Below are 72,089 nucleotides of genomic sequence, written 5' to 3' on the forward strand. Positions count from 1 at the left end.
AATATCACTAATTAAAGTAAACCAATAAGGTTGGAGGAGGGACCAGATTGGATTCTACTAGCAACTCAGAAGTTAAAAGAGACATTGAGGAGGAGTGTTTGTTTTCTTACTGTTGTGTGTATGTGTGTGTGAGTGTGTGTGTGTGGGGTAAAATATACATTATTTATGGACTATTGAAAGAAAGAAGGCCACGTAGGGGGGACAGGGGGTTTGTTTAAGAGATTAGCGATGGCCTTCTTATTAGCTTTAGCTTTCTTTCCGAGTCATTTGCCTTTTCTTTATGACTCACATGTCATCAGCGACGATGTAACCAGATTACAGATAGATAGATAGATAGATAGATAGATAGATAGATAGATAGATAGATAGATAGATAGATCAGCATCACATGCCAATTTATTTATCTATCTCTATCTATCTATCTATCTATCTATCTATCTATCTATCTATCTATCTATCTATCTATCTATCTATCTATCTATCTATCTATCTATCTATCTATCTATCTATCTATCTATCTAATTGTCTGTTCTATTTTTATAAATGTATTTCTTTTATCATTTATTATTATTCATCATTAGAAGTGTATTTCTTTTATTATTGGTATTCTTTTATTTCTTATATCTTTTATTTATTTTTAACGCAGTTCTTTTGCATATTTAAATATTGCACCCACATACCCTGCAGTCATCCCAAATCAAATACTCTGAGGCTCATGGAGATGTACTACTGCTATTTACATAATACATACACATACAGTACACAACAATTACACACTATGACCAAAGCAGCATTCTTGATTTGCAAAGATTAATGTTTTCTTAATCTTAATCTGTAAACGAATCTGTGCTCACTTCCAGTGGACACACACATATACACACACACACATACACACACTCACACACAACACAAGCACATTTGATATTTGAGCCACAATTACCGGCCCAAGAAAAGTGTGTCAGCCGCGTTCAGTCAGAAGTCCATTCTTTGGGACGGGCCCCAAATCTTTTTGTGGTCTGGCAGCGAGCAGAGGGCCGGTGATTTAGGAACCTCACCTTTACACGATGGTGAGTCGTCAGGTGGCGGAGGAAAACAGTGATGTACATAGAGGTGAGGATGACTCACCACACACACACACATTTGGATTTTTTCTCTCATTCAACCGCGACCCTGAGACTCAGGACCAGACAGACTGTAACGACCAGTCACCGTCTGTTTCGGGCCCGTCCGTAACAAACACACACTGAGAATGTTTTTTTTTCCATATAAGAGCATAACTGGTAATTTCACACCATTACCCCCCCCCCCCCACACACACACAACTAAACCCCCTTTCCAAGCATTCCCACCTGAGCCCCATGTGACTTTGGCAAACTTGAGTGGTAAACTGTTCAGGCTTGGGAGGTACAGCTAAACTCCCGGTGCTTTCCGCACGCTTGTGAACTTCTTCTCAGGGATTAGGGGTGGGGGGGTGGGGGTAAACACACGGGGTTTGAGAGAAGTATCTCCCCCTACCTTCAGCCTCCACATCAAATGACTCTGTTGACTCGACGTTGGCACACTGGAGGAAAAAGAAACCACTGTGGCAGAGGGGGGGGGGTCTGGGTCGGCCCATGCCTGTCGAGGACTGGTTCTGTCAGGCTCAGGTTTAAATGTACTTAAATGTAATTATTGTATTTTTTTAAGGGTGCTTTATTCATTTTTTTAACCTTTTTTCTGGCAATAATAATTAACACACAGAGTAAAAACATCAGAGGTGTGTTTTTATAATTGAAATATCACATTATCTTTGCTATAGATGCTATTATTGGATCAGGTTATTATATAATAAGATTTAAAAAAGCAAACTACACAAAGCATCTCGCTGTATGACTCTTTCCCAAGCATGCTGGAAATATTCTGTGTGACCAACAAGCGGAGAGACCAAACAAAGGAGTGCCATGATAGCACCTTAGACCTAATCTCTCAATTACTGCTTTACTGCTGCCGTCAGACAAAACACAACAGAAGCTTAAAGCTGTCACGCATATAGCTCGTCTTTTTGTGTGTGTGTGTGTGTGTGTGTGTGTGTGTGTGTGTGTGTGTGTGTGTGTGTGCGTGCAAGTATTTGTATGTCTCTTCGGTAATGGCCATGTGTGGTCTAGCTAATCCGGGTCTTTGTTGTCTATTTCTGTTGCACTTTAAGAATAAAACACAATCTGATGGACAGTTTACAAAATACAAATCATGCTGTCTTGCGCGACTCAATGAGAAGAGCATGATATTATTATGAGTGTTGTATTACAACGAGGTCTGTGAATGCACCATGGTCTTTTTTGTCTCATGGAAAAGGCCCACGTCTCCCTCTAGTTGTGTGTGTGTGTGTGTGTGTGTGTGTGTGTGTGTGTGTGTGTGTGTGTGTGTGTGTGTGTGTGTGTGTGTGTGTGTGTGTGTGTGTGTGTGTGTGTGTGTGTGTGTGTGGTTTCTTTACTGTGCATCACATTTTTTTCCTGCATGATGCACTAATGTAGCAGAAAATTTGCAGCCACTCTGAAGAAACAACAACAGAATAAAGGTCCCGTTCTGCCTGAACACACCATAAGTACTGTATCGTGTCCTCCCCGGTGACTCTGGGTATATTCCACTGACACAGATGCTAAAGCTAACCGTGTCAAAGAAAGGCCGGGGGATGTCACAGGCAATGCCTGGCATTAGCCGTATAATGGCCAGGATTTGCTGATAAAACAGGGGCTTCACAGTGGCGGTCTTTAGCGACTTAAGTGGGCCGCTCTTCCAGAACCATTGGGGCTGAAGCGTATATCCACTGCTCAATCTCTCTCTCTAAGTCACTGTCTCTTTCAGCCCCCCCCCCCCCCTCAGTTTATTCTTCGGAGACTTTAATACAGCCCAGTTAATGTGATTTCATGTCTTACGATACCCACCAAAGAGCATGAACTGGTCCAAAGGCGGTCAGATAGAGCAGAGTCATGTCATTCCCAACATTCCAACAGTAGGAATGAGCCACAAACTCATCATGTATTTGAGTGGGAACACCTTTACTCCTTCTGGTACGAGGGATCAATCTGACTGAAAAAAGAAGGTATATTATTCTAGTGGTGGGTGTAACGTGAACACAACTACATAAGAAATGATTGTTCACTTATTGTTGTATTTATTGGTGCTTCTTTTTTTAATTCCTTTTGTCCACTTCCTGTTGTGACAACGCAAATTGTGGAATAATTACACGACAATCGTATCCAGCTCAAAATCCTGCGGGGATTCAGTTTAATTAGCGTAGATGGAAATAAAAATAATACCTGCTCCAAATCTGGTTTCTTGTCAGTTCTGATTCTCAGTTCTTGGGGGATACGCAGCATAAAACACCATTTCAGTTGACAACAGCAGCAATTATGTGTGTAAATGGGTGGTGTTTTTTTTTTTTTTTTTAGCAATACAGGCACTGTTTGAGCAGGGTGTGTGCCACCTACTATTTTTATGTTGTCATATTTAATGTTCCATCATCTCTCTGCCTGGAATAAAGCTTAATAAATAAGAGAAATCTCTTGATCCCAATCTAAATATTGTGAAAGGCAGGCAATCTTTTGACATTTTTTTCCCAGACATGCCTTTATTTGTGTGATGGCATTTACCACATATAGCATTTTGACTGTTTGTCAATTGCATTCATCTGACAGAGTTGTTGTGATAATGACAGCAGACATGTTAAAAAAAAACAACAACAAACAAACACTACAGGAACATAGACTTGAAAATGATCCAGTCCTAAATGTTAGCAGTGTCACAATCCATCTCCGTTTAATGCAAAGGTTTCCCGAGCTCATAGATCTGTGCGTTGGTGCACAAAGTCATGAAACATGACAAGATCAACAGTTAAGACTGTCAAAAATGTGAACAATGCAGTGGTTGTGGTTCAGATGGCACGACCTCCCTGGATCAGTTGCAAAATGCTGCGACAATTGCAGAGATTTTAGACTTAAAGCACAAGGAGAAAAAACAAATGGGAGAGTTATAGATGTCACTTTGGATGGCTTTCCCTGTATAGACGAGCTAGACATTAACACACGTCCCTTTGATGGCCTTATATATCGGGAAGCACGGCCAGCATTTATAGATGTGGGTGGACGATGGCGTCAACACCGGGCAAAACTTATCTACTTTCTACTTTATTCTGTTTTTATCTCTGGAAAACTTTGAGATTCTTCAGGGAGGAAGAAGGGGTTCTATGTATAATATAATAATAATAATAATAATAACTCATGCACACAGGAACAAGAGACCAACATTAAAGGATAAGCATGAATTTATTTTCCGTTTTAGACAGATATGGAAACACAAAGAAAGCTGCCAGGGTTATTCATTCGATCAGAATGGAATCTCGATAAACAGAATCCTTCAACCGCTATTTCAGTTCTCCACAGGAGGCATTCCTCAAACATTTTGTCTTCTGTCCTGACAGCAGGCATCTGTCACTTTAGGCTGCTTTGTCTGCCTGTCTTAAATCAATATATAATATTACCAAGGCTGAAATTTGGTAAGCCCGTCAAATAGAGGGACCAGATTCAGCTACTTGCTTTGTGTGTGTCTCTTACCCCCCACCTACTCCGCAAGGGTATTTAATTCCACTTCGTATTGATGTCAAAACCAGACTCGCTGTTGCTGCCAAATATAAAAATAAATAGTGAGGAATTGTCTTGATCCATGAATTACTCTACATTCTGTATTTTTACACAAAATCATTGCACCACTCCCTTTTTGAAGATAAAAATGAACATTAAAAAAAACAGAACATACTTTAATCTTAAAGGAAACATAGACATTTGCAGATAGAAGATAACCTTACAAAGTTTAGACGTTCATGAACACAAACGCAAGAGCTTTTACATGACGCATGACTGCCATCTAGTGGCCACTGTGGGTACTTTCTGATTAGTGAAGCATTATCAAATTTTTCAGGGTTGACGTTGACTCCTATGATACTTTAAACCCCGGTGGCCCAGCAACCCAAAACGGTGGCCAGTCCGACAGCTCCGAGTCCAAACACAGCACATGGGGAGCAATATGGACGTCAGTCAACTGTGAAAGGGATGTCTGATAAATAAACTTTACAGATGAGCTTTATTGAGCCGAAATACAAAATAAACTAATTTTATTTAAAAGCTGTGTTAGACAATTTGAATATCATTTTAGATTTGTTTGAATAAATCAGGATATGAAACCTACTTTTTTTTAAAAAGGCTTTCAGGATTTTTTTTTGTTTGATTGCAGAAACCTGAAGTGCTGTTTGATGAAAATATGCTGTAAAATCAAAAAAAGTGAATACATTTCACTTGACCCCTATCTTAAATAATTATTTTCTATTAGTTAGACTACTTTAAAAATACAGATTTGTCAGTAAGTAAGCAAGTTATCTAGTGCCATCTAGTGGCCATAAGTAGTAACAACAGACCAGACAATTGAACAGTTACGGATAACAGCCAAAATAGGAAAACAGTAGTGGATTTATTAGTTGCAAATATTATAGATTTTATTCTATGAAAAATCTAAAAAGCCTTATAAAATAAAATTGCCTTTGTGAATATGTAATCAGTGTTTTTTGGTTTGTGACCTCTCTATAATGATAAAAGAAGTTGGATAACGAACCTTAGATAAAGTCACAAATATAGTAGAAGTATGTGAGTATTTTTGCAGGATAAATATTTTACACAATATAGAGTCAAGTGTGTGTTTGTGTGTGTAAGTTTTAGGAGAATAATTTTACCACACAAGCGAATTACTCTGTATACGGCCTAAAGGGAGGTAAAGAGGGGGTAAAGATTAAATTCGGTTTAAACTAATTTCAATTCCTATTTTTCTTACCTGACTTATCATTACTGATCTTTAGGGGGGGTTTCTAGCCTGCATTTGACAAATATATTATTATAATTCATCACTATCAACAAATCACAGCCTAACTTTATGCCACAATTCGGTTAACCAATAAAGTGTCTGTCTAGTCATACTAACCACGTATTTTTATCTTGTTTCATATGGAGTAAGTTTGTCTTTTCGTCAATTATACCAGACGTGAGCCGCGACAGTGATTTTTACGACAATTGCCGACACTGGTGACTCTCTTTACGGCAATCCCTGATCACACGTGTTGTCATCGCATGGAAGTACTGTACCTCGTAGTAAATAGCTGCAGCTAGCAGGTCAAATTTGTAAGTAACTTTCTTGAACTGTGCGTGGAACTTGTCGACGACTCTTTTCACGTTTATATTCACGCTTGATCTTTTAGTTTATTTTAACAATCGGTGCTAGCAGGATGCTAGCTAACGTTTTGAGCTAACAACGCGGTCTAGTCGCCAGTGTTAGCTCGGAAGTCGGTTCTATATTATTAGTTTGGATTTGTAATGCTGTGTTTCGTGCTCATCTATATTTTATGATGTGTTTTTTTTGGTAATACTGACACGTTTCTTGTGTTTCTTGCGTAGGATTCGAAGGAAAATGTCCTACAGAGGAGGAGGTGGACGAGGCGGCGGAAGAGGTGGAGGATTTAACCGCGGTGGAGGAGGCAGAGGTGGTGGAGGATATGGACGAGGTGGAGGACGAGGTGGTTTTAATAGGCAACAAGATTACGGGCCTCCAGAATATGTTGTGGGTAAGAGCTTTAAATTACACACCGGTAACATTTAAAGCTGCTGCAGTTGCTGATATTTTTGTTAAGGGGGAGTTTGGGGGAGTTTGATCGTGCAGTACGGACGAGGCCTGATCACTAGTTTCCACCATCAACAAGCAGCAAACAACACTCCACTATCAGATTCTGGGCTGAATAGAATCAGTGTGACTGAAAAGCAAACAACGCAAACTGTTATTGCAATTTGATGAAACTTAAACATTTGGCACAACAAACCGGTTTCTGCTCTGCAGCTCTGGGAGAGTTCATGCATCCGTGTGAGGATGATATTGTGTGCAAGTGTACGACAGAGGAGAACAAAGTTCCCTACTTCAACGCCCCGGTCTACTTGGAAAACAAGGAGCAAATCGGGAAGGTGGATGAAATATTTGGGCAGCTCCGAGACTTTGTATCCTTTGTTTGTCCTTATTTCAGTGAACGGAACTCCGAAGTACCTTCATGGTTGAAACAACAACACTCTGTTCAACTTCTGTCCTTTTGTTGCTACTTCAAATCCTGTGAATTCCTTAACGGATCTGTTCAGTATTTTTCAGTTAAACTTTCTGAAAACATGAAGGCATCGTCATTTAAGAAACTGCAGAAGGTATTAAATACATCTAACATTTTAAAGTACAAACATTTCACCCTTAGGAGCATTCCAGTGCATTTGTGTACTAATTAACAATGTCTATTTTAGTTTTATATCGACCCTATGAAGCTCCTCCCGCTGCAGAGGTTCCTCCCCAGGCCACCAGGAGAGAAAGGCCCACCAAGAGGAGGCCGTGGTGGAAGAGGTGGTGGACGTGGAGGTGAGGCCTTCAAAATTCATCATATTTGAATATCTCCTGTCTAATGTTCTGAGTGAATTTGTAGCTCATTCCCCTCAATCCCTGATGTTTTTTTGTTCCACTTGCACACTATTTTTGAAATTATGTCAGGCTTGATGGCCTTAGTTTTTGATTTAGTGGGGGAGATTAAAGTTTAGTGATCATCTTTTGACTAAGGGTTAACTGTTTAATTATCTTTGTTTAATTCTGCTTTGTTCTTTTCTTCTTTTAGGTGGTTTTCGAGGTGGCAGGGGTGGAGGTGGACGTGGTGGCGGATTTGGAGGTGGCCGAGGTGGAGGATTTGGAGGCGGCCGAGGCGGAGGATTTGGAGGCGGCCGAGGCGGAGGCTTCAGAGGGAGAGGAGGCGGTGGTGGACGTGGATTCAGAGGTCGGCCCCATTATTTTTGTTACATGAAGGTTTATCTGTCGTGGTGTGAAGGTACTGATTTTTCCTTGTTGTTGAATACTTGTAGGTGGGAGATGATCGGACAGCATCGGTGTGGCATGTTGGCCCCAGTCCAATCCTCTGTGAAAGCATAAAGACTGCAGCTGTACCGGTGGCCTGCCTTTTGGACCCAGTGTGGACACTGCCTCTCTTAGTAGAACTTGAGAGGATTCTCTTTTTATTTTTGTACCAGTTTTGGATGAATGACTGAGGTTCAGGACTTTTATTTAAAGGTTTTGTTTTTTTTTTGTGCTTGTTTGTAAAAGAACAAAAAACTTGATAGCCTGTTAAAAATATGACTGGGTCTCTTTGTACACAAGCATGGGGATACCTTTGCTGAGTGTTTAATGTAAGGCTTCTGTATTTGAATTTTTTAGTCATGCATTCACAAATGTTCATATTTTACATACTACTTTCCTGAGATGAAGAGTGTGTTATAAATCAGACCGTTTGAAAACGTTTTAATACTCATGATTTGTACAATATGAAGCAGAATATTGCCATGTTTGTGTCGAAATCCTTGGATTAAAGGGTGATTTGTATCTTTGACTACTTCAACTTCGCATGTATTTGCAGTAGGTGGTTGAGTGCCATCTTAATGTTGCACAACATGTTGTCACGCAAAGTAAAAAAAATACATTTTTTTTTTTTGTTTCAGCATGTGCAGCAAAAAATGTACAAAAGTTGCTGCATGAAGTAAGCATGCTGTTGTGTTTTACCTGTAATGTGCAGGATCTGTGTTTCCCACTCACCAGCTGAAGGGATCAAGACAGCTTTCTTGGAGTTGCCATCCTACAAGTGTGATTGTGAAACATCACAGCTTGGAAACCAATCACGGTTCTACTTGTGAAAACTTTCGCTGCAGTCTGAATGTGACTTGATGGAACTTTCAGTCATATCTTGTTTGGTTGAAAAGAAAACCTCATTTGGTGTCTTATTTTGATTTAAATTTACACGTCAAATGTTCTTGAGAATAATAACAGTACAGTCTTTGAAGTATGGTTTGAAACTCTTAAAAAAACAAAACATTTTCTAAGGCCAAAGCTGCTGGCAGATCTCCACGTTTAGTCAGTCCTCTGAATAAAACCAGAATCGGTCTGCGTGTGACGTCACCGACGTTCTCGTTTCTGAGTGGCTCGAACGCGATCCGCTTTACGGCTCGCTCCGCCCACTCCTTCGCCCTCTCCTGCTGAAAGACTGAACATGGAGACAGCGGGGAAAGTAAGTACATTCCCATGAAACGAACAACAAACAATCTTTATGCATTCTGTGAAGTTATGCACTTTGAAAAGGTGACAGTAATTTAACAGACTGCACAAAAACGGGAGCGGTCGGAGCTGAGGAATCAACGTTCCCGTTTCCGTGCCCCAAAAAAGCGAGTTCTGTCAGGCGGGGCCCATTCTGCACTCATTTAGCCACAAAAAACATGAAGTTGACTCAATGACGTTACTATCTAATAGTAGTTGAAGAGATTTACTATGAATATACATATTTGAATGAAGCATACGGAATAATTTCAGCTAGGTGTCTCAAAACAAGTCGAGCAATTGAACGACATTAAATTTAATGGAAGTCTGTTTCCTTTACAGAGAAGCTAGTGAGGTCAAAGGGCAACTGTGGGTCACGCCACACATTGACAGATGCGGAAGAGTCTCAGTGGACTCATGGCTGCAGTTACGCAATTCATACCAGAAGTATTGTTTTATAATTTTTTAAAAAATGTACTTTTTGCAGGTGATCAAGTGTAAGGCAGCTGTGGCCTGGGCGCCCAAAGATCCTCTCTCTATTGAAGAAGTTGAGGTCGCCCCACCCAAGGCTCATGAAGTCCGCATCAAGGTAAACCAAATAATGACATGATGGCTTTCCTAGCCAATAAAATATCAGTTGTGATGCCTTTTTGATTCGATGCTGTGCCCTCCAGCTCGTTGCCACAGGTGTCTGTCACACAGACGCCTATACCCTGAGCGGCAGTGACCCTGAGGGGATTTTCCCTGTCATCTTAGGCCATGAGGGCGGCGGAATAGTTGAGAGCATCGGTGAGGGGGTCACCAAATTCAAGCCAGGTATGGAGATTACAGACAAGATGTTGAAATTTTAACTACAGTGTAGTATTTGCAATGATATGTGTTTATTTTGTATTTCATTAAGGTGATGCTGTCATCCCCTTGTACGTGCCGCAATGTGGTGAATGCAAATTTTGCAAAAACCCCAAGACCAACCTTTGTCAGAAAATTAGGTAACCCCCTTCAGAATAATTTATGCAAACTTGCATCAGGAAAGTAGTTAAAACTGAAATTATTTCGGACCCCCTAGGCCTAGAAATAATTGGATCCCTTTGCTTCCCCCCCTGCAGAGTAACCCAGGGCAAGGGCCTGCTCCCTGATGGAACCTCACGCTTCACTTGCAAGGGAAAGCAAGTGTTTCACTTCATGGGAACCAGCACCTTCTCAGAGTATACAGTAGTGGCAGACATCTCTTTGGCCAAAGTGAAAGAGTCTGCTCCTCTGGATAAAGTTTGCCTTCTTGGATGTGGCATTTCTACTGGCTACGGCGCCGCTCTCAATACCGCCAAGGTAAGTTTCCCATCCCTCTAGGCCACTCTGCAGTACAAAACAAAACTGTGTCAGTGCCAGAGTTTATTTCTGAAGTGTGTTTGGAAAATTGTGATGCATCTTATTATAATAAGCTCATTGTACAGAGCGAGCATGTCACCCGAAGGACAGAACAAAAACAGATGACATTCCTCTCATCTTTTTTAATGCGTCTCTCTAAAGTTGGTCACCCTTATTTATTATGCACGTTTGATGTGAAAGGAATTGTAGCCAAGGGGTTGTTTTTGAGTTGTTGTTTTTTTCATATATTTTTGTGGTGACATTATTTTGACATAAAAAACTCTCTTTTGATGTTAGAATTCTCTCTTTGTTGGTAGAATTTGTTAGAAATTTGTTTCAAAATTGACATCTTTACAGGGAAAAATAAACGTAGGTGAGATGTCTGCTTCCAACTATCATCCTGATCCTAAATTTTAATTACTTGTGCTTGTATGTATAATTATGTGCATTCAGGTTGAGCCCGGGTCCACCTGTGCTATATTTGGTTTGGGAGCTGTTGGCTTAGCTGCTGTTATGGGCTGCAAGGTTGCCGGAGCAACCAGGATCATTGGCGTGGACATCAACCCTGGAAAGTTTGAGGTAGCCAAGAAGTTTGGAGCCACCGAGTTTGTGAACCCCAAAGACCACAGCAAGCCCATCCAGGAGGTTCTGGTGGAGATGACCGATGGTGGTGTGGATTATTCATTTGAGTGCATTGGAAACGTCGGTATAATGGTGAGATTTAATCTGCTTTCAAAATAAATTGTGGAGACGTCACATAGGATTAGCGATGAGGAATATATAAATTCATATGGTACATCGTTCCAGTCAGAAGACATAACCAGGTACAACATAGCTGCTAAAATTAAACTGTTCTCCATGGTTGTATTTCAGAGAGCTGCTCTGGAGGCTTGCCACAAAGGGTGGGGTGAAAGTGTCATCATCGGGGTAGCAGGGGCCGGACAGGAGATCTCAACCAGACCGTTTCAGCTGGTGACGGGCCGAGTGTGGAGGGGAACTGCCTTTGGAGGTGATTGACTGTGTTTAAAGAAAACAGAGTTTTAAGCTTTTATCAAGGTAAAAATTTACAGGTTAAAATTAAAGGTCAAGTCAGGAAACATCTGAAATAGGACAGAAGATTTTAATTTCTACATGTAAAATAAGTCAGTCATTGATGTTCTTTTCTCAGTTCTACCACAGAATGTATCTAAAAATAAAACTTGTAGAATGATTTATCATAGGGGTTAGGTAGTAAGTGTCTCACATAAGCTCTTCTAACATCATTCTGTTCACTGTTTGCCTGAAGAAAAATATATTTGTTAAACTGGATTGTATATTAACCCTCAGGCTGGAAAAGTGTGGAGAGTGTTCCTAAACTGGTGGAAGATTATTTGGCTAAAAAGCTGAAGGTTGATGAGTTTGTCACCCACACGCTGTCCTTTGAGAAGATCAATGAGGCATTTGACCTCATGCACGCAGGAGAGAGGTGAGAGGAACATTTCATGATTAGACGGTGCATGAAAACATGTTTGTACCAGTTTTCCTTGTTGATAAAGCCCTTTTACTCTTTTCTGTAGTTCTTTTGAATTCCAGTTTTTTCATACCCTGACATAATTGTTTTGATTTTTCTCTACAGTATTCGCACTGTGCTGACATTCTGAAGTGCCTGAAACACTGACATCCTTCCCATCTGACCTTTAAATGACTTCTCTCCACAGTCGCTGACCACTAGATGTATTTTTCTCGTCCTTGTTGACTTGTTTTGATGACGAAATGTTCAGCATCAAAACAACATTTTTGCTAACAGCAAGCTCTTTCAATAGAAAACAGCCATTAAAAGTTCTTCAAAAGTCAAGGATAAAACAGTCTGTTTCTGTTCTGTTTATTCAATTTTACAAGACTTCAAAGCATGAAAACATAGTACCAACAGTGACGCTGTACATAATCATATTTGTACTTGGTGCTCATTTGACACCAGAAGCTGAATATTGCATAACCTATTTAATAATTAAGATGATTCAATATTTTGAAAAGGGAAAATATATACTTTAGTGAATAAATAAGCAAGATATATACTTTATTTAACCTGCAAGATTATTGCTGACCTAACAAACAGCATGTGATGCCATGAAGTACCACAACCGAGGAAGGATCAGCCCCCTCTCTCCCTCCCTCACCCCATAATTGTGCCTTAAATTCTGGGCTGTTTCATTCCCAAGACAAACATTCATCAGTGTACATTTTTGCCAACCCTGCACATTGTAGAATGCATGGTGGAATATTAATGGCTACACTATCCCGAGCCTGTCGCATCAACAGACTCGTGATGCAATATTTCTTCAAAGTGAAGTAATCAAGCCGTCATAAATAAATGAAAAGTTGTGCTGCTTGCACCTTGAGCTAGTTTCCAACATACAAATAACATGAATACAAGTCACATAAAAGGAATGTATTTTGCCAGAGTGTATTGTCACGTGTGTCACATTTGGATTAGTGAGCAATTTTCATATTTTTAAAAACCACATAATGGCATAAGTACATTTTAAACTGATTTTGATTTGATTAACACAAAATAATTCAGCCGATCTATTGTTTTTTTTTTTTGCGGACAGATGAAGAAAAGTGACGCCTCAGGCAAATAAAGGGATCATTATGAATTACATAATTGGAGGTAGCTGTAGTTGGAGGCAGTGCTCAGTGCGCATGCGCGGTGCAGAGCCCACTCGGTCCCGTTCAGCTATTTCAGCACGAGCCCAAAAAACTAACCGTGATTTCCAGAAGATGGCGACCGCCGTGTTGGTGAGTGTGCTGCGACACACCGGTAGCTAAATGGCACGTCTTCAGTCGCTGTTTGTCTTTGGTTCAGACAACGGTGTTAAAATACACCGACATTTTATTGTGTAGACGAGCAGCGTCAGTTAAATCTGTAAACTTTTCCATTGTTATCGACGCCCCTGCAGGTGATGTCTTTGCTAGCCAAACAGTATTAAGTTACCCGAGTTCCACGCTGCTGTTTGTGTCTGATAACAACTGAAATGATTAAAATTAGAAACGTAGAAACAAAAATTAGAGTCAAAGTAGAGCCAAATGACGGACTCATCCATCCAAACATTTTACCAAATGTTTGGATGGATGAGTTGGGGGACATTTCACCTGTCAACCGTCGGATGTGGTACCAACGCCGGCAGGGTTTGAACAGACGCACCGCTAAAAGTCAAGGAACCTAAATTATAAATATAATTATAAATATAAATTATAATATATATAATTTAACTCACGCTTGAAGTTGAAGCAAATTTCTTCAGATTGCAATTTTAACTCGTAGGAATTATGAGCGGAAGACTTTACTCTACTAATGGGTGATGTCATTGTTCTTAAATTTGTCAAACCAGTCCACTGGTTGCATTCTAAATTCAGACACAAGAGTAAAATAATCAAAATAATGAAAACCTCTCGTATGTAAAGGCACCAAAAGGCAATAATCTCTTCATAATCTGACCATAATCTGATGGGAATAATTGAAAATGAATACCCACCCCCATCAACTCTCCCATAATTGAAGATCGACCCATCCACACAGTGTCATGAGAATGTTTTCGAATGTTGCGTGGACAAACATGTGAACTCATAGGTTGAGGTAAAAATATAGATGATTTAAATGTTTTAGGGTAATCTGTCCCGTGTGTTATCCCTTTGTAACTGCTGACCACTCAACGCTGTGTTTACATTTGACCTCAAAAACCACAAAAAACATGTTAACACTGAGGCGAATTCGTTACCTATAGTGGAACCATGACTGTGAGGAACACAATTTTAAAAATGTGCATTTATACATCCCTTCAAGGTACTTTTCTTTTTTAATGTGCATTAAAAAATCATTTGTTTCCCAGTTGTCAACGGCAGTTCCAGAAGATCCTGGAAAGGAAAATTGCCAGAAAGTCATTCCAAACGTTATAATTCCTGAAGTGTACATCAAGCATCCATTACAAAACAAGTAAGTCTATTATTATTCTGTTGATCAGCTCCATCGTGGTCAGCATAACAAATGAGTGCATCAGAGCTGTTTAGAAGAGAATTGAATGCATACATGTTAGTTTATAGTCACCTGTGTTTGGTTTTCAGGTGGGCTCTGTGGTTTTTCAAGAATGATAAGAGCAAAACATGGCAGGCCAACCTTCGGCTCATCTCCAAATTTGCCACGGTAGAAGACTTCTGGGCGTAAGTACCTTAACACCATGTTGCACTAGATATATTCAGGACTAATTGACTCATTTAACAAATTTTCTAATTAGTTTCTGTGCTGTTGTCACCGAGTCAGTTGTTGTTGTATGAAAACTTGCATCGTAGCATGCGATTCATTCACGCTGCTGTCATTTACTGTGGAATATAAACTCTGTCCTTCCCAGATTATACAATCACATTCAGCTTTCAAGCAACTTGATGTCTGGCTGTGACTACTCACTCTTTAAGGTAAGAGTGCTGTTTGACTTTGAGTGCATTGTAAACCTGGGCACACCCATGTGCTATGATTTCGCAAGACATAAGTTAACAGGATTTTGACAGAAAAGAGGAGATCCGAAAAACAAGATGAGCAGTTTCAAGTACAGTAAGCCCTAACAGTACAAGCTGAAAGAAGAAGCAGCAGCATTAAGTTTATCTTGCAGCGGTCCCACATCGAAAGAGATGCCTATGTCTTGCTGCCAGTCTGAGTCTAGAGTCCTGCAACTTGATGTAACAACTTTTTTTGTTTTGTTTTTTTGGGTGGGTGGTTGGGGGGGGTCATTTGACAGTGCTCATAGTTTTAAAATGAATTGTAGCTTCTACACTCCATAGCTATTCATAATAATTCAAAGGTGCATGACAGGGGTTACGGTTTCAATTTGCCTCGTGCTGCAGTTCAGGTGCGCTTCAGAGAAAGCACGAAAAACAATTACAAAAGGCGCTGGGAGGATTGAACACAGAGTCAGGATGGGTAATTCATTCCCTTTTGAGTTTTTCTGACTTGTGACCTGCCATCATCAGTCATACATGTACAATAATACATTGGTTGTGGGAATCAAAACACGGTCTACTCTAGATGGTCTGAGGTTGCACTTCACTGCTCCTTCGCTTAATATTCTCTGGATGCCTCAGAGTCCAGAGCGTCCGTTGTGAGAATCCATCACTGAAACCATTGGAATTATTAGAAACAGAAGATTGAAAGGGGGGTGTTTTGTACACCAGCATAGAGCGGAGAAATGATTCCAAAAGCGGCCACCATCTAACCACAACCAGATGCATATCTAACAAGATGAGATGTTTCCCGACAGCTGATGTATTTTTTCTTGACTACTTGATTTTGTTCAGCTTTTAAATTCCCAGTTGTTTGGCCCGCAGTCGTTTCACTTGAAGCTTAATTAATTAATGACGTATTTGCTGCGGAACATAGCGTGAATTACTGTCGCTGGGATACCAGTATGGACGATCATCACTATTTAAAAAAAAATAAAAAATTGAATTTTTGTGAATCCGAGCTGACACTAAGAGGAATATGAAGACTAATGTCATGAGCAAAATGTATTTACTGCAGCTTAATGCATCACGGAAGCAAAGATGAGCAACACAAGCTGTGCTGTCATCCATAAATTAAACGTCCCTAAACATATACAGCACGGTGTTGAGATTCATCTATTCCTCCTCTTCAGGATGGGATTGAGCCAATGTGGGAGGACGAACGGAACCGGCGAGGTGGCCGCTGGCTGATCACTCTATCAAAGCAGCAACGCAGATCAGACCTCGATCGTTTCTGGTTGGAGACGGTACGTTCAATTTGTCCAGCCTTTGCTTCTCTCGTTGGAACAGAACTGACACGGGTGTGGCTCAATCATTTTTGTTGTTCTTTTAATTTTGTCTCTTTATCCCAGCTCCTTTGTCTCATCGGCGAAGCTTTCGATAACTTTAGCGACGATGTGTGTGGAGCCGTCATCAACGTCCGAGCCAAAGGAGACAAGATAGCAGTGTGGACAACTGACTATGAAAATAAAGACGCCATCACGCACATAGGGTGACTGGAAACGTCACAGTGATGAAATGTTGATTTATCGAAATGATGAATGATGTATACAAAATGTATTTGCTAACCTGGAGCACGTTTTGTCTTTTTTAGGCGCGTATATAAAGAAAGATTAGGTGTCCCCTCACAAGTGATCATCGGATACCAGTCCCACGCCGATACGGCCACGAAAAGCAGCTCCACAACCAAGAACAAGTTTGTTGCCTGAGGACCATTGAGTGGAATCAACAGCTGTTTTTGTTTTTTTGTTAGCAGCATATTGTTTTCTGTTATTCTGTGAATGTAACTGGCATGTTATTCCACAAAGTGAAGATATTACTTTTTGTTATCCAATTTGTCGCCACTTTGCCAAAGCCTTTCTTTATGTCACAAGTATGTGGAGTTGAAATGTAGCACTATGATTTTGAGAGCTTCATCTTTGTAGTGGTGAACTGAAGATAAGGAAAAGATTTATTGATCCCCTTAAATTCACTCTTGAATGCAGCTGCATGTTTGTGGAGACTTTCATTTGTTTAGTCCTTATTGTTAAATTTCATTTTCTCAAAGTACTTAACATTCAGGACAAGTAAAGAAAAACCTGCTCTTCGGTATAAACTGGGGCGTTTTGTTGGTAATCGTGCTGTGTGTCTCCGCAGTGGATTAATGTGTTAATGTATGGATTTTCACACATTTAATTGCACAGTGGAGTTTTTATCCGTGCAGTGCGATTCGACACACACCTGAAAGTGAAAACTAAGGCAGCAAATGAATGGCGAACCTTTTGTATTTTCATTTTGACTGACGTTTGAAACCTTTATACAGTTTGAACACTTGGTGTTGAAAATATTTGTTAATTTGGACTGTTTACTTTCTCATTCAGCATCTTATACAATTTTGTAAATAGTAAAGACTTATGCCTTTGAGCAACTTGAAGAGCAGAAGATATATAGTTTGTGTGTTTCATAATGAGAGGGTCTTTTTTCATCGCAACTGGAAGAGCTAAAAAATTCACACAAAAATGGAAGTAATACGGCGTCTCACATTCATCATTGGATTTATAATTTCAAACCATTCATACCAGTCATACAAGAATAAACCTCCAGAACCTTGAATTCCAGAGCACAATAAGAGGCGTGTGAAAGAAGTGGAATGTTCAGATCTTCCAAATACACATATGGTATGTTTTGTTTTTCTCGTTTTTACTGAATGCACTAGTTGGGGCTGTGTTTACAGGTTTACATGTTCATTTGGATTGTTTTTGATTTATATGTCTGTTTTTTTTCTTTGTGGCAGAAGCAAAAAATGCATTGACTGCTAAGTGTGACCCCTTGCCTCATATTTTTAGGCAGTACGTTAACCAAGGAGTGATTTAAATAAATATGTACAATTAATTCTGTCGTAAAATACACTGCAATTTTTGGGTGGTTGATATTCTCTGTTCGAAGCACACAAAACTCCCATGGTGCGAGATTTTATTTAAAAATACATGAGAAACATGTTAATTTAACCTTTGTTACATGTGGATGAGAGTCGTATGTTAGCCAGTAATGGGAGGTTCACCGCTATTACCTTCAATATCTCTTCAGATGTAGCTTTATTGATGCCCTGTGGGGAGAAATTCAATTTGACACAGCAGTGGAAGGGAAGAGCACCAGAAAAATAGTACTAAAAAGTAGAATGGATTAAAAATTAGATAAAGGCAATGTTGGAGTCTCCACTAAAATCGATGTCTCTGTCCAAACAGACTGCTGGTGTATACATCAGAAGGGCTTTGTGAAGTCTTTACATTCATATGTTGAATAGTCAATGGAATTTTTTAGGCTGCTAGGGAAATAAATGAACACACCACTAGATTTAAAGTTTGTCTCCATGTTTCTTTGTTACCTCATATTCACCAGTTTGTTTGCCCTCTATTTGAAGGAGATAAAGGGAAGTCTCAATTCATCCTCGCCTTTTTTAAAGTTTGTAGTATACACAGTGAATCCTGGCTTAAAAGGGCTTTAAGTAACCTATAGAATCCACTGATTGCTACTTGAGAGCAACAGCAACAGTCCCCTTTGAAATAAACTTCATAGTACAGGCAGTCCTCAACTTACGAACATTCGACTTACGAATATGCGGGGATAGAAACATGCTATCATGTCCAACTACTGTCTTGCATTTCCCTTTTCTGCCACAACCCCTGCGGAGGCAGCACTGCTGCGATCAGGCAGCTCAAACACTCCATTCCCCCTCTGGTTCTCCTTGACAAATCTGCCTCTGACCGAAAATGGTTCCTCCCTTCTCCTCTTCCTTCACCCTAAAGGTAAGATACATGCTATATGCTTAAGTCCCACAAAGTGACTTTAAAGAGTTAAGAAGTGGGGATATTTAGCCCTGCTGATTGTCACAACTCCAACTTCACTGCACAGCTGATGTGAATCAGTGCTTTATAAATAAAGTTGACTGTTGCTGGTGGATGCGCCTAAAAACTGGGGAAGAGTTCCTTGAAATGCTTTGTTCTTCTCAAGGATTAAATTATAAGGAGCGAAAGTTTACCGTAAACTAATCTGAATTCAAAGCAATCGTGTGAATCATGAGTGACCTTTTAACGGTAGATATCGGAACTAGACGTACACATTTTAATGTGATTATATCTTTTGATTCTTATTGATTGTACAGTAATATGATATTCAATGGTTTTCTTGGTTAGAAAAAGTAGTCCTTTTGGTCGTGTTGAAGTTGGTGTTTGTCACTTAAAATATTTTGGTACGTCTGTGTCTAGATACAGATGGAATGTTGTATGGCTTGGGCAAACTGAAAATACTCTCACATGATGTGAAATGATTCCAATCAGGAGAAACTGCAGAGAAACAAGGAGACATTGACTCTAAAGAAGCAATCTGATTTATCGTGAAACAACCCAGCAGGAAGTAAAACCTCTGAGGGAAATTCTCCAATCAAATAGGGCTTCTGGCATGAATGAGATGTCCCTTACCATATCTGACAATGCAGCAGTAGACCGGCAGAGGGAGAGAGAACACAATTGACTATAATTAGGGAAACTGAAGGGTTGCCACGGAGTAAGGCCAACTTGGAGGAAAATTATAGGCAAATGAGAGCAGGACATAGACACTAGAGAAAAATCAGAAGCTGAGGTGCATGGCTTCACAGTGTGACGCAGGGGATATCAGGCTCTAAAGTCAAAAGAGTGGCCAATTTGTTGCAGGTGAGCTGCAATTTTTGTGCAGAGGAAAACCACATTTGAATGGAGACAATGCTAAACCAAATTAATAATGTGAATGTGACACCCCCAGTTATATGCATGACTCACAGAAAGTCAAGGTTTCATATCTTGCAGCAGCGACACTGTAAAAGGACGCAGGTAGGAGTAAACAGGAGATTAAAAAACGAATACGTTTGGCTGTAGCGACCTGTGTGGTAGATGTTGGAGGCCTGGATGAAGACTTATTTGTTCTTTAGTTGTGATGCGTTGAATTTGAGGTTTCCCTATAGATGTGCTGCGGAGGTTTTGGAGGCGGCTGGGTGAGGTCAAGACTTGCCAACATGAGATGCTGAGATGAATTGAGACCCAGATCCGGAGACACACCTCCAACACCTCGGCAGGGCCATGAACATCTCACACTTTGAGCTTGGTGCTTGGTGCGACTTACATATATGGAATTATGTACGAGATTTATAGCCCCTCAAGTTGAGCACATAAAGTGATACAATATATTATTGTAATTAACTGCCAGAGAAAAAGTGATACCATCATCTGAAGGATGATTTTATTAGCTTCCTTCACGATTGCAGTTCATACAGCGCAAGCATGAAAATTTACATTGGGGGCATGTTTTTGTATAGGTCTGACTTCCCTATTCCTAACCAGTCTTTTTTAGGCCTCTCCCCTTAATTTGAAAGTCTTGAGATGACGATGCAGGCAGATCACAGTCATCTATTGACAGTGCCATTAGCTTTCTGATTAATGCAAGACCGTCTGGCCTTTCATGACCCCTCCCCCCCTTCATTGCACTGATTACTACCTTTGGTGGCTCGCTGGCACCTGAGCTGTGTGGATTTGATGACCTTGATGTCCTGACAGATGAGAAGCTCTTATCCATCCATAACACCTGTAATCGACAGAGGGAACATACATTCCCCTCATCTATTAAGGTTGGACGCAAAGCTGAAATTTTCTTTTATTTTCAATCCAAATCAAAACCCGCTCACTCTCTGTTCACCGCTGATAATCTTGGCAGCAAATTAAAATGTCATCCATATTCCAGCAGTTTGTTTATGTTGATTCAAGGTCTTGTTGCTATGGATTCATTCATGAACCACCTTAAACAATGTGACCTCTTTTTTGCTTCTAAGACAGGTGGGTTTGTCTTGAACCTTTTCCCACAGGGAGGCAGTAAAGCTTCACACTTGAATCCAGCTTTCATTCTCTCATCCGTCTGCCAACTGAGGGAAATTGGGATTCCGTTGAGTGCATGTGTTGCACACAGTGGGTAAAGAATATATCTGTAAATAGTGGCTGGGCATCTTATTTATTTATATACACAACCATCAGGAAAAAAAACCAAAACTCAACCACATTACAATTCCCTCCTATCGCCTTGGGCAACTGTCAACCTCCTGCTCACCGGTCCCTGTACCGCTCACAAAGGGGGCACAGGGAGGGAGTCAAGCGATGCACCCTTCACTTGACTGATGCTTTTGTACCACCTTCTATGCATAAGTGCAGGAGTTGGAAACACTGTGACATGACACCCCTCCGGAAGATGCCGCAGCATAAAAACGTTGTTGATAGTTCCGTGGTGTCTGCGAGAGGCTCAGATTCCCTCTGTTTCATGACAGATGTGCCATTTCTCCTTCCCAACGGCTGCTTCTGGACTCCCAGCTCAGCCCACCAGGGAGGCTCTTATCCCCGGCTCTGCGGACCGGATCCTAGAATCAACAATAATCTTGTCATCTGTCTGCCTGAATTAGGGGGAGGAATCCACCACAGTTTGCAGAGTAAAATAAAGAGGTGAAGTCATGTTTTACTGTACATGTGTGCATACATGCAGTAGAGAATTCATACATGTGGCACAGCAAGCCCAACGTCTCAGGGAGTTTATTTTCCTACAAATGAATTTAAATTAAATGCTTTCTAACGGCTTACTTGAAATGTGGATAACTGATATTAACCTGTGACAAGCATTGATTGGGATGTTATCATGATTCAGTTGCTTTCATGAATTTCATTAGTCGTTTTAGTCGTTCTGTGTAAATAACAATCTGATGCAATTGAGTTTGCTAATGCAGCGTCTGGATTATTACCTGTGACATGTGATACAAAAATCAACCAATGAAATCCGTGCACGGAAAATACAATGAGATGACTAGATGGATGTATGCGGAGGAGCATATTTTAAGTTTGACAGCTTGTAAATGATTGGCTAACAGGAGAACATGATGGGTTTTGATTGGACAACAGAAGAGTAAGTTATTAAATACTAGAATAGGGAGGAAGTGCTTGAGACGTTCTTGATATATCTGAGTCACATTTGAAATTTTAATATTTAACATAACTTCAAAGTCTAGATCATTTGAAACAGTAAGGACCTGTAAATTGAAATTGAACATTTGTTTTTCCACTTTGTTCCTTTTTTTTTGGCTAAATCACTTTTGTGACAAATATGTTTCATAGAAAATGAGATTCTTTGTGAGCAAACAAAACTTTCTCGACTCTTGTAAAGACTTCTGTATGGCAGCCGATACTTTTTGGGGGTGTAACTCATATTTGCTTCAAACTGAGCCTTGTTCTTGTGGGCGGGATGCATTTAACAGCCCAAACAAGGCAACACATTATGAATGTTTAATGCACCAAGATTCCAATTTGTTCAAGTAATTATCAATACTCCACTTTCTTGTCTTGCCGTAGAGGATTATGTATAGCAGTTTATCACAAAATGAACAGAACAAGACTTATTTATTAGACTTTGGTGGCGATTCACTAGTTGTGACTTGAGACTATTGGCCACAACAGATGTGGAGTCAATTCTCGACCATAAATGATTACATTTTAAAACTGATTGTGTTAAAATAGGAGGAAAATATTCTCTGTCAGCCTCTGGGAAGAGTCTGCGAAATGACAAACCCTAATATGTCTGTAATCCATATATACTGGCGGCAGTGCTAGAAAGCATCCAAGACCCTGCACCAAAAAATGGACTGTGTGTATCAGTGCTTGCAAAATGACATTGCTCAATGAAGTGAACAGTCAGTGCAAGCTAATTTATTTAGCAGTTCACTGAGTTGTACTGTGAGAGTACAGTATGCTTGTCCTCGACATTTGTCCTCTACTGAAATGAAATACAAGCAAGCAGTTTCTTGTGTTATCCTGCCGGTCTTGCAAAAATAAAAAAAATGTTTTTAATCATTAACAAACTGGAAATACCGAAGAATGAAAAAAAAATTTTTTCTACAAATGCATGAATTAACAAACCAAAAAGAGTTAGAATGCAATTTATTGTGATGCCATTAAGCTTCTTTTTTTATTCAACACAGAAATGTAATACCGATATAGTATTATTATTATTTTATTATTACGGTTTGTTTTACCTGTGTGTTTTGCTGCTGTTCATTAGGCATCGATTCAAAAATGTGTTTGTCTTCAAAGCTTTGAAAGAAAGCGACTCCGCACAAACATTGTGCTACAGCATAATAGAAACAATCTCACTCTGGTAGAGTGCAAAGTGAAAAATATGCAGCCTTCAGAATACCAGGAGCTTAAAAGCACCACAGCCAAACCATTATGGATCTAAAGAAAAATATAAGCTTTATGTTTATTGAGCCTCTCCCTCAAGTCTGTCCTTATAATTGAATTAGTGTAAATTTAATATTCAATAATGCTGTAATCCTTCCACTTCATACTTTCTGTGTGTTCAGTTTAGATGCATTTTGGGTTTGACTGTAAATTTTTGAGTATAAGGAAACTTGATAGCGCTGATTTTAATTTGTCTGAGAAGGAGACACGAGTAACAAAAGGCCTCCACACGCCAGCCAGTAATTAACAGTAACAAAATCTGATTAGCCTCTAAGGGAAGGAATGAGACTATGTAAAACATGTAAAAAAATAGTTAGCAAACATCCCCAGGTCTTTATTATGCAGACAAAAATACACTTTCTTCTATATTCCTAGTGGATGTTTCCATCCTTGCTCATATGTCCTTGAGGGAAGACAGTGAACTATTACCTGCTCCTGGCACTTTCCTGTTCTGACCTAGGAGGTGAAATAGCAATGTATGCATAACACAGAGAGTAAGTTGCTTCAAAACAAACTCACTTTCATCTGCTTTGGTCCAAATGTTCAGTCTAAGGAAGAAGAAGAAGAAAAAAAAAGATCCCCTGGCTGTTACTTAGTTAAATGAGCTTTGCCTCTTGTCGGTTCAGCAGTAATCACTGATGTCACAGCTCCAGAATCTAGTCTATGTTAAAACTATTCCCCAAAGCTTTTGGGTATCATCCATCTCTGAGCCTACTTCCCCGGACAAGTTGAGTTTTCTGACCCAGTTCTGTAGTTTAGAGTTTGATCTAGACTCACTTCAGTTTGTCATATTGAAACGGTGTTTCCCTGGCAACATATTCCGTTTGAGAAATGCTGATGAATGTGGTGCAGCGAGTGTAGAGGAGCTTTCTGTCTGGGAAATTGTTGGCTGGATCAAAAGTGCATGAGGACACAACTGAATTATAGGTTTATGAGCATTTTCACCAAAGGGGGTGGCAGCAGTAGCAGAAAATAGAGGGAGGGGAGGACAGATATCTAGTTGTCCCCTGATCATTTTATAAAAGGGATAAACGTTAATTCCTCCAGACGCTGGCAAAGAAAAGAAAAAGGCCACATCAGATGGCATTAAATATTTGTAATAGTATCTTAAACTATGTATGACAGATGCACCGCAAACCAACCAGCGTCATCCTGTTCTTCGGGGTGAGCTAATGCAACACAATCCTGCATGTTCGACATTTGTAACCACACAAAACTGCTTCTAATCCGAGTCTCCAGCGTTTGGAGTGTTGGGTGTGATTTCAGTATCTGAGCGTGCTCGTGCATCGATTTGTTTTCCGTGTAATCCTCGATCGTGACAATGGTCAGTGAGATTAGGGACTAGAGCCGCGGCGTTGTCCCTTTTAGGTGGTTAATGGACAAAAAAGCGTGCTAATTGCCTTTGACTGTTGAAAGTAAATTAATTATTGATCGCTCTCTCGACTCCTCTTCTGTACTTACATACCCTTACAAATCCTTTTATCTTCACTCCGAGTAAGAACATTTCCTCTTTTCTCATCATTATGCAGGCTGGCGAGTTAGAAGACCACAAGTCAGCCTCTACTGATGAACCATTGCTGTTTCTCATTCCTGCTTGTCGATGTAGAAACGTATGCGTCAAACATCCCCTCAAAAATCTGCGATCTCTCACCACCTTCCTCTCAGGCCTCGTCTTCTTTCCCCCCTCCTAATTTTCTAACAGATTCTTCCCAGCATTCTTAAAACCTCCAGGCTTCACCCTTAACACACACACACACACACACACACACACACACACACACACACACACACACACACACACACACACACACACACACACACACACACTACACTCATATTCCCTCACCCGCCACACCTGAAGCTGTTACAAATAAATAAACACATGACAGTGAATGTAAAGGTGTAGAAGCAGTACAGACAACAGCATCATTATTCTACCTATTGATTTTCAGACCACTTTATATTTGAAATGAGATATAAACAAAATCTACAATAATATAACTTTTTTCTTACTGCGAGATCAAAACCCTTTTGGATTAAAGCTTTGCCTTGAAAACAGGCTGGTGCTTTGCTTTCCAAAATGTGTGTCTGCACTTTATTTTATTAATATATAGATTTAAGATAGAGTCACAGATGCCACATTAGGCTGTAAAGGAATAATGAGAGAATAGTTCAACATTTTGGGAAAAGTGCACATTCATTTTATTGTTTCGTGTTAGATGAGAGGATCAATACCACTTTCATTTGCCCATTAGGCATGAGGCTAGAGCCGGGAGGCGATTTGCTTAGCTTAGCATAAAGGCTGAAAGCAGGGGAAGCGGCCTTTGTGGCTAGTTACTGTCGCTCAATGACTTCCTGGAGTCTCCACGGGATGCTTGGCAACTTGATGATTCAGACAGATTAAACTTCCTTGAAGTTGTTTTTATTACATTTCACATTAAAAAAGAGCTAAAACATGCTGATCATTGACTTTTACAGGCACCAGCAGACTTTTTTTTTTTTTACCACGTACAGGGCCAGGTAGGCTATTTCCACCTTCCAGTATCAATGCAAGGCTAAACTATTAAACTACCTTCAACCAAATAATTAGCACACATATATAAAAGTGTGTCAATGGTCTCTGCGTGGGTTCTCTTTGGGTTCTCCGGCTTCCTCCCACTTCCAAAAAACCCATGCATTTCAGGCTTCAAATTGCCCATAGGTGTGATTGTGTGCGTGCTTTTCTGTTTCTATGTGACTCTGTGGTGCACTGGCATCGCACCTGGAGTGTCCCCTCACGTCCCGAGTTGGCTGGGATAGGTTCCAGCTTCCTTTGACCCACGACAGTGGAAGAAACAGTGTATAATGTCAATGCTCTCTACTTCTGCTCAGTGACAGTTCCTTCCTTACAGCGGTCATAATAACCTGTTGAGCTGATCACAGAGAACTTGATCCATTCCAAACCGCAGAGACCATTTTTGCTCTTTCTATTGTCTGCACACACAATCTTGCTACAGCAGTTTGTGCTTCTGTTTTTATGTCCTGCTTCTACCCATTTGTCAGATATGTTTAAACTGAGTGATAGACGAAGCACACACACACACACACACACACACACACACACACTGCAGGCAGTAGTGACGACCCTCCTCTCAGGTGATCACCCAAGGTAATGGTCCTTTTAACTTCATTGTTGCAGAAGAACCGAAACCCCGCTCGTCCAGGAACACATAAAAAGACTGTATATTAGGAATTTATGAGGTTAATATAAAGATCAGCTCCATGTAAGATGTGGATAGAGCAGAGGAGCAGGAGACCGGCGAGGAGCAATGCTCTTTTAATGTGAACAGCCGGGCGACTGATCACACATGAATTGACCTATGATGGCACCTCCGCCTCCTGTATCTCCACGGCGTTCGCTTCAACTTGCTGTCTCAGCTGTAAACGGTAAACTTGAATAATCAAAAGACGAAATAATGAACACTACATTGAAAGGGGGATAAAGAAGTAATCACTTGGGGGAGGCATCTAGAGAACCTGAAGAGAACTCACGTAGATATAAGAGGTGGAGATGCAAACTTCAGGTAGAATGGCACCAATTCCACAGATGGATTTAATCCCAGGACCTTCTTGCAGTGAGGAAAGATGCATAACCCACTACGCTAACCCAAATGGTGTTACATATATTATTGAAGAGGCCTCGTGTAGAATGAAAGATTTGAAAATCCTTTATAGTATTTCCCGCACTATAAGGTGCACCTAAAAGCCGTTCATTTTCTCAAAAACCAACAGCGCGCCTTATATATTAAGAGTTTTAAAATAGGCCATTCATTGAAGGTGCGCCTTATAGTCCTTATAGTGCAGAAAATACTGTACTTCAGTATCAAGAGTGACATTTCGACAGAAGATGAACACATCACTGGCAGCACATTGGCACAGTGCGTAGTGCTGTTGCCTCGCAGCAAGAAGGTTGTTGGTTCGATTCTCCCTGGGCTCTTTCTGTGATTGTCTGTGTGAGTTCTCTCTCCGGCTTCATCCCACCTCCAAAAACATGCAGCTTAGAGGAATTGGTCACTCTAAAAATGTTTCGTAGGTGTGAGTGGGTGTTGGTCTTTGTGTGGCCCTGCGAGGAATTGGCGACTCATCCGGGGTGTACCCCGCCTACGCCTGTAATCAGCTGGGATAAGTGGAGTATTTATGATCGTCTCGTCTTCAAGAAGATGAATGAATGAATACATTATGTATCATGAAACATTTATACAGTAGTGAGAAATCAATGTCTGCTGCTGCTGTGTTATGTAATATAAGTCTGACCACAGCAGTAGGAATGATGCATCATAAACAATGAAGGGAAGCTCCTGCTTGACAGATTACACTGTCCTCATGTTTTTTTGGGGTTTTTTTTTATGTTATGGGTCATACTGCACTGGGAGTTGTTTGTTCTTTTAGATTCTTCGATAACTTTGATAGTTGTTTACTGTAAGTTCCAACAAGCGGTGTCATGAAATAAAATCCAATTGACATTCCTTGCTCTTGGTGACTTGAGCTATTCCCACTCTGACATCTTTATCATCCAAGGACCTTGAATCCTCCTGCAGCGTCTCTGCTATGATAATTGAGAGAGCGATTTAGACAGATCTCAGGCTTCTCTGTGTCCCCTCTATTGGCAGGGAGCTGTTCATCTCTTTGAGGCTGGGATCTTTATGGCAATCTAATCTCCCGCATTTAGGCTTTTGGTCAGTTGAATTATGTCCTTTAACTTTCTGAACAAGAAAGCAATTTCTTTTTGGTTGAGGTTTATCCACTGAGCCATTTCAATGACTTGCCTTCAAGTAAGTTAGAAGAAGAAAGTTATCTATGTAATGACTACTTCTTTTGCTTCACTTTTTTCATATCAGGGTGTATTTATTTGAAAAATAAACGTTTGAACAAAGGCTGGTAGATGGAAGTAGATTCTAAAATGCACTTACAATTTTAAAATGATTAATCTCAACCCTAATCAGAGAGAACAAACCTCTGCTGAGGCACTATGTGAGCCCCCTTAACAAATATAATTCCAATCATTGGCATTATTCGTAATTTGATAGTCAGGAAATGTTATTCTTCAGGAGCGGTGGTATTCAACAGGATGTAGCTCCATAATTAAAATTGTTAGCGGACATTACACACGATGTCATAATAATCAATCAAGTATTTAAGTGTCCAACAAAATAAACCAAAAAAACTAACAACATTCATCCAAATCCATCAGGTGGTTTATTTATAATAGAAAGGAATGACCTTGTTAAAGAAAGGGAAACCAAATTCTCAACTCTCTTCCAAAAATTTAATGGATTCTTTCTTGTCAATTCTGTAACCAACCTACTGAGTCTCACTAAAAATCTGTCAAGTAATTTTGGAATAATCCTGGCAATGCGGATATTAATATGAAATTAACATACACGTCAACGTACAATCCATTTTCAGCAAGTAATAAAAACCAAACTTTCTGTCGCTGAACAATTTGGAGGGCAGTTTCAAAACCATATTAGAAAGACATTTAGTTTGTGCTCTTAATAAAAGTAAACTTATAATTTGTTAAAGTCAAAAACAGGAGATCTACAGCCAGATAATGTTGGCTTATAGACTCTGCCACTGATCTACAATATACTGGCATGAATGACAGATTAGAGACGCTGGTTAGAGGCCTTGCTCTGATTCAGTGACATTTATTCTGGAGAAGTTTGTCGGGGTAAAGGTTTTTCTCTGTCATTCGTTCCTTCATACTTTTCCATTACACGACCGATGAATCATTCAGGAGCCACTGTGTTTGTTGCAAATAGTCATTATTTTTTTATGGCAGCTTTATCTTGAAAACACACTCCTGTCCCGAACCACACCGCAGGATCATGGTTGAATTTTCATCATGAAGTGCTACGCTGGCATTTTTTATTTCTTCTGACCAGCCCGGATGCATGAATTCATAAATTGTGGATGATGACTGATGGACTGCCTTGTTTTCTCTGATGACATTTCCATATGTGGCTTGTAGTGGGAAATGTAATTTTGGCTCACTGTTCAGACCACGCCATCACCTCTTTTGACAAAGATACCGAGAGTCGCATTGCTTTGCATTTCTTCTGCAGCGAGCCTACAATGTTTAAATTGTCGCAACCACACAGCTTTTCAGTGGGAAGATAAATGGATGCGCTAATTGACCGTGCGTGGTCATATACTCTTTGGTGTCTGTTGAGTCAGCCACATTTGAAGCCACTTCCTATATAGCTGCTCTGGATAAGCGGCTATCTACCGAATGACCAATATACTGTACAAAATGATGCAAAAGCCTTTTATAACAGTTGATCCGAAAGATAGAAAGAAAGAAGTCATTTGATCTTTCGACCTAAAGCTATTAGTCAAGACACATAATAACTGCACATCTTTTGAAGTCTCTGCTTCATCACATTTATTCTTATTTGACACAGAATATATACTTCATATGTATAATGTATATGTGTTTGACCACAGGAATGGAAATACAGAGCTGCAATGCAGCAGCAATCCAATGAAGAGATGGGATTGGGTGCAATGGGGCCATCCAAAATCTCATTCAGGACAGAAAATGAAAAGAGCCAGTCATATTTGTGCTGGTTTTTGTGATTGTGTCGGAGCCGGAGCATGGCTGTAGATTTGTGTGTCCCTGGCTGCAGCGATTTCCCACCAGCCTCAAGGGGACAGTCATCCCCTCTCCTTTTATTTTTTTCACCTCAAGCTAGTGGTAGACTGTTCACCCCCCTAAATCTGCAACTGTGCCAAGGAGTGGCAGCCTCATGCAGAGAAACATTTTCCTTTTTTTTTTTCTTCTTATTTTATTTATTTCTTTTTACCCGAATCCTCACCTTGTAAAAGCAGTTCAAAGTAAGTTATCTTGTCCTTTCCTCACACCGTATTCCCATCTCGCCATTCAATTCTCCCAACCCTTTCCTCTCCTTTTCACTGTTTCTTTCCCTCCACATCTCAAGATTAATAATGCAGCATAACTGATCCTCCCCTTATTTTATCTTCACCAGATAGTGCTCAGCCAGCACAAGCTAATTTTAGAGGATGACACCGCTGAGAGCTTGCGATAAGCAGCTCACAATGAGCCAAACATTATTTTCTTTCTCTCTCAGGTTCCAGTCTATCTCAGGTGGAAATAACTGTGAACACAACATGTTTCAGATCTTGCAGATTGTGGAAATTGCAGCATATTTTGCATCATTACTCTTAGTTCTAGTGGATGCATCTGGCAGACATCTTATACTCCCCTTCCTGCTGTTTAAAGGTGCAGCGTCTTATGAAATTAGCTCTTAAGGCTGTCACGTCTGCACATATTCAGAACAAATACAGACGTTCACACCTCCTGGAAATGTTTGCTCCAAAATGGAGATGTCTATATGCGTGTAATAATATGTGATGCTGTAAGAGAAAAAAAAAATCATCGACAATGCAAATTCACAGCACATTGTGTCTCATCCCAGAGGGAACGAGTGGCGGAAGAAAGTGATTTTTTTGCAAGACGCTGCGGTAATGACAGCAGGGGGCCCTAGATCCTTGTTTGGCTCAGCCGCCCAACTGCTTACCATTCTGTGCTTGGAGCCCACAGTGCAGGTTCTTATCATATGCAATGTATTATTAATCTTCAATCCTTCAAAAATATTGACCCCCGTACTTGTTTAGCCTTATCATGCTTATTCTATCTTGCCCATAGCGTGTAAATCACAACAAATCAGCTTTAATTACACTGGAGTGGAGCTTGTCTTCAGTTGAAGTAGTGGAGATTAGATTCAATGACAGGATTATTTTATTACTATCACTGACTTTTTTTTAAATTTATTTTTTGTTGCATCTTGCTATGTGTGTGCATTACCACGCTGACATGTGAGCGTATGAGCGTGTGTATGATCTTATCTGACGAGGGAGATAATTGGAATTTATAGGAGGCAATAGATAACACGACTGTACATCCAACCAAGCTGACAGTGGTAGGAGTCGCAATATATATCCTATCATGGCTGTTCATTTTCCAGGAGTGGTTTAATATGGGAGACAGTGGCTGGATGTTACAGGGAACACTGTCAGACAGAGACTGAGGCTGTTGAAGTGAAGATTTATTCTGTTCCAGACACTTATAAACCACATGCAGATAGAAGGCATACCAGTTTTTTTTTTAATTTGCGGATTTTATTGTCTGCAGGAAGACATTTTATTTTCTATCATCTCGAAGGGCACTTTAACAGTTATTATACCTCTTAATTCCCTTGTAGGAGCTTCTGTAGCGTTTAGTCACAGAGATGGTGGTAAGTACCAAATAGAAAAAAAAAAAAAAGTAAGTCATACTTTAGAATGTAGAGTCAAAATAGTAAAGAAAAAAGGAAGTACAATGTGTTTCATTTAAATGGGAATTTTTTGGTGAAATAAATTCATTTAAACGGAATAAAAATGTTCAGTGGTTTCTCTTTTCAGGACCATATCTTTCACATTCAAACTCAAATTTGTGCTGGAACAATGTATGTGGTCACAATTATTCCAGGTACTCACTCGCTCACCCAATATGACATAAATCTAATGAATAGATGCACGGTAGCCTTTCAGAAAAATCAGACTAAAGAGACTCTATTCTTTAAACCATGAAGCGTATTATTGCCATTATGTTGGAAATAATAATCTTAGGTTAGAGGTAACTGTGCAGATATTGTTGTTGTATTCAATTGAATTTGACAAATGAGCTTCCCTTGAAGACGTATGATAGAGTATTAGCATTCTATTATCACTAATGATGTGGGCGATCAGGATTGTGTAGAAAGATAAATCATTTCTTTCCTTTCATGGAGAAAAGGGCAGTGCTTTATGGCTCTTTGCTGGCATTAGCCCCGGGTCAGGGATTGTTTTCTTTGGTCATTACAATTGATTTTCTTTTTTTTTCTTTTTTTGTCAAAAGTTTTTCATTGAGAGGCCAAAAGGCAATTTCCCAACTAAAAGAGAAATAAAGCACAATCAAATTTAGCATATTGATTAATTACATCACAGTAACAGGCAACCATGTTTAAAAAAAATCCTTTACTCTGCATCTATATTTCATCTAAGATCCTAGGTCCTTCATCTATATTACATTTACACTACGGTAATCGCCCTATTCTCTTGACATTTATACTGCATTATACTGTAATAAAAGCATAAAGATTCACAATGAATTCTACTGTCTTGCAGGAGTCATTGTAAACCTACTCTCTTGAAAATGTGATACAGTTGAAGACTTGCACAATCTTGTGACAGTAACCTCTTATCTCAAATGCTGGGTACTAAGCTATTCTTTTTGCTGCATGACAGCTGAAAAACAGCACATTAGAATTTTCTGACTGTTTCTTCTGAAGGCAGAGGGCAACACAGTGTTGTGGTGAGGGGTGAAAAATGGGTCGTATGACAGAGAAAGCCCTGGCAAGTTTTATAAGGCTGGCTTTGAGACAGATTAATAAACACATAATACCAGGGAGGGAGGGAGGGAGAGAGGGAGAGAGAGAGGGAGAGAGAGAGGGAGGGAGAGAGAGAGAGAGAGGGAGGGAGAGAGAGAGAGAGAGAGAGAGAGAGAGAGAGAGAGAGAGAGAGAGAGAGAGAGAGAGAGAGAGAGAATACATAGCCCACTCCATCATTCCTAGCTCTTGGCCATGTGGGTATTCCAAATTGTCTGAAGGACTCATCCACAGGAGATGTCTGTGCACAACAGATGTCCTCTAAACTGTACTGAGAGTCCATTCAGGCTGCAGCCTCTGTTTGCAGATTCCAATCTGCATTCAAGATTCTGCTTCCCTTCCTCAGCCACTTCCTTTTGACCTCCAAATATAGTCATGTAGACTTGCACACATCATGCCTTATGAATATTTCCTTTATTTATTTATTTATTTATTTATTTATTTTTCTCCAATTCAGGGGAAATCTAGAATCACTGTAGATTTGTGGTGTTCATCAAGGACAGCCTGCATGCATAATGGCTCCTTGTGCACATCCAAGACTGAGGTACAGCGTCGGTAAAAACTCACAACTATCCCATTATATGTGATTTCAAATTTTAAACATAGATAGATAGATAGATAGATACTTTATTAATCCCGGAGGAAATTGTATTGTATTGTATATTGTACATATCTACACAGTGGGGAAAAAAACAACAACAAACAATTGATTTTGTCTGAAAGTTTTCCGACGTAGATGCCAGCTGCCACCGCTTAATTTTTAAACCGCACTGTTGTTGATCGCACACATAATATGCCATATAATCATCAAACCACTCCCCACTTGTGCTGTACTGCTGCCTCAACGCTTGGTTCTAGTTGTACAACCCTTGAATTGGTGCTATTATTACCTCCACTACTGACTCGGAGACGACAACCCCTCATTAAGCCTTTATAACATTTATAAAGAATGGTGATACAATAAAGGCACAACAATCGTGCCTTGAAGCAGACTGTGTAAACGGGACTGCTGAGGCTGGCTGCTCTCAGACCTCCGGTACTAGCTGAATGAGGCTAAGTCTGGGAGCATTTCATGCTCCTGCAGAAATCCAGTCGTACGACAGTTAAAGCCAAGATGTCTTGGACCTGAACACAAACCCCTTTATGCTATCTGTCCAAATAAAACAGGAAAGTACCTTCTGAACCTTGAGCACACTTTTGATTGAGAGATAAAGTGAGGAAACTGAATGCTCATTTGGTGTAATATAGCCCAAGCCTTTTATTTTATCACAATGTTTTTCCTTAAAAAAATTCATTTGAAAAAAAGGTCAAACAAATAAAATATGATATCATTGTACAATGACTGAAGTAACTCAGTAGTGTAGCTTTATTACACATCACCATTTTTCAATAATATTGGCTTTTTGACTGGATGAACATCAGGCGGACCTTGTAATCGTGTTCCATATCCAGACTCTGCATTAAAAGACTTTATGGTTGGGATTCATCAGCACTCCTATCACAACTCGATAAAGCATTATGTCTGGCTACCCTACAATCAAAAACTGCAGAGATTGTGGTTTCCAAGATGGATGTGGAAAAACCATTGCTTGTGGGGTTAAAGAGTGCTGCCATTCCATCATGGTGACACCTAGGCACATAATCCACATGGGACATTTTAATTGAGCACCGTCGATTAAAGCCCACAACCTTGCCAGGCCTCTGTAGTGCTGAGATGCGTTTTTCTGCTGCTTGTCTGGCCTGTATACGACAGTCTTGCACAACAAATGTCAGGTATCCTTCAGTGATGGGATCAGCTGGAGTTGAACAGCTGACAACATGTTTACTCCTGTGCTAGTACATTGAAAAATGTAAACCTTGAAGTTAAATATTTTCTTAAGCCGTCATGTCTCTTTGTAAGCATCACATACAATATTTTCCGCACTATAAGGTGCACGCAAAAGCCTTTAATTTTCTCAAAAACCAACAATGCACCTTATAATCCAGAGCGTGTCATATGTGAAAACCATTTTAAAATAGGCCATTCACTGAAGGTGTACCTTATAATCAGATATACCTTATAATCAGTGTGCCTTATACAGTGTATGAAAAAAGTTTTAAAATGAGCCATTCATTGAAGGTGCTGCTTATAGTCTAGTGCACCTTATAATTTGGAAAATACTGTACATTTAAATCTATTAGAGAGCCTAATTTTAACTTTCTATTGGTTAAAGCTAATGCTTGAACAGAGTATTGTTTATATACATGGATGCCAAATGTGCAATGCAATTTATAATTCCTAAAAACAATGCCCCCCCATCATCTATACTATGTGATATTATTTAATTACATATTCTTTGTCATTCAGTCTCATTAAAACAGGGTAAATATGTTTTTATTTGACATGCAATCACATCAGAATTAATCCAGTCAGGAAGAAAGAAGGTAATCATTTATTGTAGCTGATTAAATGTGTAATTAGTCCGTCAGAATGTCCTTTACTATTAGTCTTCAAGGAGGATTTTGGTCGAAGGTCATCGAGCAAGAGTGGCAGCAAAGTACAGCATAATGCTCCAAAGAGGCAAGACACTGTTGGTGGGGGTGGCTGATGACTCTGCTGGGGACTGATGAGGCTGCATTATGAAATAAAATTATTTTTGTTGGCGATATGGCAATGGATGGTGTGCGTACAAGCTACTTGTGTTTCCTAGATATACAACAAGAATCACATTTAAAAAGAATGTCAACATATTCTGACAAAACTTATAAGTAATATGGATCACAATATAAGCTAGGTCTTCTTGTAGGATCATGCCTTACATGCAGGACTTGCCGCTTGCTGTTTACAAAGCATCATTCAAAGTTATTCCCTTTCCTGAGACAGAGGGAAAGAGAGGAGCTGTGGACAAGCGAACTAGACACTGAATGAAGAGAGGGAGTAGAGTTTAGAGTAGAAAGCAGCGAGGCAGAATTCAAAAGCTATTTTCTGATGTTTTCACTGCGATCGTGCTTTAAAGCATGAACATACCTACACCTCTACACAAATGTCTGGTGTTTCTGAGAAGAGAGCTGCAGTACAGGCTTCATGCTGTTTGCCTTTGTGCTCAGCCCGTCTGCCTCAAACATCACTTCTAAACAGATTCATAAATCTAAAGGTCTTTTATGACAGAGTCGATCATCTTCCTCAAGATTCTGTCTGTACTACGTATTTTTCGGCAAACATCTTTAGTACAATGTTTCTGGGTTTTTTTGTGTAATAGAGTTTCTGAACAGGAAGTGCCTGCCATATTGTTTTCTGTAACGGAGGTTGTTGCTAAATTGAGATTCTTTCATCAAAACGTGAAACATGATCCTGTTCCTTTCCCATTTATTACCACAAACATTTTCACCAACATTTAGACTGCGGTCTAGCTGGAACACAATATCATTTGCTAACAGCAGGCCGCCATACAGCTTCTTTGTAATGAGCCGAAACTAAGCCTCACTCAAAAATGCATTGATCCAGATGGTGCAGTGCCTTTTTGATTTTACCTTTTGATCTAAAGGAAAACCACAGTTAGTCTCTTTTCTCTGCATGCTTGGGTAATTTACCACTAAGAAATGTTTCTTTCTACAGCATTAAAAAAACAAGGTTTATGATCATATTTCTCGTGGTGAAATACTTTTTTCTTTCTTTTCTGGGATTTTTCAACACATTTATTACATTCATAATGTCAGATCAGAGCTGTCAACAATGACATAACATACTAATGCTCCTAATCTAAAAGGGATTAACGGGATAACAGGAGAGTCTGTCAAACAATGTGCAAACATCGGCATCATCCATCCCCATTTTTGAAAAAGAATAAATGGAACAATCAGAAGCAGTGAGCTGTTAAATGAAGAGCTGTCAGTGACATCAATAACATAATACACACTTCTCCAACCTGAGTAATGTGTCTAACTTTGTTTGCCTTGCTGTTGTATAGAAACAACCGAATTTACTTGATTACACTTTAAGTGGATGCTTTGTGCTGTTTCTGACATTGTTTCTGCTAAAAGAATGCAGTAGCATGTAGTATTACACCCTGATGTAAATTCAACACGAGTGGAAGTAATGGTATAAAACTTTACAATACTATATATTTTTTTTTTTCATTGAACCCACCATCATTTACGAGTCATGCCTTTTCTAAACCAATCTGTAATGGAGCATGCAGCACAGGAGCCTTGTAGGTGCAGCTCTCCTCCACTCATATCCCCAGTGAACCTCTTGAGCAGCCAACAAATAAAGAACAGGCACATTACGGGCCCGTAATGACCCGGATCACCACCAAAATGTAATGGATTGGACTTTGAGCCATATCTCACCTCTCCACATAATGTAATTAAAATGTGCTCATAACTTTCTTCACTTATCCTGCAAACAAGCAAACAAATGCAGACAAAAGCAGAAGCCAGAGGTAATTGCTGTGTTATTAAAGAAATTTCTTCTCTACAAAGGTTCCCCACATCCTCCAAATTTAATCTGATACTCTGAAGACTGCAGCGTGGGTGTGCTTGTATTCCATCTCTCCATCTAGTAATTAACCTGACAATACCTCCTTTTTTACGAAGTCAACAATCCATCTGTGTGGCAGTACAGGCTCAATTATTTCTGGTTTGAAGCGCCTTGTGTCAAATATTTTCATAAATCGAGTGACATTATATTTGATAGTGAGACTGTGAGGAGGTTGATTGTTTTATACTGAAAAACTATAACTTATTCTGGGACAAACTGCATGAAGAGAAAATAAAATCACCTCCTTTTACTGCTGTATTTTTTTCCTCCACATTTTCAAGGGAAATAAAATTTGTAAGGATCATTACCAGATGATATTACTTGTTAAGATGGATATTGTTTGCAATGAGGTGCTGCCAGGGCCATCACCTGTAATGTGATATGAAACAGTGCAGTGATGGACTGTGACAAGGGCAGCTACTGACGTTCACCTTGAGATAAGGGTCACACTCCTGCCTCATAATCCATAAAGGAGCTATAATGGCCTCTCCCTCTGCCAGACATGTCCCCTTTTTACACCAAAGTAGAAAAATGCTGTCTGACAGTACAGACCCTTTATAGACTCACAACTTAATTGAATGCAACTGGCACGTAGGACAATACAGACATGTGAGCAGCGTGCAAGAAGACCAGGATGCAAACATGCATGAACGCATTTGAATTCTTTCACAACGTGTATGAGCTAACATTAGCTGTAGGCTTCCATAATATGCATAACATGTAATTTTATTGCTATAATGCAAGTGGCTCTTTGAATAGAACCATCCAAGACAAACTGGAGAGATGGTCCAGTTCAGTGCTTTTTTTAGTGCAACTATCCTTTAAACAATTTAGGATATAAAGTGATCAGATTAAGTTACTCCTACACGCCACACAGCCCTGCGGCTTCGCTCTTCAGACTAAAAGGCTTCAGTTCTCAGGAAAACCTCGGCTGTAACTCCCCTGGACAAAACTTCCTCGGGCAAAGTGTTAACTCTTATTCCCTCAGAGTGCAGCAAATTGAGATAATTTGGCGTATAGTCTGATTTGCAATGAAGTGCAGAAGCCATATCATGAAGAAAGTGCCATCCAAATCAGGTGATAATTACAACCACGTCTGAGGCCTCACCTGTGATAATGCCATCAGTTTTAAAAAAGGTAATTTTTCATCTTTGTCTGCAGCGAGAAAGGCAAGAGAACAGGGTTACTGCTAATTAAAGGAAAGTCTAAAAGGTACATGCGAGAGAAATGAAAAAATGGATTGAGACGAAGAAAATAATTTCAATTTGCATGGCACCTTTTAAAGCAAGGTCATTTTTAAAAGAGGAAAACTAAGAACATAAAGTAAAATTGTGAAAATCTGATAAAACCTGTATTTTATATGTGAATATTCTTCCAGCAGTGTGTTCATGCGTTTTGCTTTGGTTGAGTCCATTTCTGTGAAGGAGTTTAGTCTGAGTTTCATTCAGTTTTTCACACTTTTACAAAAGTATTTATTTACCAGCTTGTTTGTTACATTATATTCAGTTATTTTTGTATCAGTGCCATTGAATATTTATGAAGTGTGTTCTTTGAATTGGGAATTGAGAAGGAGAAAGTCAGAGATAGAAATAGAATGAAACAGAAGGATTTGTTGACAGGTAATGTTGTTTTGCTCTTCTCTGAGAGGGTTCAGGTGCTTGATAGAAGTAATTACGGATTCCTCTTAGCTGCTAGTAAAAAACAAAAAACAAAACCCACACTGTCATGCTGTTGAGGTGTAGCATGAAAATGGAATTTCTTTGATGCAGAGCACACTTTTGTGACATATGATCACTGTAAAACTGTGTGTGTGTGGAAAATCCAAGAAGGAATTTCAGTGGTTTTTGTTAAGTCTGTCTGTCTTTTTAAGAACAGAGGACCTGTTTTCAGAATGGTGGATGAATCAAATATTTTTTTTGTCAATCACAGCAGGTTTCATATATCTCTAATGGCTGCCACTCTTTTTCACCATGAGCAAAAAAACGTTTTTTAGCCATGAGCTCCAAGGAATCGACTTTCCAAATTTATAGCAGCTAAAATTTCCCATCACCTACAGCTGGTCTGTGACTGTTAATGAAGTTTAATGTTGTTTCTGTCATCGCTATGAGTTCCACTCAGCCATTAAAATCTATAGCTAGGCCCGTACATATCAGTGATGGACACCACAGGTCTGACAAAGCAAGCTATTAGAGAGGGAGAAAAAGAGAGCAAAATTGGACTAAAGTGAGCAGCCTAATGCCTCTACGAGCAGCTGTCAAGCCATCTCAGGGCCGCCATGCTAAATGAACTCCCCAGCCCTACTGTTCACACTCCGCCCACCTCCTCCACCCACCTCTATATTCCTCACCGGTCCCTTTCCTGTTCCATGTCTCCTCTCGCTCAGAAAATGGGTGCTGAGAATCCATTCTGCCCACAAATCAAATCATATTATATTGTCATTTTCCATCTCCACTTTGTCGCTCCCTCCCTCGACATCCTCATAACTCTATCATTCTCCTATTCGCCCCCTTGTCCTTCCACTGCCTCTCCCTCCCTGCCCCTCTCAGGAAAAGGGCACCTGATGTGATGAAAGCATGAAAGATGTAAGTAAAGAGGTGGGGGGATTTTCCCCATTCCTGGGGTGTAATCCCATTGCATCAGGTGGAGGTCTGGCAGCTTGGTCACCAGATTAAAATGATACCATTGTGCATCCCTCCAAACTATGGATACATTGCATTTGTGTGATTGATGTGGATCACATTACGTTCCAGAACAGATGTGTGACCTATGAGTCTCACGTGTGAGAGGACTGGCAAGCAACGCTGGAGACATTTTCCAGATATCTTTGTGGCGAATAAGCCATGCACGTTTGTTGAGCAGAACAATGATCACTTCTGTTATAGTGATATGAACAAGTTAGCCAAAATATATAAAAATATTTTTTTCTATTAACCCCCCCCACACACACACACAAGTTGCACTGGACAAACACAGCATTTCCTTGGCTTCAACTCACAATACCATTGCATTTCCTTGAGCACAGTCTGCCCTACCCAAGTCGAAGGACATTTCATGGTTGTCAAGGTAGAAAAGTTTAGCCATTCTGCTTGGTTTATGGTGACCTTGTTCCATTTGTGATGTTTAATGTTCACCACCAAATGTAATGGCTTCCATTTTTTTTTTTAAAGGGGAACGGCAGATGCAGGGATGGCAGAGTGCACACGGATGCATCAGTGTAGACACATAAAAACACAGGACCACATCTGTCTTCCAGGGTGAGTGATCATCTTCCATGGAAGTCGAGGAGGCAATATCGGAAACATTAAGGCCTCATGCAGTGGTCAGTCTGATGGAGGAGGTTGAAATGAAAAGTTAGACTTCCACATGGGTATCGGCTTCTTCATGAGAAATACCTGCCTTTGACCTTGGGTAGGTTCGAGCTTTAACACCAATGGGCAATACTATGAAATAACTATCCCCTCCCACTCACAAATCCACTTCCCTGCTCACCCTCCAAGCTCTTTACGAGTAGAATATCAAGGAGGCCTCTGCGAATGCCTCCCCCGGGGCACGGCAATTCACATATATCAGGGAATCCAAACAGAGGAAAACAAGTGAATAAAACAGGTCCCTGTGGGAATCATGACCGCAGCCTGATTGTATTAGATCCTGTGTCCATCGCCAACTCCTGTTCCCACCTCACTGGGGAAGAGCAGTGAATTACCTCGATGTAAACGAGTCGACAATGAAATTGTACAGCTTCCAACAGTAATACAGATGTTCATTCTGTGAGGGGGAATATTGGTCCCACAGGTGAAGAACAAACCAGTTTTCAATCTGAAACCAGCACTGCATTGAGTGTAAAATGAAATGGGTGATTTTTTTCCCCCCTGAAATAAAATACTAGCATAATTTAACAAGGAACATAATTGATAGGAAGCTTGTCATTGAATCAAACCAATAAACAAATAAAATAATATTAGAATATTTCTGTCCAAAATACACAACATAGTAAACAAACTGAATACTCAAAACTGTTAAGTCACTGACTTGGCTTTAATTGCTTTGCATGTTCAATGAGAATAAACAATGAACTAAATAACATTCAGAGAGAACAAACCTCAAGGCAGTTCAGGTTTCTTGTCATTTCATTGCAACTAAAAGCAATAAGAGTCATACTATGATGGAAAAAATGAGGGGCGAACTGAGCTGCGTTTGTGTTCTTTGAGTGCTTTCAAGGTATAGTTTGGTGGTAATGCATGTTGTGTTTTCTGTGATCTTTGTTATTTGTGTAGTTTATTTAATTCTTTACACATTCCAATGTTACATATTGCTACAGGTAATTCAGTAATCTGGTAAATAATGTATCTTTCAGAGAGAGGTGTGCTGTGAGCCCATGTGACCACTGTGACCAACATAAGGAAGCCGTTTCACTAAACTCAGTTACAGCCCAGTATGCTGCCAGTTGGTAAGTCTTTGGAATGCTTTATGGCTGCTTGCTGTACGTTGTCACCTGTTACTGCGCTGTGCTTGCATCTGCTTCTTGCTTGTATAAGTTGTAGACGACATGATTAAGTATTGCTTTGGTAAAATTCTAACCGTTTATTGGCTGAAAAACTTAAAGTTGACAACGTGCCTCAGCTGTGTAATGTGAATTCAACACGTTTGCCATCCCATTTGGGTCCATCGTTGCTTGGTTTCTTCAGTGTTTGTTCGGTTTGAATTGCAAGTGTACTTCCCGGTTTGCTGCTGGGGATCATGGGAGCAGTCTATGTTGCTGAAAGACTGAATACACCCCTTGCATTGACATATTGATAAATCATGTATGATAGCATTTTGTATAGGAGATATATAAGATTGTATTGACATTCATTATTACATATTTGTAATATTTGTCATATCATTGTTGCTTATCATTATTATTGTGATTTCTTGCATATAAATGAAACATTTGCATTTGTCAAACTGTCATATACTTGCTGCTAATTCCACTATTTCAACTGTTACTACTGCTGCTAGCTCGACTATATCAACTGCTACTGCTGCTTTTGAGAAAAAGGAAATTATCCAGTGTGCCATGGATATCCTTATATCCTTGGCACACTGGGTTGCCCTTTCCGTTGGGTGAAAAAACAGACAATTCCAGAAAATTATATTTCTCCATTTGCAGGATAAGGTTCGGTAAAATGATGATATATATAATCTGACACTTTGCTGAGTCGGTTTCAGGTCTGTAATCTCTGTATATATCATTTGAGGGTAGTTTTGGTGGGTTAACTCTCGATCAACAGATGTGGAACGTAATTTGGATCCAGGTCTTTGTGTGGTCGATCCCCTTAGGATCAGCTTCTCAACCATACTAAACCATATTAAGGTGTAGTTTTAAAAATCATGTGCAGTTCAGAGGCTGTAAAACCTCAGATGGAATGTGGCAGGTAGGTCTGGCCCTACATTCCCTGATCAGTAATCCAGAACTCACAATTGCCAATTAATGATTTCTTTCTGAAGTTCCTCATTACCTTTGGGAACAATTATTCAATGGCTTGGCCCCTCCTGGAATAGGTTAAAAGCATGTGGTCATTGCTGCAAAACGCCCCTTGCTGTAAGGATGGCTCAGATTCCTTCAGCAGATCAGATTCATGGAATTCCAACCCTTGAACTAGAGCTTACATACAGAGTGATGGACTTTATTTAAATCAAATCATTGGACGACACCGTGTTTGAAGCACTACAGTGGGAAATTATAGCAGGCAGTAGAAAAGGATTCAGTGCACCTTCATCTTCAAACTCTCAGAGCCCCCGAAGGACACCCTTATATCGGAGCTACTTTTAGATTATGTCCACTGTAACTGTTTCAGGTACAGACAGACTGAAAACACATTCAAAGCAAGTTCTGTTATGTCATTGTCAGAACTGTGCACAGAATCTTCGACAAATGTGGGCAATCTCAGGAGTGCACAAATAATATGTAACGTTCACATTGAAGATGAAATCTAGAGGTGTGTACATATATAGTCCTTTAAAGTAATTGTTTTGTTGTTGTTGTTTTACGTTGACATACTTCTTGGCATTTAAGGCTTTTCACAATACACTGCATCACATGCACACACACACACACACATATGGTATATACATATATATATATATAGGCCAGTTCAACATTGTCTTATCAAGAGCTGACAAATGTGATCAATTATAGTCAGAAAATCAAATGCAGTCTTTCTTAACCTTTAAACCTTGCTGCTTTGCTAACAATACATGCATGCACAACAAGCTTACCTAAATGCACAAAAGTTTCATTTGCATGGTTTGCTTTGAAAGTGAACAAAGATAAATATTAATTTTCATGCTAACTAGAATATTTTCTGTTTCATTTCTTCAAACTGTTTCTGTTGGTGTCTTGCTGTCCTTAATTTGGGAACCCCTGGTTCTTGGGGAACATTTCCTGGAGTTGAAAATGTAACAAGAACCGTCTAGTCCTTTATAAATGTTTTGACACAGTGGGGGAAACTTAGTGGGTCGTATTTCAGGTCATGAAACAATTTTAATATTAATGGTGGTTCATAAACATTCCAGCATTAAAATATCACAACTGAGGGTAGCAGTGATTTACTGTGAAACAGCACAAACTGAAAGATTTGAGCTTTTTTTAAGTGAATCTGCTGATCTTAGCGTCTGCACCGAGTTGACTGTGTTCACTAGTAATGTCATTTTACATGCTTGTGCCTGGTTGCTGTTTTCATATACATGAACTGATGGAGGGTTACATTAACCGTGTACATTTTTTTTTGTGAGGTCAAAAGTAAATAACTTGAAACAATTCATTTATTATTAACAAGACTGAACAAACAACAAAGCTTTTCAGCCACAAGAGATAAATAAATAAACTGAAAAACAGGCACGGTTTGACCTTTTTGAGTCCCTGACATTAAAGCACATTGTAAGTACATTGATCTGCTAAATAACAGAATATGAATCATATTGTTTCATGGTAGAACCTTCCTATCTTTCCACAGATCTACTATGACTTAAATTTACCAACATCGCAGCATTCTTGAGTGACCTCTACCCTTCACCCCTCCCTTTCCCTATAAGAAATCAATAAATATGCTATTTCAAGTCATGATGGGAAAATCAATCTGAGACTTTTCACCACTCCGTTCTCCCAAGCTTTCTCACTCCTCCTCTCCCACTACATGCCTCAAAGGCCCAGTTGTGAAAGTAGAATATATTTTCAAGGACTGCTGTGGATGTGACTGAATGGAGAGATTAATGAAGCTTGGCAGAAATAAGAAACGTGTTGTGAACAGGAGAGGAATGTTTGACGTCTGGCCTTTATTTGTGACAAAACCTACACGCTGTAAAAAAAAAAAAAAAAAAAAAAAGGGAAATTATGATTGTGGGTTAGTTTATCATCATGACTTCACACTCAAAAAAAACTCAGATTTTTTGGTATCTGCATACAAATCTATGCCTTACCTTTCATCTGCATTTATCTGCTTATGTAGCCCGGATGGCAAAATGCTCCCCAGTGACCCCCTCAGCATCGACGTCTCGCTTAAAATATGAAATTAATGAACTCAAAATGATCACTAACTTTGTAATGCTTGTCATCATATAGAAGGAAATCATTAGATTAAGTGAATGATACGACGGTATTATACTGTGTGTTTAAAGAGATCAGCCATGTAACCAAGCGAATAAAAAGCTGCAATGAAATTTAAATATATGAATAATTTATTAGGGAGATGTCTGTGAATGTGTTGTTCATATATCCTAATGGCTGGGACCTGAATATAACCGAGAAGACAAATTAATGGAACATCTTTGTAAAAAGTCTCAAAACAACAACACCAGCCTGAATGAATAGTGTTATATAGAATATATAGTTTGGTTTAGGGACAAGGAGTGGAATATGCTCACGTCTACCCTTTACTTTGCATTATATTTAGAGCACAAACCAATCTTTAAAAGAGAGATGCCAGATAGCAGATGCTTCCAGGGCATGAGGGATGACTGAATGGTTTAACAAGTGTGACATCTTCATGTCCACATCCCAGTAAAATCTCTGTACGGTTGGTTTTCACAGCCAAATTTTTTTTTTTCAAAATTATTCCTCATGTGGGTTGTTGTGCCTCAGGAGCCGGTGGGTCATTTACTGATAACAGGGTTGCTTCCCACTGCTTCATGTCCACATGTAGACATGTCCTTGGGCAAAGCCTCATATTGCTCACAACAGGCCCGTGTGAGAAATTTCTTGAATGGAGCTGTTACTGATGGTTGTGAGTAGTGAATAACAGTGAAAGCGCTGAGTTACTGTGATTGGCTTTCGATAAAGGTTTAATCTTGTTAAATAAGCCAAACAGTGATATCATAGTGGATCCATGTCAGTTGCTTGACATGAAGGTGAAATTGTGCCTTTCAGTAATGTTCTGTGGGACTTTGACATAAGTCTGTTCAACACCATTTGACGTGATGTGACTGGCCTTCAATGGAAGTGATGAAATGTGTGCAACCTTGGTGATAGAAGTAAAAAGTAACTGTTGTTTGGCGTGATCCTCCTGATTTCAGCAAAATAACCTTAAAATACATGCATAAAGGATGATTTAATGCATCAGATATTCAGATACTGGAATAATTAATGTTTTTTGAATTACAAAAAAAAAAAAAAGCCCTGTTATGGAAAAAACATCCATTATCAAAATACGCCTTAATCAGAACTATTGACCTTTGCACCATATGACTTCATATACATGTCAAATTCATGAATTCACTTTAATGCACCGACTAAATCATTTAGTAACCAAGTCGTATGCTGGAAAACTAAATTATTCATGGTCAAATAATAGATTGCGGAACATAGTTTCAGGCTTACGGCAACCACATCTTACAGTATAATGGTAACAGCTGTCTGGAAGCTGCAGATTCACATTACTGTATTATTATATTCTCATTTGTCCCCATAAAAACAGTATAAAAATATTGAAAAATTAAAATCACTGTGATGATCACAATGTTGCACATTTCCATTTTCTGTTTTGATGAATAAATTTACTGGATGATTCTTCGTATCACCTACCAGTAGAATTGGTTAATTTAAAACAGAAAAGATTAGTTACCTTATTAGAGAAAACTAAAAGAAAGCTGATTACATGTTATTTATTTTCAAATGAAATTGCCAGACATTCAGACATCTGGCAATTTCATTTGAAAAAAGATTCCCAGTTATTAGTTTTGAGAATTTACTGCTTTCACATTTCATGTGATGTCTACTTCTTAGTCAGAGCATTACATATTACTGTCAACTTTTCAAATCCAGAATACATCTTGATGACCTATTTGCATGCTCAGATGTTCACAGGTAAGGTTGTAGTGCTCAGATCTTAAGGATTGTGTAACTCTTTAACCCTCTTCATGCAATCTCCGTAAGGTAAATAGAAAATGAAAAATCTTTAAAAAGGACGTGTTCATTTTATTTTGCCCCTTTGCATGAAGTATTTTCTGGTTTTGACTGCTTAATATCTTTGTCCCAAAGGCTCTCACAACACGAACATCCTCTTTTGTTTGTGTGCACTTAGTGATATAGCCATGGAGAGATTAAAAAAAAAAAAAAAATTCAGGATCAATCCCACTAAAGTTCACTCCAAAATTTTGTCTGTGGATGAACATTTGTCCAAAACACTGAATATCTAGTGCGTCAAAATAAAATTTAAAAAGAAAAAAAAAACATTTTTGAAAGATTTATACTGTAGCATAAGGTCATTTTTGTAGGGGTAAAACACATTTAGCCTACCTTAACAATGTGACTTCCACTGTTTGCAACAATATTCCAAACATTGCAAACAGCCTGCGCTGCATAATGTGCTGGTCAAAGTAACAGCGTAAAACAGTAGCCAAGCTGAAAAACATCCAAACTGGCAGCAGGAACATACTTGAATATTTACAAAACTTTGCCCAGGGGTGTTTCATGCAAGAAAAAACATTCAGAATACTGAGAAAAAGACAATGTTCAGTATATTTCTCTATAATGTATCATGCCTTACATGGAAATTGATGAGACTAGATCCTTGAGAAATCTGTCCACATCTAATTTGGATGGATTTGCTAAAAGGAAATAAACAAAAAGCAAAACATAACAGCAACAGCAATTAAGTTTCAAGGCTTATCTGACCCTTTATTTTCAGGCGTCCAATACGCAACCATGCAAATAATGACTTACTCCTTGCAGAAAGAGCATGACAACGTTGTTCCGCTTGAGCAGATCCTAGCACAGAAGAAGGGGCAGGACTCTGACATGTGAGCATATGGTTTCTGTTAACGTGAACTGACAACCCTGTGTCCTACAAGTCATGTTTATCACTTAATGAGCAAAGATATTTAATTAAGACAAGTGACAAATTGCAAAATCTTACAAGTTTAAGAGACATGCACTAGCAATGATTTTGTTTTTTCTATTATCTGGTCTTGCAACACATAGTATTGTAATTTTTTGGCAAGTTTAGATGGATAGACAAATACTCGAATGGAAATTGGGACAAACTTTACTAGAGAGGGATCTTTTTTTTTTAAATGGCTATATAGGAGGTAGTTGTAATTGTCTCACCTAAACTGTGCACAAAATTATTGGTCGCCCTCTCTTAATGAAAAAACCCCCACACAATGGTCGCTTGAACAACTTGAAACTGACAAAAGCACTGATAAATAAAAAATTAACCAATGAAAATCAGACATTGCTTTTGAATTGTGGTTAAACAGAATAATACTATTTTTTTTAAAAATTAAACAGGCCTGGACAAAACCTTTAATTCAATATTTTGTTTCAAAACCTTTTGAGACAATTATTTCAATCAATTTCTGTTCCAAAAATTTTTCTCCACCTGTGTACAAGAAGATCGATAGATAGATTTTTATTAATCCTGGAGGAAATTGTGCATGGGTATAATACAGGAACAGACCAGAGCATAACGCCTCATTTATTCTACCTGTGATGTATTATCAATGCAGTCTCGTGAGTGAAGCTGATGCACGTAAGAAAGGGGTTCACCTTTCTCTTTCCCTGAGGCAGCAGTAGCTCGGTCCACTGGGTCTTGGTCTGCAGGGGACACGCAGGTGGTCAGTCGGTGCATGTGGATCAAAACGTTTGGAGTGTGAACGGGCTGTGGGAGGTGCCAGTTCACCTCCTGAGCACTGCCGAAGTTCCCTTGAGCAAGTTGCTCATTGGGCGCACCATGAAGGAGCTGCCTGGCGTTGTACCTCTCACTATCTATCTATATCTATCTCTATATAAAAGCCTTACATACCCCTTGTGTGTGTTTGTTTCAGGGCCTGTACACACACACACACACACACACACACACACACACACACACACACACACACACACACACACACACACACACACACACACACACACACACACACACACACACACACACACACACGTATGTATGTATATAAATATACATATACATACATGTGAAAAAAAAAATACAGCCCATGAGTGGAAAAGTAATTTCCCCAAGGGGATTAGTACATTTGTTCTTCTTTTCTTTCTTCTTTTTCTTCTCTTCCATTTGCGGTATATTCAGAATGATTACTGCACTGGTATTATCAATGGTAAAAACGTGACAGCAACCGTTTTATAACCTCAAACGACTACCCACAGTATTATTCTGGGGTTTTTTTTGGCATGGGGAGCTGATGTTTGTGAGTTTTTCTATATGAACTTTAGTTACGACCACATAACGAATCTCATTCATGTGATCTTTAACGTGGGCTGCTGCAGACACGTCAGTGATAAAGATCTGAAAACACAAAAGGCAAATGATCTGCATGCCTTTGAGGTCAGGATTAAATAAAGTGTGTTTCAAAGGAGCTTACATTTTAATTCAATTCATTCTACGAGTAGGCGTCTCACTTTAGAAAGGATAAAACACACAGCCACATGTGATTTTTTTTTTTTTTTTGCTTCTGCACGTGTGCAGACTGTTCACCTTGGTTGCTGTACTACACAGTGACAGTAAGTGTCTTTGCGGGTCTGTATCTTTTGTGTGTTATATCTCTCCCCCAGAGTCCTGATCTTTAGCCTTGCACGTAGCCCTTGCCATTGACTCTGATGACAATACTGTAACACTGCCAGAGTCCTCACAGATTGAGTATCCTCAAGCCAGGCAAAGCTGTCACTGACAAAGAGTGAGTGAGTGCATGGTGTGAGTGCACGTACACATCTGCCTTTTGCCTTCTATAACCATGTTGCCTTGACAACCGTGCTCCTGCGTTTTCTGTCGCTGTACAGACCTGCAACAGGATGAAATAATTTCTCTGATCAAGATTGGCCACAAGCACCAGATGAAAGAGTGCACAGGAAGCGTGAGCTTAAAATTCATGATTTTATCTTTGTATTTAGTAAAGGGTTTCAGATTTTAAGCATTTAAAAAAATAAATCATAATTTGATGCAGAGCTTTGATGGCATTTATGAAAGTGTCACATGGATCACTCCCTCGTGTCCCTGTTTTGCATTCTGGCTGCTGTCTATTCATCAGGGGGAATCTTTGGGGCCCCATGCCCCTCTAATCCCAGAGAAAAAAGAGCAAGATGGTAGGAAGTGCCTCAAGCAATTAACAGAAGAGCAAATAGCCAGAAGTGGATACTGGTAGATTGGAGGATGGCATATGCCAGTAAAGAGAGCATCCCAGTGAGACGATCTGACATTTGAATGAGGCAGAGATTTATTTGCAAAGGATGATCGGTTCATAGGGGCAGTTTAGACCTGTGTGGATATGGAATAATGTATGCGTGCACTTATATACGTGTTCATTATTTGTGATGTTCTGTTCTCTGCTCATTTAAAACGACAAAAAAAACCAACATTGTGGTTACCAGTACTGATGGAAAATAAATCAAGCAGTTTTGGGACATCGTTTTGGAAATAGCATCTAAGCTTCAGGCCTCCAGGTGGGTGTTTCCCTGTGCAACAGTTGATGAACATGTAAGAGCTTGTGTTGCTAGGAGATGAGCTGTCAAGTCCTGTATTGAGCCACTCACTAGAGTAAATCAGTGTGCCATACAAGCTTTGCTAAAATGCACTGCATCAATACAAGACACTTTTTAAGCAAGCACAGCCTTTTACTCCTTTGTAACATTCAATATTTAGAAGGACCCACTGGGCTGTTAAGTTTCTACCTCACTTGGAATTTGGAAGTTAGCTCTGCATATCAGATTTGTATTTTGGCTCATGTGATTTCAACACTGACTTCTGCGTAATAGTAACGACCCAAGCAAGTCAAGATAAACATCAATAAAATGAATTTTAATACTATTTGTGTTCTTTCTGGTCATATAATCATTTGTCTAGGATTCTACCTCTCAATATCTGCTTAATAATGTCTGAAATATATTTTCCAGGTTTGCTTTGGTTCAGCAGCTGATAAAAAATGTTAACCTCAGCAACCTTCTCTTCAAGTCATGAATGTCCTTCAATCTCTTGCAAAAGAGATCTCAATCTTGGTGAGACTTCCTGAGGAGTTCATCTAACCTAAAGTAATTGAGAAAAGAATAGCGTGTGCATAAAAACATGCAAGAAAAGTACAGATGTCACCAAGGATTTTCTTTTTGTTGCAGAAAAGGCATGCGTATTCAGCCATCTGTACATTTGCGAAGGGAGAAAAATGTTAAAGAGTGGTTGTGCAATTGACTGAACAAATGGATTCAGAAGGAAGTGAGGCTTAAGGTTTTACAAACTGCCAGAGGCTTAAGAGAAGCGATACAAATGGACCACTGAAATTCAGCAAGACAGTAGATTTTTTTTTCAAGTTTAGACATGTACTTTGCATTTTTGTAAGCTACTATATATTGAAGACTCCCTGAGACAACTCTGTTGCTCCATCTCGACTGCCTCTCTGAGTGAAGTTGTCATGATGCTACTGAGATCAGTTTGGTTCCCCCGCATGACTTTTTAAAAAAAATTGTGTTTAGCCTTTGTTTATTGGACTTCCCTGATGTTGAAATAAGATATATTCAGTATGTTTGTCAGGAAACTCAATTTCTTGCCATATTTCAGCTCTCACAAACCTGACTGTCCAGTATGAAGCATAGTAGACGGTTTACTTTCTCTGCGTATTTGTTTGCTCTCCTCCAAATGTCATAACAGCTATAACAGAGCTGTTTGGCCACTCACTTGGGAAGACGAGTTCTGTAATATGTGCAAAAGTGACAACAAAGACTGTGTAAATCAATAAGATAGCTATGATGCAATTTGCAAGTATTGGGAAAGGCATGTGATGGCTGAAATGCTACATATTAGTCTATATAATTTCCACTTTACATCCTCTTCTATTTGTGCAACCATATAAAAGTAACAGTTCTTTATATATATTAAATGCCCTGTATCACCAGTGGAAACTAATGCTGGGCCTTTACTAAACTTGTTGATTAATAACATTTTGTCTCAGCAAAACACATATATTCAATCAACAGAGAATCTACACATAGTGGAGAGGCAATAAATCTAATAAAGTGAAATAGCCAGTAGTGTTAATACCATGAGAGTAAAGCAGTTCAATGAAATGAGGTACCTCATGCTATTACTGATTATTCTGGTGGGCTAACATGACATGACTGAGCTAATCAAAAGCTTATTACACAATTTATGTGTCTGCGAACATTTAAGAACTGTCGCTCTTTTGCTCGAGTGTCTTGGGAACAATCAAGACTTCATAAACAAGTCCTATATACATTTCCTGTCAATGATGATGCCTGTCCTGCTGTATTTTCAAATGATCTGCAGTCTGTTCCTTTCCCAGCATCACCTCTTTTTCAAATTGTTCTGCCATAACATAATTACAGGTTGGCCAATACTGTATCCAGAATGACTAAAAGTAAACACACGTAATCCTGTTGGGAATAAAACCCCTGACCAAGGTGATGTCGCAGCTTCACAGCCATAGTAAAAGTGCTATTGCATTAATGTGGCAAGCAGGACACCAACTGAGGCTCCATGCATGGGAAGCAAAGCCGCTATCTCACCCCACACTCTGTAGAGGTTTTCCTTTCAGCTTTAAACCTGTCTCTTTTTTCCCATCTCCCATGACTCAAATTAAATTCCATGTGGAATTCATTTAATTCTCATGATGTGAGGCGCTTCGTCACAGTTCTGAGTCTGTAAAATTGCAATAATAGTTTTGTGACTGTTACATGTGTTTTTCTGAACTCCCATCCAATTTGATAGAAAAAAACCCCCCAAAAAACAAACTCATCTCAGTGCTTTCATGCCCTTGTGTTGATAATGTCAAATTGAGTAAGTCTGAAACAAATTAAGCGGAGATATTGAATGCGCCAGGGATGATAATTTCTTTTAGTGGCATCCAAGGAAATCTTTTGATTGAAATAATAAAAAGATGCATTAGCAACTGCATATGTGTGATTCTAAGGATAATTTCTTTTCACTGTGTTTCTGCTAAAATGGTGACCCGACTTCGTAACGGTACCGTAAGAAAGCGATTAGGGAGTTTGATGGTTACTCGAGGGAAGGGAGGATGGGAGACTCTGTGGGATTATCATCATTAAAAAACAAAACAAAAAAAACACAGTATATAAATGGAGGGGGAATGAGGGATGTCCTCATTCTGTGGCCAAACAGACAGCCAAAGAATATTCAGAGTAGATCATTAACTGCATGTCATCATGCTGATGTCTGGGAGGAAACACCAGCAAAGATATATGTTTTACTTAGTGCCGGAGATCTGGTTTCTTCTCGGCTTTTCCTGAAGGGAAATACAGCACGCACTGCAATATATGCTGACAAAACCCCTCACAAAATGATTGCTTACCGACAGTTAAAACTAATCTTAGAATATAAGTGAATATCTACCTCACATGTCTGTCATGCACCATAATGGCCTGCCTTCAGCCCAGACCTGTCATCCATTGAAAACATGATGTAAAACACTGTGGTAAACCTGCCCCTGCCCAAACTTTTGTGGAACAGGAAATTTTAAGTTAGGGTATATTTAAAAAATTCTCATTATTGTCTCAATATAAAGTCTTCATTCTTGATATTTGCAAGCTTTTCAATCTGGTTTAACAAACTTTGAAGCTTTGGTAGTATCTAGCAGTGAGTTTGTAGATCACAAAAGCCACAATTCAGCTCACTTTTTACTCACTGGTTTCTGAAAATGTGAAGAAATCCTCTGTAGAGTCAGTGTGGAGTGTGTCTGATCTTGCTTTTGCTGAAACATGGCAGTGTACTCCTAAATTGTACACAATGGGCTTTCAAAACTGAATTAGATGCACATTTTACGCTACATTCCTAACAGCAACACATGCAGTCAGTTTGTTTGGTGTTTTCCTACCTGAAGCATCTGATTCATATAAAGAACAACGCCTTCACAACCTTATGAAACAGATCCATCATCTTTGTAAAGGGGAAAAAGCTCTTACTACTTCAAACTTGCCTACATAAACAGAGTAATGTCATAAATCTTTAAAGTTGTGTGCTTACCTTGAATAGTATGTCAGACAAACATCAGTGATGCAAATAAAAGAATCCACTCAGTCGTCGAGGTTGAAGCTTGACAAACCTCTTTTAAAGTCGCAGAGGAGAACAGGTATTTTCATTTGTTGGGAAAATGTTCAAACTGAGTCCTCTCTGTCATGTCTCCGTGTTCTGGGGCTTAATGGAAGTCGATTGTCTAGTCGACTTTCATCTAAAATAATCAGCCTCTCCTTGTTCTCAGGGTTTTTCGCATTGTGACGGAGAAGAAAATGTTGAGTGATTTGTCATTACATTGTAATGGAAATCACCTTGTTGTTGTTGTTTCTGTTCTTTTTTCAGACCAAAAGTGTCTCAGGGAGACTTATGGTTTTTGAGGGAAAACTATCCAGATGCTGAGTGCCATTAAGATTCTCTGAAAATAACTGGTTACTTTAATCTTCAACACACTGCAGATTAAGTTGATGGCTCTTTGTTCCTTCTTTTTTTGTGTTTGCCTGTACATGATTGTATCCATAAACTTTTTTCCCCCCAAGAATAGGAAACATGAATATATGGAATGATCCTCCGAGCGTTACATAGACATAGCCATGGTAGTTGTCCTTCAAAGTTTAGACTGACATTACAAGGATGAATTCATCAGTGTGACGGGACAGGAGCCTTTGATAGCAATGTTATAACTAACAAGGCACAAAATATGGATCTGAAATTCCCAGCAGATCGATCACTGAGATCTGACAAATGAAAGTGCACAAAAAAATAAATACATCTGAAACTGTTTTGGGTTGAAAGCTGCTGTGCACCGAAAATTTCAGGATTTGAGACACTGAAAGTGGTTTTCAACCAAACCTCAGTTTAAGTAACTTGATGCTAATGTTGTAACATGTTAAATGTTATCACACAATGCTTGTTAAGAGCTAATAAATGCCTCCACATAAACAAACTACTCTTGTGTTTGCCCCGAGGAGATAATTCTCACCGTGTTGTAAAGCCATTGTTCAGCCCCATCTCAGATCACGTTGAGAAGCAACCTTTTGTGAGTGAATGGCACGTTAAATTTATTACCTCCATCACCCAGCTTTGGTCCGGGTGGATTGATCTGTGTGCAAAGCATTAGGACGTAGACTACTGGGTGGGCTTATCCCACACACATAAAAGGTTTTTGGTGACAGTTAAATTTAGTCACTTGTGTTGTGTAATTCAAGCCACTGCAAATGTTTCCCTGATTTAATAAACACCACTTTCTTTTCCCAACTCGAAGCAGTACACAGAATCAGATAATGAATTTCAAGATAGATATTTTACAAATGCTTTCGGCATCAACACTTCTTTTCTACTTATTCCAACAACATTTCCTTGTTAAGTTCTAAATTCTGAGGAAGGCTTTTTCCTCACATATAAACTAATACTTGAAGATGGTGATAAATTCAAAGTGGTAAAAAATGTTTCCTTTTCTCATACATCTCATATTATTTCCGGTTGTATAATTAGTGTCATTGCCTCACAGCGACATTTATTTGGCTGTAGAGTCCCGTTGCATTATGTCTGGTGAGATCTTTGTAGTCACAAATAAATGTCAAGCATGCAGATGTCCCGTCTTCGGCTTTGATCACGAGCATGAAAAGAATATTGATGGACAGTTCGGGTATAATAGCAGCTGCTCGTGTTTAGCGCGGCTCTGACTCATCAGCTGACAAACAGTGAGAGCTTCATGTTGTTTGCTGAAGGGAGTTTATAAATCAATAGCAACCACCCTAATGAGCTAGCTATCGGATTTGGTTTTGATGCGGATGACATTCATTTTGGCGTACTTCAAGTCAATGTAAGCTTATAATTTACATTTTATTCTGCGTCTGTGCCAGCTGAATCAAAAGCACTGCAAATAAACATCACAGCTTTATAAGAGTCTCCTTCAGTCGATCCTTTTTGTGCTGGAAAAAAAGAGTAAAACTGTTAAAGATAAGTTGACATAAGCATATACGGTTTTACTTCAGGTTTTAAAAAGACTGTATTTGTGTTTTATTGGAACAGATGATAATGAATATCCAAAAGAACCTCAATTTTTGAATAAAGTTAAATAAAAGATAAAGTGAATTCCTGGAGAAGAAAAGAAAATCCTAATGTCAAAAAAAACAGTTTGAAAAGATAAAAAAATGTTATTTTTCAAACCAGCATTCTTAAACCATCACTGATGGGTAGATACTAATAAATGTTTAGAAGAGCTGCTATTGTTTTCTCATCAATTTTTGAAGACCGAAGCTCACACATTTTTGTGTTGTATGTTACATATTCAACACTTCATAATCTGTCATCTCTGCGGCGCACAATTATAAATGATAAAAGAAAGGAACCTGCACTGTCAATGCCAAAAAATGGAAAATGTATTCAAAAACAAGAGGCATGACTTCAACCTTGATCGGATGTCATTCGGAATCAATAACAAGCAGTGTGCATGCTTCCTCCATGCTTTCCCCACACTTAAGTAACGCACAATCAACATTAATTTTTCATTGACATCAGGCAGGTAAAGGAGGGGACAAATCCCCTCGATGTGCTTCAGTGAAGTGAAGCTGCATGGGGGAAAATGGCGTCTTGGTTCAGTTAAGTGGTTTTAAAAGGAAGATGATGCAAAGATGATGTAATAAGACTCTTTCAATTATGCTTTTTTTTCAAAGCACCCTTTCTATTTTTCAGACCACACTGCCCACAAGAGTGAAATGATGTAGAGTGAGAAATGACACAAGTCTGAATCTCCACATTCTGATTTTGTTGCGGTGATGCATCCTCGTAATGGAGCCGTCAGCTCATGCTTCAGGAATAAATGACACAAATCACTGGAGAGATTGCATTTATTTTTCAAATTCAAGTTTTGCACATTTACTCCCATAGTGCTGGCTGTCGATGTGTGCTAGTTTTATTGTTTTACGTTTATTGTTGTAATGTTCGGTCACACAAAATCCGTCGTCATGGTGAAAAACCTTCTTTTTTTTTCATTGACCTGAGGTTCACTGCACCATTTCACCTTTTTTAACACAACTTTTGACTGAATTCAAATAGTTGTTAGGGATAAATGAATAAACTCATGGAGTGAAGGGACGCTTTGAATAAATGCTCAGCCTTGGCTGAGGTTTGTGGTTTCTGAGCGCTCTTGAATTACATATAGACTATTGAATGAACTCAGAGTGGCAGAGTAAAATCTAAACAATAGTGAAATATGAAAAAAAAAATGTTACGGACTTGAGTTTCTGGTTCATGTGTGGGTGTTTGGGCGAAAGAATGAGTGTACAGTCATGAAAAGCAAACCTGTCACTGGATGAGTAGCTTTCATTATGTGGTAAGCTCAGAATATCACAGGTGGAACCCCCCCTCCCCCCAGGTCCAGCATGCTGCAATCACTTCAACACAAAATCACCTGGAATAATCATCTCTCCATCCATGGCCCCATTCCCTCAAAGCACCCCTACTCTTTCCTGGTCTTTCTCTAATCCCGAGCTAACCAAAACCGCGCTGCCGCAATATTAAACTGTATGCTTTGAGTTGAGCATGATGCAGGTAATTATCTCTGTGTAGAATGCACCTCAGCGACATTTGCAACCCGCGGTTCCATTTTCAACAAGTGCCGGGGTGACCTGAGCACATCCGACCTTGGCAAACTTCAGTCACTTTCAGACATGTAAAAATCTCACCTATACAGTCTTCAAAATGACAATATGTTCTATACCAGAACTTTCCCTTGTGCTGGCACGGTACCAAGGATGCGTAGAAAAGCAGCTCTGCAGATAATGTGGTCAGATTACATTGCCTGTGGAGACTTAGCAAACAGTTTATCATCTATCGCTTTACAGCTGATGATTCAGCATCAACAATAGACCGCGTGACACACTGTTTCTGTTTGTGTTAGAATTATCGGAGTGTTTTCGGTGTATGTTTCCAGCAAAAAGTCCAGACATAACGAACATTGGCCAATATTGAGTATATTTATAAACCAAAATACAATGTTGACTGTCACAGTCAAAAAGCTCTTATCTCGTCGCTGACAGAATATTGGTTAAAATATACAGATTACATAGATCTTTACATATTTATCCTCGACAAACATTGATTTACAAACTCGAAGCAGAGGTTAAGACAAATAGGAATTAGCTCATGCACGGATAGATTTGTTTGAACTCAGTGAGTTGTGCATGAGGATTCAGAGCTAATCACAGAACATATTTGTAAAATATTGTGTAATGATTGGCCTATAACTTGCATGCTCTCATGAACAGAAGGGTCCTTCTCTTGACAGCCTCTTTCTGCAATGGCTTAATTGCTGTTTTTGTGCGATGCAGCAGAATTGCTTCAGTGTCCAGTGCTGTGCTTTAAACCCTCACAACAGAGACAATTTTCCTTGATTTGCATGCTGTTATTTCTACACAGAAGTATGAGATGACTTGTTTCACTTGTTTGTTAGTTATTTTCTTCCCTTTTTTGATTCCTTCATGGAAGTTAGCAGAGTTTGAAAATGCACAACATAAATAACAGTCATCACAATATTGTGATTAGGTTTTGACAGTTTGTCTGTTCTAGCATGATTTATGACACATCAGTGTAAATAGTAATCATGCTTTCTTAAGGGACGTCTCACGGTACTTTGTGTTCCTGGCAAATATTAGCATCAGAATCAGAAAATTGAAGAATTTAACTTAAATATAGACTAAAGCGTGAATATCTTTAATTCATTGAGCAAGGTGAAGTGCAAAATAGGGTGTCTGGGTTTGCTATGACAAGGTAAGATAAGGAAAGCTAAGGGTTTAGCTGCAATAAAGATAAACAAAAGACTGCATGATGCCCAAATGACCACATTTATCGTCATCTTTAACTCCGATTAAGGAAAAGGTTATCGTAATCATTTCATAGGCATCCAGAGCCGTCTTGATTTGAATGACTAATGCAAGTGGCGTGATGTGAGGCCTGTGGCATGTTCACTGTTCTCTCCATATCATGGTTGCATCAATAGACGTGGTTTTCAACGTCTCGTAGCAAGACGGCAACTCCACTTGTCTGGTTTTCTGCACCCTTTGTCCACTCATAAAAAACACTTCCCATCCACACAAAGGTTGGTGTCATGTCTGTGAAAACTCAAGAATACAGGTCCAAATTTAAGCCAGCAACACACCAGAAGGAAATTTTGAAATGAAAAAGGATTGGCAGATATGGAGAGAGGCCTCCTCCACAGTTAACCCAACACTGGATTGTTTCTTTTCATGTCAGTTCAAGTATGGCGAGTTGCCTCTCTGCCCTCTACCCACGACCTCTCTCTTCTCTCTTTATTGCACACACAGACTCGCGCATGGCAAACTCTGCTTGCTGCATTCGGTCTAAGGTGAAGTTGTTTTTTCTTGTGTATCTTGTGTACAGGACATACAAGGGTCAGGGAAAATCTCTTTAGGGGAATAGGGTTAGAAGTTCCTTCTGCTGAATCATCAGGTGATAAACCTTCCATACTGTTAGAGGCGATAACTGACATGGTGCATCAAGTTGCACTGTAGATGCCAGAGGGATTTTTTTTAAAGTCATAAAGTCAGAGCGCTCTCGGGGAGGCTTCTCCATAGTTCCGTCCCTTGAAGAGATGTTTGAAATGTAGCAGAAAATGTCTTGCTACCTGTGGCAGTTGCTGCACCTGGACAACATCTTTTTCTGCACTTGAAATAATTTAGATGTGACCAGAAAGATAGAAACTGCTGTTTCCTCACCAGCCAGGTTGTAAAGTTTATTTGCTTTACGTGGTACTTTTCACAGACATGAGTCACAAAGACCTTCAGAGTGAATTGGGGCTGATGGTGTGAAAGAGCAAAAGATCCATGATGTTCTGTGGAGCCTGCATGGGCTAGAATAAGCAAAGTGGATTCTAAAACAGACAACTCCTGAAGAGAAGTTAAAATAAGTCATTATTGTGAGGATGTTATCAGAAATTCAGATGCAAATGCAGACCAAAAAACACCCTTAATTCTTCAGCTTTCTTATTTAATATCCTCTACCTTTTTATATGGTGGAATCATTTAAGAAAATTAGATAAAGACATCACAATGGTTAGAAAAGCAAGAAGCCGCAAGAAGGTTGTGGGTTTGAATACATTTAGGGCCTTTCTGTGTGTTTGCACAAAGTTTGTATGTTCTCGTGTCTGCGTGAGTTTTCTTTGGGATCTGCCCACCACTCTACCTCCATCTGCATGTGTACATGCCTCTTGTGTTTGCTTGTGTGTTCAGGGCCTGTACACACTGTTATATATGCATGTGTGAATTACTAACACTAGAGTGTGCCACTAATTTCCCTTAGGGGATCATTACAGTATATAAAATTTTTTAAAAAAAGAAGAAAAATCACAGCTAAACATATGTATAAACACAACTACAGGGACACACACACACACACACACACACACACACACACACACACACACACACATACATATGTATGACGGCATTTCAGGGATTACAACTGGTACTATTCATATCCAATTTTGATGATCCAAGCTATGAATAAAGTGAACCCAAGTCAATGCGTTAGTACCACTGCATGAGCTACAGAAGCATCCGTTGATAAATGACCACACCACTGAAATCCCACCTCCCGTCTTGGCAATATCACCAGCGGTTGTCAATCTCCTTTGAGTGGAAACCGCAATGTTTTTGAATGCTATCATCAAGAACAGACACTGCGAATTACACCCTAGAGGCAGACATCTGCTCAGCACGTACCCATAACCTACAGAATTATCCTTTCACAAATAGCTCTCTGTGAGATACAACACGTGAAAGGCGGAGATACAGGACGTAGGAGATAAGGGCCTTCTATTTTTAAGTTAAAAGCCCCCACAGGACCTTGGAGGTGGTTTATTCTTGTTGGGATCCTTTTCCGCCTAAACTTGTCATGTCAAGTACAAAATCCTTTTATCGCCAAAACCATCGCACTGATGGAAAATGGTTGCAGGTGTAGAGTTTGTAAGAACGGGTGTGATATTAGTGTGATGTGAAAAACATGAAGCATCAATGAAAGACCTCTCAAAAAGGAGATTATGAAAACAGGCTTGCTTACAATTTAGAAGGTTACAATAAATTATATCTCCTGTGCACAAATTAGGTGAATATTTATTTGTTGCCTTCACCAATTTCTCTGCAATACTTTAAATTCTTGCTTTGTTAACAATAAACACTACTTTTTGCAGTTATTATAATGGTGGCCACTCTGTGTCTTATCTCTTTCTTCACCTCTTCAGTCACCCTTTCAGTGTTTCATCTGTCTTTCACACTCCCCCACTCCTATGCTCTCTCCTCCGCTCTCAAATGAAAGATCATTCAGCACACGCCAACCGAAGTCCAACCAAATCTCCCAGCTTTTGATGTGAAGAATGGACCGCAAACACCTGGTGTACCTTGATATTAGTTTTATTCATGATGATTTATATGCTCATATGTGGTGACGTAGTCCTAATGCTGCCCAAGTCCACTGATGCAACGCACCACCTTTTTTTTTGTTCTTTTATACACAAGCAAAAACAGCATTATGGTACTGTATATGCCGCACAAAAGAGGCAATAAACTATAAAATAAATATCAAAATATTTAAAGTGTGATTGATTCACTCCATGAACTCATGCAGTGAGAGACATGGAGGAATTTATTGCACATTAAAAAGACATAAAATGTCTCTACTCTCTGGTTAATGGCTGTTAGCTGGCAAAGATGAAATGGCAGTGAAAAATTTCACATATTTTCTGACAGTTTGGTTATTTGTGATGTTATTGTGGAGAAACATTAAACCAACCTGCTAAACTACTGAGCTAACATCTACAGTTCCTGGATGTGAACGCATGTATAGCGATGTTTTCATAGCCTGTTACAGTAGTTAAAGCTCTATAGTCTCCGTCCAAGACAAATCATAGGTGGATAATCTTGACCTTTGTCTTTGCAACTTTATTTGCCAAGCACCAATATAAAAACTGCTTGTGTTAATTTAATTTAATTTTTTTTTATTTGATGCCATCCCAATTACAAGTAGAATCACAAATTCCAGTCTGATGACTCCATGGTTTTCCGTCAGGAACATAATCCTCACAGTGCTGCCGCCTATCTGTGCACATGCACAAATCCACGTGTCACATGTGCACTCCAGTACTTCACCACTACACCTCTACATTTTAGAGCCAGCGAGGCAGACAAGCTGGATATCTAATGACTCGACTTCCTCACCAGACTGAGCTTGTATCAGAGGCAGTGGTACTCTTGTGTCCTGATCAGTCAGCGACAGAAATAACAGGAGACAATTCCTTCTCCACCTCCTCTCGCTTCAACCGCACACTGTCTCCTTCATTCTTTATCGACAGATATAAAAAGCTTTTATATTCATAGCCTTTAATGTATAGCCTTAAAATCTCTGTTAATTTGTTAGATATTAACAACTCTATGATGGTTCTCTCTCTCTCTGTTCCTCTCTGTTCCACGCACACATGCAAAAATCTTCCTGTTCAACGTAATTGATGATTTACATTTTTCAGAGACTGTAGTCTGCCAAAGCTACTGCAGGTTAAGATCAGGAATTATAATGATGTTAGTATCAATTGATATAATGCAGGAGCATCACACCCTTACTTTCTATATCACTATACATGGAGCTCATTACTTGAAGTATATAAATTATGAGGAGTTCATATTTAATTTGACACAATGGACAAGAATAAAGATATTCAACTATTAAGTTGTGAATTTACTTGAAAAACTCAAACGATACAAGAATAAATTCCAAGTTAATTTGTACAATTCTTATTTATGAATGCACGTATCTGCAACGATTTTATGAAGCAGCATAAATATCTTAGCATTATAATAACTTGAAAAAGCCCTTTAGAATAAACGACGCAGTGGAGACATTCTTTCATAGGTGGTATTTACGTGACAGGATGCCTTCCTCAGAGCACAAGTTATTAAACTCATGATCCCACTTATGTTTATGATGCTGCATTGGAAACACACTTTTTTGTTTAAAAGGTCTGAGCTTAATTAAAAATGATTCCCTACCTGTTTTCTAAGAAATGGTATGTTTTTGGCAGTGTGGTTAGAGAGCCATATATCTGTGAGAGCACCTCTCTGTGATCAGAGGCTCTCATCAGTCATTAAAGGCTATAGTGGGGAAGCAATCACCCCCCCCCCCTCCCTCCCTTCCGCTCAGCTGAGAAAAATGAAGGTTGCCTAGCATATAATGGCTTCTCTGTATTAGAGTGGATACCACCACCATGCTATTATGTAAGAAGGGAAGATGGACCAGGTGTGTGATTTTGTGTGTTTGTGTAGAAAAGAGCCTCCTTGGCACACATGTAGAAAACCATAACAACTTTCAAGGTGAATCATTTGTCATGGATTTGTTGTCTGACTTGTCCAAAGCCCCTAAAGCTCTGAAATAAGGACTAAAGATTTCATTTGGAAGTGTTTAATACTGAGAATATTAAGGATATACCTTGAAGTATCTTTCATTCCAATCTGCTGGCTCAGGCTTACGGTGTCATGTAAGAAAGAACTGCAGCAGGCTGGGAGTTACAGAATGGCTTTCAAGTAAGCAGTGAAGCAGCAGGCATGACAGCAAAAGAGTGAGCGGAGTGCGGATGGCTTCAAAATGCCTTCATGATCTGAGGTGGATTCCAGCTGATTGCCTGAGCCAGCTTGCAGGATGTGTCACTGTGTCTGTCAGATTCACGAAAGGTGCTGAAAAACACGGTGGTCCAACTCGGTCTCCCAGACATGTCACGTTATGCTACGTTATTTCATGAAATCGAAACAACAAACGTGATAGGTCTTAGTATTTTGAAATATTATCCGTATTTTAATCAACATTAAACTGAGACCTTCCCTGTATATTGATAAAATTGCTGTTCTTGTCTAAGACTAAAGACATGCATGACTCCAGGCTGTGTGTGAGGTATAAAGAAGTTCATCCTCAATGTAATATTAAAGAAAATATAGGAAATAGAATGCAGACATTAAGAATTTAATTTCGCATTTTGAGAATAATTTCACTTTATTGTGTTACAAAATGATTGCACATGAACACCACTCGTGGGTAATGGGGCTACAAGGTTATGGTTTGAAGCACCAAGGGTATAGTGTCCAATAAGTAGTATTATCCAATAAGCCCAGGCAGTATGATCAGCCAGGCCTCATAAACACACAAGGAAAGTTATTTTTTAGTGCATTTAAAGACAGCGAAGATCTATTCATCGCCGCGGCACAGACTCTCCTTTAGAGTGCCCTTCCTGTTAATAGCGCCCTAAAAAGTTTTCCATCACAAGTATGGCAACTGGCAGATTGAGTGACCTGTGGAGCGGCTTTGCTTTGACACGGTAAGACAGAGGCTCAGAAGCACCTCTATCTTTGGGACATAAAGAGTACAGCTCAAGCGTCACAAGATACAATTCAACCCCTGTACGCCGATATTAAAGGAACCCTAGAGGTCGCTTTTTGAGAGAAGTTCGTCTTGTCCATTGGTTTATGTAACTGCCATGAAGAACTATCACTGTGTGGATTTAGGGAAGCTGAGCCTTTGTAATCCTCCACACAGATACATTTACAAATCCTGTATTTAATTAGATTTTTCCCATTTAGTCATTTGCAGTCAGAGGCCTAATTCCGGCATAATGCCTACAGTGAGAATGTATTCCTGGCAAACCAGTGGATTTGGTCTTTCGTTCTACTTCACTGTGTAATGGTCCAAGGAGTTCAATTTCACCTCTCATATCCCCTCGGTTCTTCGTACTTAGCAGAACAGCGACTGACTTTCCAAATGTTTTCTTTATCAGACAATCAGTGTTACACATGAATACTTTTAAGGAAAGTTGTTTCCAAAGCAGTAATACGCAAAAGAAGGGGCATCAAACCAACACAAAACGTAGCCCAAAGGAACAAAATACACAAGAACATGACTTTATATTAGCGTTATTGCGCTCAGTTTGTTGTGGGCAGTGATGGCAGGTCATGTGATAATGGTGAAGTTGTCAGAGCCAACTCTCTCATCAGTAATGGACTCATCTAGCAAGGGAAAGCCAATTATGCAATCATCCCGAAAGGCTTTCTCGACACAATGAGTATGGATGTAACATATCCAATTTTCTGTCAACGATTATGGTGGAGGGAAAAGAAGGGTAAGAGGGATATTTCCACTTTCTGGTGGGTACCCTTCCTTACTTTATTGTGGTGCATGAGAATCTTATTATTTACTGGAGTAAAAAAACGGGGGTGTACTACTCAGATTTTTAAATCCATATGAGGACAACAAATTATTTGCCCATTCCATTATTAAGGTCCAAAGTTCTTTTTTATATTCAATACTGTTATTATATCATGGTTAGTGTGTCAGTAAAACCATTCCAAAGAATTTAATCGTTTATGGATGCCATGCTGGCTAAAAGTAACATGATCAGTATAGACAAGAAGTACATCATTATTTGATTAGTGTACACAATAAAAATCCACAAATGACATGCAAGAATTGTCTTTTTTCTGCATTGACATTCATCAGTGGAAAAATTGTCATCACGAGGTCCAGTTGTTTTGTGACAATGTCATTGATGCTGATCTGATTCAATGACAGGATGGTCTCTGTTGACATGTTCACACAGATATTATGTAGACCATCAACTTAAATTGGTTTATTGATTTTCTGACAAACCGTGTGGTTTAATCATACCTCGTGGTCTCAAAGGAATTGCTGGTGATATAATTACAGTGAGCTTTCACAATGTCAACAGCTACCTTGCCTCTACTTGTGAAGCAAAGAAGACTTTATTCATTTGAATTGATCTAAAAAAAAATCCTGGAATATGTTTCCACAACATAATCATTAATGAAACCGATGCATATGTACATAAATATGGATTTGTTTCTAAGGCATTTTTAACAGTTGACCAAATGATTTATGCACATCCTTTACATAAAATACCACAGACTGTACCTTAATGTCTTTGTTATTATTAGCTTCTTCTATAATTCATTATTGATTTAGGGTTTTTATCTTGCTCTCGACTCAAATGCCTGACATTTTCACAAGAACATTATTGAAAGATGAAGCCCATGGTGCAAATCCATCAATAATTCTCTCCAGAAGCCAACAGTAGAATGTGGTCCAGTGAATGCTAGAAATGTACATGTCTCTAAACACTGCATTGTGGCATACTTGATCAGTAATTTCATCTATAGGCTGCCTTTTGATGGTTCCCTAATTCAAACCAATATCTTGGATGGGGATTCATTTTTGAACTGTAAACAATGACCATAGCAAAATCAGTACTTATTTGATGCACCTTAAAGGGCAGCTTTACTCTCTCAGTCAGCTAATTTTAGAAGCTGAAAGATAACCTTTAAAGGCAGTGAGTTACTCCTTATGAAACATGCTTTTCAGGAAAAAATAAATAAATAAAAGGTAGCTCTGTCTACTCTTTTGTAATTGGATTTATATTGCAAGTTTGAAGAAACAATGTGCACTGGACATGTGCAAACAACCGGCCCTCCTGTATTCTAATGATAAGAAAAGAAAGGAAGGGAATAATTGCTGCTTTGTATTTAAAGAGGACCTCAATTCCTCTGCTCCTGGTAAAGGTCATTTCATTATCTTCCTCTTCACTTAGTTCATAATCCAGTCTATTTTTCGGGCAGGTTGATGCCTAAAACATATTATATTACAAGCAAACCTTAGGAACAACCAGAAAGTTCAGCTCACATACCAATTTACTTCACATTTGCTCAGGTGATGTGTGTCTATGTACCAAAAATAGACATTTACTCATAATACAGGAGCTGCCTTTCTAAAGTTTTATGTCAAATGTGCTTTTTTATTTTAACTAATGCATTCCTGTTATAACAGAAAGGAAAAAAAAAACTTTTTTAAAGGTTCATCATAATCTCTCCATCAACCCTTCAACCTTAAAAAGTCTCTAGTGAGTGATCTAAAAGCTTACCGCCCTCCCTAGTGTGTCGTAGACAAAATCCCTGTCAGTCTGTGCCTCATCAATTTGTATTCAGAACCAATAATTCCCCAGATGATTCAACCTATGCTTTTCTCAACTCACTGTTCTTACGCCTTGGATGTACAGAGAATGCTTTTGGTTGATTTCAAATGAACTAATTGGCAAAGTTAACACTCAGGGCTTGAGCACAACACTCCAAAATCCATTGTACTGCTTCACAAACAAAGAATTAGCTCGGATTGGCAGTCACATCTCTTCTACTTTCTTGCTCGATACTGGGGCCCTTCAGGGCCGCGTGTTCAGTCTTCTTCTGTTCACCCAGCACACTAATGACTACAACCCTGGGCCAGGATTACAAACATTAATGTGAATTCTTAAAAGGAAGAAATCGATAAGATGTCAGAGTGATGCTCAGAGAATCCTGCTCAATGTCAACAAAACCAAGAAGATAAATCTACGGGAAAAAAAAGAAGTAAAGACAAACACCCTTGTCTTAATCACAGAGAATATTTCATAGATATCACACACCTCTGCCTTGGTAAAGAAAGTTCACAAATGTCTGTACTTCATAACAGAACTACTTCATCGCCAAGTTCTTTTAGAAGGGGAGCGGCGGGAAGCATTCTGATTGGAAACATCACACATTGGCATGGGTTGTGCGTGGCTCAGTACGAGAAGGCTCTACAGCAAATGATTGAAGGTGAGCAGAACATCATTGGCACTTCTGAGCCTCTGTGATATTTGAGAGTGAAGTGTGTACTCTGAACCCTAGACAAAAAAGGCAAAACCCAACCCAGCCACAGCCTGTTCACTCCAGTTCTGTCTGGCAAGTTACCAGAAGCATCGACTGCACTGCACTTTAATAACAGTATATTCTTATGATTTGATTTGATTATTTTTTGGTGTTATTTTAGTATCAAGAGGAAGATCAACCCTTATTCTGTTATGAAATGTTTTTTTATTGAATCATGCTTGAAGTGAAAAAATAACTGACATTTTAGTAAAAAGCTCTTAATGATTGCTCTGTTGACAAACATGTTTGTCTCTTTTATATAGACCTCTTATTGACAACATGCTTCTTCTTGACAAAAAGACCAATTGAATCTGCCTTGTTAACCTTGCATCCCATTCCATCTACCTCAAGGTAATTATTAGGCAGGCCATGATCCGTGTCAGGCCTGAGACACTTTCCAATCTGGATGAGAATGTAAGAATAAATCACATGTTTGTGCAGCATTTCTATTTCAACATGCACATGGTTTTTGAACTTGTTTAGCAGCCCAGAAAATTCACAGACAAACATAGAAGACACCTGAGTAAAGGTAAACCGAGAGCATGCAAATGCCATCCGCTAGGAAATATCATTAGATTCTTGATTCAACTAGGTCAAAAATCTAGAGCACAGACATCAAAATACATTCCCTTAGGCTATTTATCACTTCAATGTTAAGGCGTCGGCACTTTTTATTCTAGTTTTGACTACATGATTTCTTTGTAACTGTTTGTAGGACTTTGTGTATTTGTGAGTTTAAGGTAAATAAATGTTAATCTATAAATCTTTGGCACTTCAGTTTATGCTTTGCTTTTATCTAATCTACATAGGGTATGATAGCTTGTGTATTTAATTCTGTTTTATCCATGATAGGTTGGTTTGTGATGTTCATTGTCTGGTCAGTATTGTATGCATTCTAAATTGTGTACAATTTACTATATTGTTATCAAATCTTGTGTCAAATAGCTTTTGTTGTAAACCTTATGCAATAGTTATGTTTTTTAGTCCGTTTTTGTAACGGCTTATTCTGCTCAGGGTGAAAGTTGAGGACTCTACCTCACCCAATTCATTGAAAAGTAATTGCTATAAAACATGTTTCTCTTCCACCAGGAAATAGAAGAGGTGTACTTACATTCTATCAATTTTAATAAATGTTCATGCAAATTAACGACCCATTCAGACTTTACCTATAATGAGCCTTTAAAGAAATATGGAGCTGACAAAAGTGTTTTTTAAAAGTGTAACCTCACCCTTTCTGTAACCCCTAGAAGACTTTATCAATCAACAAACAAGCAGGGTTAATTAATTTGTAACCAAAGGGTATTCAGCATTACTATTCTTCACTGGCACCTCTGCATCCAGACAGACTATTGGAAAGTGATAAATGTATTGTGGAGGGAAAAATGCAAGCTCGTACAGAGGTTAGGCACCCTGGGATTTGCTGCAACCTCAACCTTGGGTAGTTAATTGAGGAGAAAATACAAGCCTGAACATACCTCCTCCCTTCCCTTTCGCACTTTCACACTTGCTGTGGTACCACCTGATCTCCGGTCACGTTGTAGATGCACTAAAGGATGGTTTCCTTTCCAATTTGAAACTGAGGACAATTACAGAGACGTATTTGGCTTGATTCGAATCACTTCTGTGGGTATGTAATGAGGTCATTTTAGAGGCGGCAACAGTGAAAATTCATCGCTGATGAACATATTTAATAAGTTTTATTAAAACAATTTTTTTTTGAAGAGAAATGTCAGGCCAGCTTACCGTACGTAACCGTCGACCCAATATGCAAATTTCATCAATATGATCATTTTCAAGTGTGTCACACTCTGCTGCATTCTTAGAATGCTGCTGAAGAATTTAGCACTTGATGAGATACCAAATGACAAGCACCTGCCTGGCCCGTGGGTGGTTTATTCATCTTTTGTTCAACTCCCTGATGTTGCATTAGTTGATGTGAGAAACAACACTAGAACCAGTGTTTAAACTGTCAGTCTGTTTGTTGCTTTTGCTATGTCATTACGACATGAAGTCAGCCTTCTAAGTTACTCCATTTAATCAATACCGTCTTATCTCATATGCCCAACTTGTAATGGTAGCCTTTGGGAGAATGAATCTCTGCATATTTTTAAAGTCTCCTAGGATGATACTAATGAGGAAGCAATGTAATGAAGGTGAATTAATTGTATATTAAAAGTTTACATCAGGTGGGTTTTTATAAACCATAAAATATTTTACAAGCAGAAGCTATTGTACATCAGCTAAAAAAAAAAATTGACTCTGCAAACTTAGGGTCTTTCCTATTTATACACAAGCTCCCTTGATTCCCTTTTAAATGATGTATTTTGTAATAAAACATTAACATGCAGGGAATAAAATATGACTGCTCATTAGTTCATTGCACAAGATAGCACCTCAGCCTCTGGAGAAAACGTACAATGCCCTTGGTGTTCCCTGTCTTACATGCTGTGTGTGTGTGTGTGTGTGTGTGTGTGTGTGTGTGTGTGTGTGTGTGTGTGTGTGTGTGTGTGTGTGTGTGTGTGTGTGTGTGTGTGTGAAAATCTTGCAGAACTATAGTTTTGAAGCCGTCATTACTTCTGTTTCCACAGTCAGAAATATTGTATCCTCTCTCACAGTCCCATTTTTTGCAGTCGGGCTTTGCCTTTTGTTAGCAAACGTGAGCACATGTTATTGACTCAGTACGTGTCAATCTCTGTTTGAGATGATGATGGAACATTTCTTTGTAAAAAGCAGCGGACAACAATTGAACTCCATGGAACAGTTTAACTAGATCTTTGCATAAACACACAGTCCAAAGTTCAATTTCTTCATATTTCTGTAGACCGTGACTATGAAAATAAAATAAATTGTACGTTTTTAATTTTAATCAGTTAATCTGAGGTCAAATTCTTAATAAAATAATTCAATGTAGAAATACTGTAGTCTTAACATGCATCATCCAGCTGTAAGACATAGGTAACATGTTGGTTTTGTATATTGACCATATGTCTAAATTGCAATGAGGAGCAAAACTATGTGATTCAGACCGTCCTAAAAATTCTAAGCGAGCTGTTTGACTTTTGAAAGACTAAAGTTGGCAGCCACTTCAACAATGGTTCTGACTTTGCAGCTCTGGGAAATGCGCAGTAATCCAACCATGTGTGACCTTTAGATAGAACCCATTTTTTCCATTAATGTTTGTGACTTGCACATATCTGGATCAGGAGTAAAATGGGCCACGACTGTCCAAGGCAAATCCCTGGCACGAATGCTTACACCACTCCCCAGCGTGTGAGGAAACAACAAGCAAGCCAGCAGCAGTAACACTTTGGTTATGAGCCACTGGGGCCCAAAATTAAAAGAAAAATCTCTGAAGGTTTTCTGGTAAATATTCGCACAAAATAGTCATGTAATAAAACTTTTCTGACTTCTGTCTTTTCTGCTGAGTTTGCCCTGCGCTCCCAAGGACCAGGATCTTATCTGTGCAGATCCTTGTTACTTCCACTTCTTCTGGTTTAAAAGAACCAGCACAACTAAGACCTTATTTTTCTTGTTTTGAAATACACAGGAAATACATCTTTTCATTGCTGTCAGTTACCGTCACTACAGTATCATTACCACTGAGATACTCAAGTCATCGATGTTGAATTTATTCCTACAGCATGAAAAAATGATAAAACATTCAGCTATAAAAACCCAGCTTAGTCTGACTGTAATTTTAAAGTTCCATCAATAGTCAAACTTTTAAATTTTTTACTTAAATCAGCATGAGATGAATTCTGAAATGGATATTATCATAAAATATCTTAGTACAGGTCCTTATATTGGTGACAGGGCACCAAAATTCCCCCCAAAAAAGAAAGTGTTAATTAATCAACATAATATTAGACTGATTTAAGTGCATTGTATTTGACTGACTATGAAAGACCACTTTTTAAACAAATGACGGCCCTGGGCTGGATAGTGCTGAATAGATATTGCTGGAAAAAATCATAAAATGTCGCCGCTAATGACTGTTTTACTGCACAAGGTATTGCTAATCCTGATATAGTAGACACCTTGATTTTCCCAAGTATGTCAGAAAATAATACCTATTATACGTAATTAGCAAATCTAATGTGAGTTGAAATAGATTGCAAATATACACAGACAGAAGATATTAAAAATTACAACTGAAAATACGGTGATAATCTTAAAAGTTATCACATCATTCATAGTTTATGGTTTCTAAAGTGATGAAATCCCGCGGCAGAAAAGAGTCACAGTAAGTAGCTTCAACAGATGTAAATGGGTACAGGAAAAATAAAAATAAAAGTATTTTCTGTGGCTGTTTTTGGATGTTTGGATCATCAGGGATGTCTTTGCACAACTCTACTCAGCTGCCAGTGTCTCATTAATGACCTTTTTAGAAGATAATTTTGATATGGCACACCTACAAAAGCACATGGGTTATTACAGTACTAACATTAGAGTCAAATTATACCATTTAGAAGTGTCATTGTACGTCCTCTGGCATTTTGGGTAAT

General features: G+C 39.1%; 3 protein-coding genes across 4 annotated transcripts; all 3 read left to right on the top strand.

Moving 5' to 3' along the window:
• The first annotated feature begins 6,119 nt into the window (after positions 1-6,119).
• Positions 6,120-8,469, top strand: gar1 (GAR1 homolog, ribonucleoprotein). Its single transcript, XM_068325966.1, has 7 exons — positions 6,120-6,200; positions 6,474-6,640; positions 6,910-7,064; positions 7,200-7,259; positions 7,353-7,464; positions 7,715-7,870; positions 7,956-8,469. Exons 2-7 carry the CDS (start codon positions 6,487-6,489, stop codon positions 7,964-7,966), a joined length of 648 nt encoding a protein of 215 aa, XP_068182067.1. The 5' UTR covers positions 6,120-6,200; positions 6,474-6,486; the 3' UTR covers positions 7,967-8,469.
• Positions 8,470-9,095: 626 nt separating this feature from the next.
• Positions 9,096-12,381, top strand: LOC137602839 (alcohol dehydrogenase class-3). Its single transcript, XM_068325902.1, has 9 exons — positions 9,096-9,148; positions 9,662-9,763; positions 9,849-9,990; positions 10,076-10,163; positions 10,281-10,500; positions 10,993-11,253; positions 11,413-11,548; positions 11,866-12,004; positions 12,155-12,381. Exons 1-9 carry the CDS (start codon positions 9,131-9,133, stop codon positions 12,177-12,179), a joined length of 1,131 nt encoding a protein of 376 aa, XP_068182003.1. The 5' UTR covers positions 9,096-9,130; the 3' UTR covers positions 12,180-12,381.
• An 866-nt stretch (positions 12,382-13,247) lies between these two features.
• LOC137602840 (eukaryotic translation initiation factor 4E-1A-like) lies at positions 13,248-18,389 on the top strand. 2 transcript variants are annotated; one of them, XM_068325904.1, is made up of 7 exons: positions 13,248-13,317; positions 14,409-14,512; positions 14,641-14,736; positions 14,925-14,988; positions 16,203-16,316; positions 16,422-16,561; positions 16,664-18,389. In XM_068325904.1, the coding sequence occupies exons 1-7, from the start codon at positions 13,300-13,302 to the stop codon at positions 16,776-16,778; spliced, it is 651 nt and encodes a 216-aa protein (XP_068182005.1). In that variant the 5' UTR covers positions 13,248-13,299; the 3' UTR covers positions 16,779-18,389. The 2 variants fall into 2 exon arrangements, with proteins under 2 accessions (XP_068182005.1, XP_068182004.1); XM_068325903.1 differs by having other exon boundaries at positions 16,203-16,561.
• The last annotated feature ends 53,700 nt before the right edge of the window (positions 18,390-72,089 follow it).

The sequence above is a fragment of the Antennarius striatus genome, chromosome 10, assembly GCF_040054535.1.
Source record: "Antennarius striatus isolate MH-2024 chromosome 10, ASM4005453v1, whole genome shotgun sequence".
NCBI classification, from domain to species: Eukaryota; Metazoa; Chordata; class Actinopteri; order Lophiiformes; family Antennariidae; genus Antennarius; species Antennarius striatus.

Bases quoted from the DNA above. Each gene is read 5' to 3' on its own strand.
- gar1 (XM_068325966.1), top strand. From the start codon at position 6,487: ATGTCCTACAGAGGAGGAGGTGGACGAGGCGGCGGAAGAGGTGGAGGA. The intron at 7,260-7,352 runs GTATTAAATACA...TGTCTATTTTAG, and splicing joins CATTTAAGAAACTGCAGAAG to TTTTATATCGACCCTATGAA. The intron at 7,465-7,714 runs GTGAGGCCTTCA...TTCTTCTTTTAG, and splicing joins AAGAGGTGGTGGACGTGGAG to GTGGTTTTCGAGGTGGCAGG.
- LOC137602839 (XM_068325902.1), top strand. The intron at 9,991-10,075 runs GTATGGAGATTA...TATTTCATTAAG, and splicing joins GGTCACCAAATTCAAGCCAG to GTGATGCTGTCATCCCCTTG. The intron at 11,254-11,412 runs GTGAGATTTAAT...GTTGTATTTCAG, and splicing joins TTGGAAACGTCGGTATAATG to AGAGCTGCTCTGGAGGCTTG.
- LOC137602840 (XM_068325903.1), top strand. The intron at 14,513-14,640 runs GTAAGTCTATTA...TTTGGTTTTCAG, and splicing joins AAGCATCCATTACAAAACAA to GTGGGCTCTGTGGTTTTTCA. The intron at 14,737-14,924 runs GTAAGTACCTTA...TGTCCTTCCCAG, and splicing joins ACGGTAGAAGACTTCTGGGC to ATTATACAATCACATTCAGC.